At 39.8% G+C, this 72089-nt stretch overlaps 1 protein-coding gene across 1 annotated transcript; it reads right to left on the bottom strand.

Annotated features, from left to right (window-relative positions):
* Positions 1–55321: 55321 nt before the first annotated feature.
* On the bottom strand, positions 55322–58050 carry LOC147894377 (putative serine/threonine-protein kinase PBL21). The gene is made up of 7 exons (XM_087385295.1): positions 57732–58050; positions 57362–57639; positions 57123–57249; positions 56969–57037; positions 56678–56861; positions 55778–55916; positions 55322–55609 (listed from the first exon to the last, which is right to left on the bottom strand). The coding sequence occupies exons 1-7, from the start codon at positions 57979–57981 to the stop codon at positions 55322–55324; spliced, it is 1335 nt and encodes a 444-aa protein (XP_087241421.1). The 5' UTR covers positions 57982–58050.
* Between the last annotated feature and the right edge of the window lie 14039 nt (positions 58051–72089).

The raw sequence follows: 72089 nt of genomic DNA, 5'->3' as shown, positions 1-72089 counted from the left end.
TCATCCTCCTCCCTTACTTTTGTCTTTCTCTCCATCCCTTCTGTTTCTTATATTACTCCCAACACACTATTCAAAATTTTTGGACTTTCTCTCCTGGTTTGGACTTTTTTTTGGAGCATATCTTCTCCACTCAACTTCACTTAGTGAGCTCAAAAATTGGGTTTTTTAGAGCACTAAATGTGTCACTTATATACAAATATGTCCTTACTAAGCTAAAAAGTCAAGTGGTGACCTCTAATTTTAAAAAAAATGGCTCAGTGAAGCTATATTTCTCAAACTCGTGCATGGTGCCCCCATCCAATAACTATAATAATAATAGTAGTAGTCTCCTAACTCTAGTTCAATTTTAACACTATGAAGTGAAAATATGACACCATATGAAAAGAGTTTGTTGAATTCAACATATAAGTGGTGTATAGATACACCATTTTTTTGAAAAAAAATAGTTTGTTGAATTCAATATATAAGTGGTGTATAGATACACCCTTTTTTTGAAAAAAAAACCATACAATAAATTATCTTATTGGTGGTGTATAGATACACCATTTGTATGGAAAAAAGCATACAAAACATTATCTTATGCATTTGAATCTCGTTCAGAGTCATCAGATTCATGTAATGTATTTGCACTTGATGGGTCAAGTTTTGCCAAATGATGTTTAATATGGACACGACTTGGATCAGGGATTGTGATACATTTTTGAACATTGTATCCATGCTTCTTTTTAAAACTTCGTGTCCTTGATTTCTAGCAATGAATAATGCTACTGACTTCCACCTCTATTAATCCCTCATTATTTGGAACCCATTCACGTTTCTTTTGCAAGCATCCCTCATAGAGTTGTTTTATTGTATATCTTCTCGGGAGATTTTTCAATGGCTTTGGTTCATACCATAAAGCTGTAAATGTTATAGGAGTTCCCTTGTCATCCCTTTCTATCTTAGCAACTTTTGCAATCCAAATTGGGCCACCTTAGTCATCCAACTCTGAACCTGGATCAGATGCCCAAACTGCAACAAATAGACCCTCTTCAATCTCATTAGATGGTATAAACTCTGGTAAGGGTTTGTCTCCCTTCCTGCCACAATATTTTCGAGGTAAAAGGCATTCCTCTACTTCCTCCATATCTACTAACATATTTATATCCAAAGGAAAACTTGGTGACCTAGCTTGTTCAAGCCAAAAGGATTCATAGTATTCAATGCTCATTAAGTTTTCTTGTCTTTCTGAAGATTGGATTAGTGCTTCAGTTGATTTAATTATCTCCAAATTCTTAGTTGATTGCTCAGGATATTTTTGCATCATACTTTGAAGATGTTTAATGAAGGCTTTCAAGCCTTTCATTTCATCTATGTCAAGTGATTTGTTTTTTGCAAGAACAAATCTATTTTCCTCCAATGGAATTATTCGTTGTAACTCACTCCATAAATGATCTCCATCTACTAAGTAGTGCTTCCATTGCATTGAATATTATTATGCATGTGAAACCGAAAGTAGTGTGGATTTGTGTGTCCTATTAGGGCATCATCTCCTATTTGTAAATGTGGCTCTATGAATGCTCTCCAATCTACCATCCTCTCTAAGATAGCCACTTTTGATTCTTCCTTGCGAGGACCTCCAATTTTTTTCCCAATTCGAAATAGCATATCCTCCATTGTCAAAACATCCATTCCCTTCAACTCACCAAAGATAACACTGAAGAATTGATTTATGTCTTCATGTGTATGGTTGACAAGAAGAAAGTCAACTTCCACTTCTTCAAATATTTTCAAACCAACCAGCATAGAGCATAAAGCAAATATATATTTATTCTTCTTCTCTCTCCAACAATTATCAGCTTGTATTCGCAATGTGTTAGGTAAACATCTGTGAGACCCTCTAACCTTTCTTATTGCTTTCATGATTGATGTAACAACCTGGTTACTATCATGGTCATGCAAACTATCAATCCATACATCACAAAAGATTCGGTATCCATGTACTAATACTCCACACAAGTGTGTTTTTAGTCCACGTTTGCCCTCCAATGCCAGTGGGATATGTCTATATCGTGGCAAAGTGGTTGTATTCTAGTCCATGCCATCAATGGTGATGCACATGGACTTATCGACATGTGAAATAGCTTCCTCTCTCCAAGAAGCATACAACTTTCGAGCATCTTGCACATGACGTAAATGGATTGATCGCCATTTAATATATCTTCCTCACTGCTGCTCACATTTACTATGTTCAATGGCATTTTTTAATTCATCACATGCCTTATATTTTGACATCCTTTGCTTTGATGGTGTCTTGACATGGCAAAAATCTCTACGCCAAATTTTGTCCAAGGTTGATCGTGAAATCATGCTCTCGTCTCTGTCTTGTAAAGTTTTATTGACAGTTTCTAGGACAACCTTCTTAGTCATTCCCAAAGGAAGATGTTGTTGGCATTCAACACATCCATCTAGCATTGTTTGTTGAAGATGAGGCTGCGGTAATGCATGGTCTTTGAGAACTTGCTTTAATGTTGTGATTGCATTTATAGTGCTTCCATGGCATTTAAGCTTGTAGGTATTTCCATGAATTGTATGAACCACTTTTTCTTTCACCTCTACCCAGATGGTCCAGTATGTGCCATGTGATAGTCCAATTAACCATTGATATCCTCGATTGCAAATGGGTCTCCCATTAACCATGGGTTTCAATCTAGGTTTATAGTGTCTTTTGCTCAAATCTTGATTAGTGCCTTGATGAAGAAAGCATGAAAACTCTTGAAGAAGATAGTTATGTCTATTAGGTGCTGTCTTACTCCAAATACCAAGGCGTATGGCTGCACAATCGTCTTTCCCAACTTTTCTAATGCAAAGTCTCTTGCAACAAACTCGCATAAGCATCCTTTCCATATTCTCTTCGGATAGCATTACATGTCTCTTTGGTTTTGGAATTGATGCCATGATTCTTTGCCTCTTCACACTCACATACTTTCTTTTTGTAAATAGTGTCTTGCGTAAGACCATCAAACCTCGAATCCATTTCCCTTGAATCTTCATCTTTATAATCAAATGCTGTATGGGCTTGAAAATTATTTGATACCTTATAATATCTTGGAAATGGCAATCTGGTAGACATGTACATTGATGTCAATTTGTTGCCAATGCCTCTTGAATTTTGTGGTTGAATTGTTTCTCCTTCATAACTCAAAATTCTCCCATCTATATTATCTGGCATGCTAGCAACAATATTACGAACAACATGACAAGTCTCAGATTCTCTGCCCCTTTTGCCTTATGTTCAAGTGGTAACATCATGATCATTGTCACTAATATCATCAATTCCTGTTATTGCATCACTTATCCCATCGATCTTTGCGTGTATTTTTCTTTTTGGTCCCATCTTATTATTCTCAACACAAGACAAGTCTTCTATATCAGTAAGCATGTTTGAGTCACTTGCAACACAAGACAAGTCTTCTATACTAGTGAGCCTGTTCGAATCACTTGCAACACAGGACGTCTTCTATACCAGTGAGCCTGTTCGAGTCACTTGCAACACATGACAAGTCTTCTATACTAGTGAGCTTGTTCGAGTCACTTGCAACACAAGACAAGTCTTCTATACGAGTGAGTATATTTGATTCACTTGCAACACAAGAAACCTTTTCTATTACTACTATAGCTTCTTATCAATTTGGATCCCATTTGTGTTATAGTCTTTTTCTTCTGATAATATTCTGTTGTGTCTTCCATGACATTGAAGGAAACTGTCTTGGGTAAACTTGATTTCAAGAAAGCTAACCCCCATTTACAAGTACTATGAACTTGTAGTTGAGACGTAGTATTATGGATGTCTAAATGTGAAGTACTATCCATTGCATTTTGAATGACACTTGCACTAGTCAACTTAATTATCTCCACTATACAGAGAAAACTCTGAGCATAGCCCTTAAAGTTGCCAATTGCTAAAACTTCTCTGGAGCAAGATAACATCTCTACTTTTTCCCCCTCAAAATAAGTTTTCTTGATATCTTGAAAGTATGTCTTTGGAACAATTTCGTCTCGGCCCCAGAGTGTTCTGTGTGCTTGCATATCAAATATGTCACATTATAAGATATCTCCCAATGTTTCAAAGTCTCCATGTGGATATTTTAAATGTACTTCAGGATTTACAACGTTGGTTATTATCACTACATATCTTCTCTCACCACAACATTGGAAATGACACACATTCATAGGATCAAGACTATGAATTCGTCCAAAAGCCACCACTTCATTCTTCTTATATAACACCACATCCATACCCTCTGTTAGGGTGAATACCTATTTTATGTACAAAAATAGATTAGCAACTCAAAATGAACATAATAAATAATCATTGAGCTTATTATTACTTAATAACTTCTATATCAAAACTAGCAGAGAAGGCATTAAACCTAAACCCTACATCCTAAACTTTAAATAATTAATACCAAAACATCTTAACCACTGTAAATCCTAAACTTTAAACATTTAATTCCTAAACCCTAAACCCTAAATCCTAAACTCGAACAATAAATCCTAAACCTTAAACCCTAAACTCTAAATCCTAAACCCTAAATCTTAAATCCTAAACCCTAGACCCTAACCCTAAAATACAACCAAAATTTAATGAATTTTTTTAATTTGTGCAACAGGTTGGATATATCCCCCAACCTGTTGCTTGAGCAACAGGTTGGGGGATATATCCAACCTGTTGCACAAATCAAGAATTTTTCTTATTTGTGCAACAATTTGATATACAGTCGGGGAATATATCCAACCTGTTGCACAACTCAAGAATTTTCTTGATTTGTGCAAGGTTGGATATACCCCCAACTTGTTGCTCGAGCAATAGGTTGGGGGGTATATCCAACCTGTTGCACAAATCAAGAAACATTAGGTTGGATATACCCCCCAACTTGTTGCTCAACCTGTTGCACAAATCAAGAAACATTAGGTTGGATATACCCCCCAACCTATTGCTCGAGCAACAGGTTGGGGGGTATATCCAACCTGTTGCACAAGTCAACAGGTTGGATATACCCCCCAATCTATTGCTTGAGCAATAGGTTGGGGTCACCCCAACCGAGGCCTGTTGTTGGATATATCCCCCAACCTGTTGCTTGAGCAACAGGTTGGGGGGTATATCCAATCTTCAAGCAACAGGTTGGGGGGTATATCCAATCTGTTACACAAATCAAGAAAATTCTCGATTTGTGCAATAGGTTGGATATACCCCCCAACCTGTTGCTGAGCAATAGGTTGGGGGGGTATATCCAACCTATTGCACAAATCAAGAAAATTCCTTGACTTTTACAATAGGTTGAGTGCACCATTAACCTATTCCACTTGCAACAGTTTGGGGGATATATCAAACCTATTGCACAAATTGAAAAAAATCATTAAATTTTGATTGTATTTTAGGGTTAGGGTTTAGGGTTTAGTATTTGGGGTTAAGGATTTAGGGCTTAGGATCTAAGATTTAGTGTTTAGGGTTTTGGGTTTATGATTATGTTTTTAGGGTTTAGGGTTTAGGATTTAGGGTTTAGGGTTTAGAATGTTATTGGTTTAGGGTTTAGGATTTAGGATTTAGGTTTTAGGTTTTAGGGTTTAGGGTTTAGTATATAAGATCATGAGCTTAGAGCCTAGAATCTAGGGTTTAGAATTGAAAATTAGGTTATAGAATTTAAGTTATAGGGATTAGGGTTTAAGGTCTAGGGTTTAGGGATTATAAATGTTATATAAGTTTAAGAGCTTAGATTGTATAACCTAAGATTTAGGGAACTTTAGGATTTAAGATTTAGGGTGTAAGATTTAAGGTATATAGACTATATAAAATATGCATTCCAAAGTATTTAGTTTAGATATATATAGACTATATGTTATATGCTTTCCAAAGTGTTTTGTTTATAGGTACGATCCTTTGCAAAGGCTTTACTTTAAGTAAGTATAAGTCTACCTAGTCAAAGTATCCTACTGATTAGGGACAAGCACATAGGCTAAAAGCACACCGATTCATATTTTCTTACATTCATGCTGCATGGTGTATCAGAAGGTACGATCCTTTGCAAAGGCTTTACTTTAAGTAATTATAAGTCTACCTAGTCAAAGTATCCTACTGATTAGGGACAAGTAAATAGACTAAAAGCACACCGATTCATATTTTGTTACATTCATGCTGCATGGTGTATCAAAAGAAATGAAAAAGTATGTGATAACAAATATTCAGAAGAAATATGTATTCCATATCATGGATACCATGGATATATGGTGGTTGCTAAAGTAAAAAAATGATATGGATACAATGATACTGTAGTTTTGTGCAAAGCCTTAAACAAAGTTTAAGGCTTTTGCAAAGTATTACACCCAGTAACAAAGATAAGTACGTATGCTAAACCTCTTCTAGATTCTATGGTTTTAAATATCTACCTTACAAATACATTATCTAATTTTTCATTCTTTGACTAACTAACAAGTATTATACACATGGAAGAAAAGCATACATGCTAAAAGTAAGTGTGTAAAATTTAATATTTTCTTATTTTTTAAATTAATTCAATTCTTTGATTGACTACTTTTTAAAATTGAAAGGTTATTAGTATATAATCTACATAATTTTAAATGTTATTAATGTATCATATTAATAATTTATATATTTATTTAAATTTATATAATAATTAATTTATATTTATATTAGTTTTTTAAGTTAATAATTTATAGAATAGTAATATATTCACTAATTTTTCATTGTTTTAAGAATAAGTATTATATAAAGCACATATGCTAGAAGACCTCCCTTTCAAGTTATATTTTTTTAATTCATGTATTTATATATTTATTTCTATAATAATTATATAATATTTATATTAATTTATACATTAATAATATATATTTTTAGCAAAATTATATTTTACATTAGTTAATAAAAATTTATTATATTATGGAGTAAAAATATTATAAATGGATTTCTTATATTAATAAAGTGTCATGAGAAGAGTTTTTTGGAAAGATTTATGATTAAAATTTGTTTTGAAGTTGTTGCATACACAATAGGTAGGGAGGTTTGAGTGGTTTTAAGGTTGAGAGAGAAATTTGCAATAAAGTGTCGTGAGAAGAGTTTTTTGGAGAGATTTATGATTAAATTTTGTTTTGTAGTTGTTGCATACGCAATAGGTAGGGAGGTTTGAGTGGTTTTGAGGTTGAGAGAGAAATTTCTAATAGATTGTTTTTTTTTTAGGAGTTTTTTGGAGAGATTTATGATTAAATTTTATTTTGAAGTTGTTGCGTACGCAATAGGTAGGGAGGTTAAGTGGTTTTGAGGTTGAGAGAGAAATTTGTAATAGAGTGTTTTTTTTAATTGAGGAGTTTTTTGGAGAGATTTATGATTAAATTTTGTTTTGAAGTTGTTGCGTATGCAATAGGTAGGGTTTGAGTAGTTTTGAGGTTGAGAGAGAAATTTGTAATAGATTGTTTTTTTTTTGTTGAGGAGTTTTTTGGAGAAATTTATGATTAAATTTTGTTTTGAAGTTATTGCGTATGCAATAGATAGGGAGGTTTGAGTGGTTTTGAGATTAAGAGAGAAATTTGTAATAGATTTTTTTTTTTTTTGAAAAATTATTGCATGCCCAATAGGCTAGGAGAGAAATTTCTGAAAATAGGTTGTGAGAGTTTGAGCTAAAGAGGAAAATTTATGGGAAAAAAGATTTAATGCAAAAATGGTCTTTTGAAGTTGTTGCGTACACACAAGTTTTTGAGAAAAGAATCGGATTTGGAAAAAAATTCAAATTTACAAAAACTTGATTCTTAGAAGTTCTTGTGTACGCAATAGGTTAGAAATGAACTCACCTCTTGCAACATTTTGAAAATTTTTGAGAATCCTTCAACAGGTTGATGAGAGGAGAGAAGCGTGGAGTGTAAAAGAATGATCTTTGAATGAAAGAGAGAATGAAGAATGTTCTACTTATAGTGAACCTAAAAGAACTAAAAAAACCCTTAAAAACTAAAAAAAGCTGACTTGACCTAAAAGCTACCCATTTCCTATAAAACTCTACTTCTCCTCATTCTCTCTCACAACTTTCCTGGAGCTCCACCACCTCTCCAACCAAGTACTCCCTCCCTCCCTCTCGTCCCTCCCCTCCTGCTTCCCATCCCCTCTCCTCCTGCTTCCTCTCTCCCCTCCCTTCCCCTCTCCTCCCTCCCATCCCTTGCCCTCCCCTCCCCCTCCCTTCCCCTCTCCTCCCCCTTCTTCTCCTGCTTCCTCTCTCCCCCTCCCTTCCCCTCTCCTCTCGCTTCTCCCCTCCCTCCTCCCACTTCCTCCCCTCCCCTCCCCCTCTCTTTCCCTCTCCTCCCCCTTCCCCTTCCCCTCTCCTCCCTGCTCTCCCTTCCCCTCCCCTTCCCCGCCTCCCCCTCCCCCTCCCCGCCAGCCCCTCCCTTCCCCTCCTCTCCCTCCCTGTCCCCCTCCTTACCGGCCCCTCCCTCTCCCTCCTCTCCCTCCCCCTCCCTACCGGCCCCTCCCTCCCTGCTGTCCCTCCCTTCCCTTCCCCGCCGTCCCTCCTTGTTGGTCCCTCCCTCCCCACCGTCCCTCCCTTCCCTTCCCAACCGTCCCTCCCTTCCCCTCCCCCTCCCCCTCCCCGTCGGCCCCTCCCTTCCCTGCCTCCCCTTCCGCCTCCCCTCCCCATCACAGGCGGGAAGGAGGGAGGGAGGGGAGGGGGTTGACGCAAGGGGGAGGTGGGGAAGGGGGAGGGGAGGGGGCCGACGGGAGGGTGGGGAAGGGGGAGGGGAGGCGGGGAGGGCGCAGGGAAGGGGGAGGGGGAGGGGAGGCAGGGAAGGGGGAGGGGAAGCGTGGGGAAGGGGGAGGGGAGGTAGGGAAGGGGGAGGGGAGGCAGGGAAGGGGGAGGGGAGGCGGGAGGGCACAAGGAGAGGAGGGAGGGGGGTTCCCCCCCCCCCCCCCCCGTTGCGCATGCAACAGGTGGGGTGGGGGGGCGTTAATAATACCCCCCCACCCCACCTGTTGTGCACCAGGTGGGGGGGGGATTTCCCCCCCCACCTATTGCGCACACAACAGGTGGGGTGGGGGGGGTTAATAATACCCCCACCCCACCTATTGCATGTGCAACAAGTGGGGTGGGGGGGCGAGGCGGGGAAGGGGGAGGGGAGGCGGGAGGGCGGGGGGACAAGAGGAGAGAGGGGGAGGGTTAAACCCCCCTTGTTGCGCATGCAACAGGTGGGGTGGGGGTAATAATACCCCCCACCCCACCTGTTGCGCACACAACAGGTGGGGGTAAACCCCCCTTCCTCCTCTCCTCCCGCCCTCTCGCCCCCTCCTCGCCCTCCCTTCCTTGCCTCCCCTCTCCCTTCCTCGGCCATTAACCCCCCCTCCCTCCTCTCCTCCCGCCCTCCTGTCGCTCCCTCCCCCTTCCCCGCCTCCCCTCCCATCGGCCTGCTCCCTTCCTCCCTCCGCTCCCTTCCCCTCTCCTCCCACTTCCCCCCCTCTTCTCCCTCTTTTTTAAGGCGGGGAGTGGTGAGGAGGACGGGAGGGGAGGGAGGAGGGAGAGGAGAGGGCAGTCGAGAGGGAGGAGGTAGGCAGGGAGGCAAGAGGGAGGAGGAGAGGAGGTAGGCAGGGAGGCAGGAGGGAGGAGGGAGAGGAGGCAGGCAAGGAGGGCGGGGAGGGCGCAGACGGGAGGGGGAGGCGGGAGGGAGGGGAGGGGGTCGACGGGAGGGCACAGACGGGAGGAGGAGGCAAAGAAAGAGGAAGGGAGAGGCGGGAGGGGGAGGCGAGAGGAGAGGAGAGGGTTAACCCCCAACCTATTGTGCATGCAACAGGTTGGGGGTTAATCCCTCCCCTACCCTAAGCCCCCAAAGGGCTTTAAATTTTTATTTTATTTTTAAAGACAAAAAAATTAATTTAATGTAATTTAAAGAAGGAAAAAAAGATGAAAAAAATTAATTAACTTAATTTATTTTAAAAAATAAAAAAAGTTAAAATAAATAAAACTTAAAAAATTTTTAAAAAATTAAATTAAATTTTAAATATAAAAATAAATAAATAAATTAAAATAAAATAATTAAAAAAATAAATTAATGTAATTTATTTTAAAAATTAAAAATAAATAAAACTTAAAATAATAGTTGATTAGAAATTTAGTTAATATTTTGAGTTTGAAAATCATTGTAATTCTCATTTTTTATTTTTGATTGTTTTTTAGAAAACAATGGCTTCCAGTTTTGGTTCCAAGGTGTCTTTCAAATACCTTAAACATGCTTAGTATTTTATGGAGTGCAAATCAAAGTATTTTTTGGTGATCATTGTAGAGAATATGTCAAGCATGAAATATTCTCCAGAGGCAGTAAGAAATGGTAGCATGGTCTCAAACATCAACATTAAAGAAAATAATTTGATAGAAGTTGTGTGCAAAGAAAAGAATGACGAGGTGGTTTACAAGTTACGAGTGACGCACAAGTACTTCTTGAAGCCCTTACCAGATTCAATTGAGGGATCCCAAGAATCACTTAGTGCCTTAGAAGCATTGAAGTAAATGTGGGATGCATTTCCAAGTGGTGGTGTTGTACCTTCAGCAGTAGTAAGTGCAACAGTAAGTACGCCATCTATAACATGTAACCCTCAAGTTGTACTGCCAATATCTGAGGCGATAACTATGGTAACTCCGGCAAGAGTAACTACAATATCTATGGCAATAACTATAGTATCTCCAACTGTACCTACACCATCGACTGCTACAACTACAAGAACAAGAGGGAGTGATCGTGGAGCAGATTCAAGTTCTACAGCTATTCCCAGAAAGAGAGCAAAAATAACTCCTACTCCACGTGTAGATCATTCAAGTGCAGGTTATTTAAAACTAGGCGAAAATTTAGATAGCGATGAACAGGAGGATCCGCAAGAAGAAGATACAAGTCTCGAAGACTTTTCTATAAGTGTGGCAGACTTACATGCTCCAGAGGATGAGGGGTACATTTGGGGATTTTCACAATTCAGCGTGGCCACAATGCTTATTGATCGAGCTTCGTTTTTCACAAATCAAAGAAAGCTAGATAAGACATTTGCACACAAATTGTATGAAGATACGAGGAAAACAAGAACTCCAGTTGCCACTAATATCACTCTTCGTCCTATGGCATTTAAGAGACTTTAAGAAGATGATCCTACATTGCCTGATGTCACATTTCAAAAGCACATGGACTTTCTTGATGCTTTTGAGAACTTTAGAAGGAGTGACTTTGTTCGTGGAGAGGCTTTGTACCAAAGATGATATGGGACTGACATCAAGAAGAGATACATGCTGGCAAAGAATAGATTCTTGGAAAGATGCAAGTTTGAGCCCATTGATGGGCAACACTTTTGTGAAGCTTGCAGGATCGCCCTTGATGAGGGAAGAAAAGGAAACTTGCCATAGATTGAGTGGATGGAAAAGTTTCAACAGGTCATTTGTCATATATGCATATTTAATGATGACTCAAAGTACATTCTAGAATCAGAAAGGCTGAATTCTGCTCCATTTAGGTTGAAAAAAAGCTCTTCTCTTGCTGAGATCTTGATAAAGGCAAGGGAGTTATGGATGGGCTGTGGAAAGCCACAAACAGTGAAGGGCAGGAGACCTACATTTGAGTACATGGCAAAGAGGACTCGGTTCTATAGATGCTTGAAAGGTGTTGTAAGCAATACGCAAGGCATACCAAGTAATAAGGTTGAGGCAAAGGATTTGAACACCGCCATTGCAGGATACAAGGATGTTACTTGCATTGCCTTCCATGAGGACTCAGTGTTTTAGAGCATGGTGGATGTTTGCCAAGCATATGAAACAGGGAAGATATCCTTTGAGGCACCAGAGCACACTGCAACTCAGAGGAAATAAATAAAGAAACCGATATCTATTGTTTGGTGGAGAGCATTAAGGTTTGTTCTAGATGCAATAACAGAAGAAGTATGCAAGAAGATCCTAAGTGGTGACTGCGTCTTTGGAAAGAAGAGCAAGCATAGCAACTTGGATGAAGTGGTCACTTAAATGATTCAAAGTGAGGCTGCTCTCTCGGCAGTATTATTTTTATTGAAATCTGATGATGAGTTAGCTGGCAAGTCAATTGATGTGGATAAGAAGAAAGCACTTAGCCTAGGTCAACTCTTTGATAAGACATGGGCTAGAAAGTGGTTGGCTTCAAGGGATGCAGATGCCACACCAACAAAGGATCTAAAAGCTAAAATGCCAAAGGTTGTTGAGACAGAATATATGGACATCAAGAAAAAGGCCTTGCAGTCCACTACCCAAGGTAGAGCAATTGGTGCTTTAGATGATGGTTCTCTATTCAGCTTCTCCTATGATATCCTGCTATCAGAGAATGATACAAAATTTGCACACATCAATGGCATTGATACAGAGCATTTCATAACAATGAGCGGTCATGCTTGGGAGAAGCCATGCGTATTTTTCATAGATGAATTGCAAGACCTTGCAGTGTCATGGATAGTTGAACTTGTGCGGTTTATCGTAGAAGGCCCTATGGCAGATAAGAAAAGATCAACGTTGGTCTTGTTCATGATAGAATCACAAAGGGATGCCTTGTATGCGAGTTTAACATCTGCATTTGGGTATTTACTTTCAAAAGTATACCATGGTATAGTCCTATGCAATCATATGACTGTCTTGGAAGGCACTGCCATTCAAGTCTTGTGGCCTTTCTTGATGTGCTTCTTATCCAGGGGTGGTGGCAATCTAATCAAAATTCCTTTAAGGACTCTCAAGCTTCATTACTTTGAGGACAATAAGGTTAAGCTTGATGCAGCAATGGTGGATTAGAGAAAGCCGATGGATCTTGATGTGATACTAGAGATGACAAAGAATTTACTGAATGATGGGTGGGAAGTAGCATTGTATCGAATGGGTTTTGCTGCTGAGAAATTGCTACGCCAAGGTAGAAATGTAAATGTCATTGATGCCCCCCATCAAATTGAGTTCTTTGACACATATTACAGTTGCACTACCTTCTTTGAAGAGGAAAATGTCAAAGAAGAGGGTAGTGAGAAAAATGTCGAAGACGAGGGTAGTGAGTCTGAGGGTGATGATTCTAGCTCAGGTGATGATGAGGATGAAAGCTCTGCATCCGATGACTTACGCCAAGAAGAAATCCGCACAAAGAATAAGGGTAATCAATTGTCAACTAGAGTCAAGGAGGTTCCACTCATCAACGGGAAGGCTCGGGGTAGCAAGAAGTAGTAGTACAGCACATCACAAGAAAAGGTAAGGCTAAAGAGGTGGAAGCACTTTCCTTGAAATTAAAAGTGAGGAAGGCACCCTTGATCTTGGGTGAAGGACATGCAAATGGATCAAGCAAGGAAGCCTTACTCAAAGAAGGTATGGACGAGGCAAAGCATGACTAGGAGGAGTTACCAGGAGGCATAGATGGTTCTTCAACCATGATTTTACAGACTCCAAAGCAGCCTACTAGTTAGGAACCTAGTAGCCAGGTCCCTACTCACCAAGAACTTGGTCATGAGACTCTAGAGCAGCCTACTAGTCAGGTGCTTGGAACTGAAGAGCAAACTACTGAGGACCTTGCTACTGAGACTCCAGTCTTAGAGCAGCCTATTAGTCAGGACCTTGGTAGTCAAGGGCCTGGCATTGAGGACATTGGTACTGAGTAACATGATGGCTGACTGCTTTGTAATCACAAGTTTTGAACTTCTATGTAAAGCGAATATCTAATAAAAAGTTTACTACTTTTTTGATTTCTTTACTCTCATTATTGTGTATAAATATTGTTTATGAGGTCCATTTTATACTTAATGGTGTATTTTAAACTTTATGTCAAATGAATTTTTATAGTTAAGGGTGTTTTTTAATACCAAGTGAGGTGTATATGTACACCACTTACACATAAAAGGATTTATCTAAAAGGATTTATCTACACTACCTTTCTAAGGGGTTTATGTACACCAACTTCCTAAAAGAAATGGTCATAAAGGTGTGTGCACACCACTTATACATAAAGGTGTTTATTTACACCACCTTTCTAAGAGAATTGGTCATCTATTATTGGTCATCTATTGATGTTCTTAGGTGATAGTAGCTCAATTCACAAGAAATTATGAAGATCTTTATGTAGACCACCTTTGTAAGAGATTTTTATGAAGTTATGAAGATGTTTATGTAGACCACCTTTGCAAGAGATTTGGTTATGCATTGATGTTTTTAGTACTTAATCATCAAATCTTTTGTTTTGAGTTGTCAAATCTAGTTCAAAAAACAACATTACTAGTATATTCAAAAATTTTGGACTGTTTTTTAGTCCATTTCTCAAATTGGACTTTATACAAGTCCAAAAATTTTGAATAGTGTGTTTCCCATCCTTCTCCCTTATTTCTCTCTCTTATCTCCTCCTATTCTTACTACCTCTCTCTCTCTCTCTATCTATATATATATATATATATTCTCACTTTTTCTCTTTTTCTCTCTTTAGTCTTGGTTGCCATGGCAACGAGCACCTCTCTCCTCTCCCTATGCCTCTTCCTCTCTCTCTTTTCTCCCGTCTTTCTTCTCACCTCTCTCTTTACTCTTGGCTATTGTGGCAGTGAGTACCTCTCTCCTCTCCCTACTTGAGAGACACCTAGTTGTTTACATCTACAAACACACACACACACACACACAGAGTCCATACTTTACCAATGCACTCGTTGGTCCCCAAAGCCCTCCTCAATCCCCACTTATGAATTACACTAAATGAACCCCACCTTTAAGCTTCTTTTAATACAATTAATTTTTTAAGACTATTTTACACACACACACACACACACATGCACACACACACACACACTTACACACACCCATAGACACACATACATACACCCCCCTTTTATATATATATATTTTATTAATGGACAAAATTAAAGTATCTACCTTTGGTGTAAAAGTTAAATTTCTTTAATGCCTTCCATTTAAATACCTTGCCTTACAGTTCCCACAATCACCCATTAGTAATAGATTTATGTATAGCATATGCATTTAGTTAATGGATTCACAGACTATGTAAAAAAGGATTTTTATTAAAAAATCCCTTGTATTGATCCCATTGTGGTGCTTAGTAAAACTTCCCCTCGGTATAAGGCATGTTTCAATTCTGCCCTATAGGTTTTAACAAGGGTTATTCGAATTAGGGGACACTATGGAATTTCTAAACCCCCTTAACTAAACCTCAACAGTGACAAACCCAAGCGTTTAAAATTTCTTATGCCCCCTACGACCTATTTTCTCTCTTTTGGTTTTCTTCCCCCTCTTAGTTGTTAATGACCTATTTAATCTTTTTGCTATAGCTCTTAATCCCTAATTTTTTCTTGATCTTGCAATGATTAGCAATTAGCAACCGCCCATTATGCCTTTTCTTTCCTTGATCAATAGAAGGGAGCAAGTGCAAGATAGAGTTCTTATTTTTCATGGGCACAAGAAGCTTATTAGATTTATGGTAGAATTTTTGTTTGTAACGTGCACTTTCATAATCCATGGCCATTTACATTTTCTTGGTGGTGGCTATATTGTAGAAGGACCCCAAGGTTATATATAGTGCTAACCGGAAACACAGGCTAGAAAAGTTGTATGATTACTATAACTTCATTATCTAGTACCTACTCTATCCCTACGTTATCCACTAGTCTTGTATAACTACCACTGCCCCTCTAGATGGCATCTCTATCCCTACGCTATCCCCCAAAATCTAATCGTGTATAATTATCACCACCTCTCTTTTTGTTACTTCTTCGACTTCATCTATTACTTGCTTGGCTTTGTTCCAAGCCTTGATCTTATGCCAACCATGTATTGTATGGAGCTTGATCCTTCTAAGAGGGAGTGGAAATGGCTCTTATTACTCTTTTTAAGGATACAAATCTATGTGCTATCCATGCCAAGTGGGTTACCATCATGAGCAAGGACATGCAACTTGCAAGGAGGATAAGAGGTGATCATGAGCTTAGAAAATCATGAACCATGATTCATCATTTGTAGTGGTTTAAATTTTCTTTTTGCAAGCTACTTGTAAAGTTTTTTGACAAATTTAATAATAGAAACTTCTATTTATCTTACTTAAATTCCTTGTACTATGATTATTTTTGCATTTGAATCCATGTTATTGATTCAAGTCATATGATGGGGGTTCTTTGTATTAAAAACATATGGTACATGATTTTTATTGATGTATGAGAGAGAGAGAGAGAGAGAGAGAGAGAGAGAGAGAGAGAGGAAACTTGGGGTGCTATTGGCTATGCCTAAAGGCTATTCCATGACTAGTTGAGTGCCTAGAGGCTATGCCACAACTAGAGGTGCTATCTATATTACCTTGAGGCTCCAAAATCCAAAGCACCACCAAGCAGCGTTTGAAGCACCCTCCTTAAGAAATATAAGATAAGATGTGTGTATATCTCCAAAATACAAAGCACCACAAAGCGACATTTGAAGTACCCTCCTTAAGAAATATAAAATAAGATATGTGTGTGTGTGTTTATCTTGTAACTCAACTACTTCTTTAAAAACCTCAATCAAATAACACTGAAAATTTCAGAATCGTTTACTTCAATATTTCAAGATGCCCTTACATAATGTATTCAAAGCTAAATATTCACTTCAAATCCACCCTTCAAATATCCAATAATCCTACTCATCTTTCATGAAACTTTTCAAAATCTCTTGTATTCCAAGTTAACTCACTTCCATCATATAAGAATGTGAGTGCATTACAAAAAGGAGTTTCAGTAATCTCATTGTGGGATATGAAGTATTTCTAGAATAATTTAACATATAGACTTTTGAAAGGAGACAATAGTTGCTTCGGATATGTCATCACCATTCAACTTCATCAAAAACCCTGATATATTCAGCTAGGGGGGAAAAATCAAGATTTATATATGATCTCCAAAAAACTGCAGGAGTTCTACCAAAACAATTATGTGTTTGGTAATGCCTTAAGAATATAGCAAGGTCCTTTGTCAAAGTTCTCAATCTCTTCAAAAGGATGTATGCAAAATAAGTAATACTATAGGATATATAGAGGTGTTCTTCCATCTCGCCAGTAGTAGTTAATGTGCCAGTGTAATATTAAAAAATATTCATCTGCAAATTTGGTTGAGAAGTGTGCCAACTCACCTACATCCATCCACACAAAGGACAAGTTAGAACTGGGATCTTTAAATGTGGGACTGCAGGCCTCCATGTTGGCACATAGTTGTTATCCATGTCCCTCAACTTGACTTGCAATAGTTTATATTTTGGCACTGTTATGGATAAAATTGTCTAAGGAAAAAGGCATTAATATGTGTGTGTGTTTGTATGTGTGGCAATAGTATAATAAAATATGGTGTGCATAGGGCCCAGGGTTGAGGTGGCAGGGCATGACCATGTGCCACCCTTCCACATAAGAGGACCCATAAGGTGTGTTGTACATAATCCATGGTAGTAATATTATAAAATGTAAGGTGGCATGGCTCCTCCATGTGCCACCCCTCCACCTAGGCTGCATTTAGTGAGATATGGCTCAAAGTCCATGGGAGAAGTAATATAAAATACGTGGAGATGGATATTATATTGGGTTATTCCCTCCATATAGGATAGGCCCATGTGGGGGAGGTATAGAAGGTCCAAGAGAGCAAGTGAAATAATGGAGAAAGTAGGATGAGGTGGCAAGATTCCTTGTGCCAACCCTCCATTTGTCCTCCTAGAGGTTTGGACATATTATAAAATTGGGAAGAGACCAAGGGAGTATCATAGACTTGAGATATGGGGCTTGATTTATGTGGAAAATTGAGGCAAAGGGTTGTCGCACACAATTGAGAGTGCATAACTGCCTAGCCTACATGGGAGACTTTTCCACACACACCATGCATGTGGGAGGATGCATTAATTGGGAGAGACCCCCTCTTTTAGCTATAAAAGGAGGGGGCTATTCCTTGATGAGACACACTCATTCTTGTAAAGCCACCTAGCTAGTACTTTGATATTGCCCTCTCATCCTTTCTTTCAAATAAAGCATGGTCCTTTTCCCTTGATATCTCCATCTTTACATTCCTCCTCCTATCATGTACATGCTTCTCTTCCCCCTCTCCCTTTTCCCTTGTGTCATAGTCTCCCTCTTTATTCCCTCCCCTTCTAATTCCTTTTCCCCTCCCATGATAATGTTTCGCCCTCACGATCTCCTTTCCTCTATGGCCCTCGAGCGTCGCCATGCTTAGCCTCTAGCCTTTGGTCCTGATTTCTTTTCCGGCTAATAGCACTTCAACCCCCAGAAAAATGAATGATAACAAAAACATTCAGTAAATAGCAATAAAAATTATGTCAATAAAGATTACACATTAGAATGGTTCTTGTGTATTCCATATCATACCCACTTACAGTTGATAGGAGACATAATCATTGTTGTCCCAAGCTTCTCTCACTGATAAGTAGGAAAGGACATCTTCATATTAAACTTCTATTTTAGTTTTAAAATGCAACATATGAAGACTTTGATTCACTAGTAGGGATATTAGTCATTCAATGTTTGTCTTGTAATATCTCCTGCCATATAATGCATTCATCACATCTATTTAAAAACTTTATTAAAGATACCATCACGACTCCAAAATATGTACATGCAAATCCACTATACCCAGGGTTCTGCATATAATAATGGTTGGAAGGTAACAAATATCCTATAGACATGATGAAATAACCTCTTTTTCAGCGATCCGCAAACTATTCTAATTAGCACTTCCCAGCTTCAATCTTCTGGGAACTGTAGTAACTTTCTCTCTAGTTTTTCGTTCATATCGTTCAACCATAATATCATGTAGTACAAGGGTAGTGGTGTAGTGTACTTTGTAGGAGGCATCTCGTGGGATCTGGGAAGCTGGTTTCTCTCCCCCAGCGTTATGCGAAATGATCAGATTGGATGAAGCCTCCTCAAATATAGATGTCGATCTCTTCTAGTTGTAATTCGATTGCTATATAACTACTTTCCAACGATTTATCTCCAAATCTATGTAACTCTGAAGGGGGTCTCTTCATAGCAATCGGAAAAAATGCATGAAAATCAACTGCGCCGGTGTCTAGACGACCGAGAGAAGACGATTTTCCTCCAGACTTTTGAAGCTATCTTATCTAGGGTCGTATTCCCATTTTCATCCCTCATCAGTCATCTGTATCTATTTGAGATAACGGGATACACAAGATTTGGCTGGTGCTCGGATATCCTGGGGTATATAGTGTACCCTCATCCTTGGTCGGCCATCCTTAGGCTTGAGCGTATTATGTTCACTGGCAAGACCGTCACAAAACACTATCTTAGATTATAACAAAGACTCGCTTTGATAGAGGCTGGTTCGTATAACCAAAACTCTTGTTTATCTCCATAGGTATCTCTATAATGACAAAAGGTAGTCGAATCCATGTTCCTTCTCCGCACCCATTAGTATCCATCTTGCATGAGTTTGATACGCTTGACTATGGTCCATTATAGACCCTCTGCTAACCTCTAAGCTACCGGACATCCCAGACCGTATTGTGTACATGTTCGGGTATGAGGTGCTAGCATTCTTGTTGGAGGGATCATCTTCTATCTCCAGTACGTCTCTGCTTACCCTCTCTCCAACAACAGACGAAATATATGCGCAGAAAGCTCAATGGCTCAAAGGCCCTTCATCGCTCTGTCTAAATTCTTACTCGCTTGTATAACTCTCAACATACCTTCCCCGTCGTACTACAGTCCCGTTCTTACGTTCTCGTAGTCTTTCAACTGGGACGATGTAGGAGTGCATTCCTTTGCTTAGTATATGGAGCAGCGTCGTAGTATCTACACAATGCTACATAATCCAAACTAGTGGAGCGATCTCCATGTATTTGGGGAGACATCCCGTGGTGGACTCCGCAACCAACACTCCCTCAACATTTGTTTATGCTCAAAAAACACGATCGAGTGGGAGGCGACTAAACAATCTCCATAACCATATCTCCTGCTATGCACGTCTACTACAAGAAATAGGACGCTCGTCTACAATACGAAGCTCACCTTAGGGACCCCAATGCTCATATTTAACTTGCTGGGAAGCTTAGAAAACAATTACCAATACATTATTTCCTTGTACATGCACGACTCATCGAGGCACACCTACCTGCTAGGGCTCCATAAGTTAAATCGTTCGTAAAACAGACGTTCTGCTGCTGCCTCGGTGCACAAATCAGTGTCCTCCCTGTCTCTGGTGCATTCTACACTATCTAGGGCTTCCCTCCCCTTGTATTTGCCTTGCTACCATGGGCTGTATTAATAATATGTTCTAAGTCTTCCCTCCTCGTGGATTTCGAGCCAACCCCCTAGTGAGTTCTAGGGATGAAGTACTTCGGTGCTCGGTGTGCAGGCTCCATCAGCCCTTAATATCGACCGCCCCTACACAGTGAACTTGCCGGTGCAAATCCTTGGATATGAATCTCTATGGTAATTTGATTGGACATCTCCTAATTAATATCCATCCGTTGGTTTTGTGGTCCTCGCTGTTGTAGGTTGATTTCGAGTAGGACATCAAAAACCTTATCCTTTACGTACCCCTTAAACATATGAATGCCTAATCTTATCTAAGGTGGTCGCTTGGGTTTTTCTTATTCCTCTTGCCCAATAATTCCTAAGAGGAACAGTAGTTAGTGTTCATTATACGATCCACAGCTTACAATCCTTGCTTATTGACTATAAGATAAAGATAATCCTGTCAAAAAATCTAAAAAGTGCCTCCATTATACTCCTTTGAAAATGGATCCCGCAAACCGATACCTTCTCTTCCTGTATAATTGAAATACATGGTCCTTATGAAAAAGGTTTTTGGCCATACTCAATTAACTCCCCCATGATATACATGTGTCAATTATCTCATTGTAATAAATGTGGCCATTCTTCTTATATGTCATGTGTCCAAAATTTTCCAATACTGTTAGCTAAGGGGATCCCATCATCTACCTCATATGAGTTCTACTACATCCTCTGCATCGTATGGGTGTGTGTGTGTGTGTATAGATAGGCAAACAAGAGAGGTGAGGGCTTCCTCGGTAGCCAAGGATAGAGAGAGAAGTAATAGAGGGTGTATATAACAGGAAAAAGAGAGAGGTGAGGGTTGCTGCAGCAGCAAGGGTAGAGAGAGAATTAATAGAGGGTATATATAATAGAGACGGTAGTTACTAGTGGGGAGAAAGAAGTAGTATATAAGAGAGATGTGAGGGTTTCCATGGCAGCCAAGGATAGAGAGAGGAGTACGAGTGTGTGTGTGTGTGTGTAAAATAGTCTTAAAAACTTAATTGTATTAAAAGAAGCTTAAAGGTGGGCTTCATTTAGTGTAATTCATAAGTGGGGAGTGAGGGGGGGTTTGGGGACCGATGAGTGCGTTTGTAAAGTATGGACTCAGTGTGTGTGTGGGGAGTGAGGGGGGGTTCAGGGACCAATGAGTGCATTTGTAAAGTATGGACTATATGTGTGTGTGTGTGTGTGTTCCACCCCCAACCCAGAGGGTAGGGGCATTTGCCCCATGGCTCTTTCTGCTCCTCAAGCTCTCTTGGAAGTTGGAATGTACAAATTTTTTGATTCTTGTCACAAAGATTTCAATGATTCTTTGTTTCTCTTCATAAGCTAGCCCATCTGATAACAAAAATAATTTATTTTTCCTTTGTTTTCTTCATTTCTTAAAATAAGTAACCACATGGTGCAATGCAGTTTGTCATGGGTTGTAAGAGAACTAGAAAGAGGTTGCGGGATAGGAAAGTTAAAATACTGGGTCAAGCTATGAGGAGGAGGTTGATACCATGGAAACTGAAGAAACAATATCCAAACAAAAATAGAAGAGAACATGAGCTGTGGTTTCAAGGCAACAACATCTTGTTGAGAAACTGTAACAAGCAATGGTCAAATTCTATGGCATGAGAGAATAAGGTAAGAGAAAATCCATTACAACATTGCACTTTACTTAGACTCATTTCCTATATCATGTTTGTTCTAGCTGTTTCTCTCTTTTTTGTACAGAATGCAATGGAAAACTCATATTTGTCATCAAAATGGATGAAGCTTAATTGGTGAAAGAACACAAGTTAGAAAGAGTGAGCATCTACGTTATGAACAAAGCCTTAGCCTTTGTTCAAGGAGATGAGGAAGGTGAGCAAGATGTCTTCGATCAATTAGAGAAAGATATATGGTGGCTTGTAGCATTTGAGACTCCAAAAGAGTGCCATGAGACATTGAAGTGGGTTCTAGACAGAATAAGAATCATATCAACTATCTAAAGATAAGAGAAAGGGAAGATAGCCATGGAATATTTTGAGTTCAATGATATCTTGCTGGTGATTTTGCATGTGTTCTCAACGTAAGCAAAATGTTGGATTACAATGGGAGAATGGCATTCTCTCTTGTAGCCAAATGCAAGCCCCCAATCGCTAACAAGAAGGATCCAAAGCCACCCTGACTACAACATCTGAGGTGCCATCTAACCCACTCCAAAGGAAGTTCTTGATTGGTCTCATGAGCTAAGAGATACAACCTCTAGATCTGCAACACCATGAGCAAACAAACTAGGTTGTAGCCAATAATACCTGGTTCACAACCTCTACTTTGGATGCAAGTTCAAGTCTAGCATAACTCAAAAAATGAGTTTCCTCTTGATGCTCTCCAACAGCGTTGCAAACTGTTGTGCTAGAGAGATGCCCACCCCAACCTAGCATCCTAGGTATCTAATGAAAACACTCCTTTGAATCCAAGTGAATCCTATGTCAATTGCATAGATTGGAGTTTCCTCATCACTAATCCAAAAGCCATTGGATTTGTTCCAATTAATATGATCCCCTGCTGTAGTGCAAAACAAATCCAAGGCTGTCCTGAACGAGGTGAGTGTCTATGGTGTGGCATCCAAAAAAACAATCGTATCATCTACCAACTCACTATCCCAATAGCTCATCCTCCTACTGCAATGGAAGACTCAGCCCTATAATATTGACTTGGGCTCTAAGGTAATAGCTCATAGCTTTAGCTAAGGTAATAGCTAAGGTAACTTGAGCTCTAGGGTACTAGCTCATAGCTTCGTCCACAAATAAAAAGAGAAAGGGGGCTAAAAGGCATCCCCAATAGATCGATCTAGCAATCTAAAACTTGTCTCCTCTGACTCCACCAATGAGAACCTGGCTATGGGCAGATCTATAAAGAGTTGTCACCCCTTTGATCCATGCATCTATGAATCCAAAGAAAGCAAGGGTTTCCTTTAGAAATCCCCAGTCTACTCCGTGATAAGGTCTCTCAAAATCTAGGAGTAGAATGGGAAGCCTATGGCCATTATGCATGGCCCAGTCAGTAGCCTCCCAAAATGAGAAGATGTTATTGAGGATGCTCCGTCAATGCCAAAATCCCATCTGCATATCATGTATAAGATCTAAAAGAAAGGGATGCAGACATAGGCTGATTGCTTTTGCTAAGATTTTGTACAAAGTACCCAACACAATGATCGATCTCCATTGAGACACTAAATTCCTACAACCCCCTTTTGGGATAAGATGAATGAGACCCTCCGTAAGTGAGTCTGGCATCTCACCTGAGTCCCAAACACCCTATAAGGCTAAGGTAATGTGATCCCCAATCTAATCCCAAAATGAAATAAAGAAAGAAGGGGAAGACCATCTAAACCAAGGCACCTACCCTTGTGAAGGGTAGAGAGAGTAGTCATGAACTCTATGTTGGTGAATGGTGCATCAAGTGAGATGATCATATCTCCAGTGATCAACATAGGTAAGTGCTTCCAAATAGCAACTCTAGCATCATCTTTGGCCTGTGTGTCAGAATATGCTATAATAAGGGAGGCATAAAAATATGTGCCCACCTGCAAGATGGCATCTGGATATGTCTGTAAAACTTCATCTTAGTCAGCAAGTTGTGAAATGCTCTCCTTACTATGTTTGGAGACAAGAGTAGAGAAGAACTACTTGTTGAACCTACATCCCATCTGAGTCCAAAATGATGCTCTGCCATAAAAGGCATACTCTGCTCTTTGATCTAACAATGACTTCTAGTCCTTGCTGCGCTCTTGAACCCAAGCATCTATAGGCCTCTTCTGCTCTTCCCTCTAAAGATCAGCCAATTGCTAGCAGCAGATACCTATCCCTCACCTGAGGATCTCACCTCTTCTAGTATGAGAAACAGAATGATAAAGATTGTTGCTAATATCTGAGAGGGCTGTAGCTATATCTGCATCAAGGAAAGTTGCCCATCGTGCATGTGAGATACCCAAGTCTGCAAAACTGCCTCTGTGAGGCCCTCCTTTGCATAGAAGGCATTTGGAATCCCAATACTAGTAGGGTGGCTTCTCACCTGAGAATCTGAAACCAATAAAACAATTGGAAAATGATATGAAGTGGACACCCCGGGTGTAATGCATGCCATCCCATCTCTTTCCAAATCCCAATCATCCACATAAAATATGTCTATTCGTGCATGGATAGGCATCCCCAATCTCTTGTTCGACCAAGAAAATAGGAGTGACTGTGGTTGAGTGTGGAAAGCATAATCATGCCAAGAATCTTTGCCACTATATAGAAAAAGAAAGGCATCCTAGGTTGCTCTCTCTAGGGAGTGGATACCACCTTCCCTAGCTCCTCTTTTGTTTGTGGGCATTTTAACCATGTTGAAATCACCCCCAATGATCCAAGACTTGAAATGCAAGACCAAGAAAGCAAGTGCTTCCATGAAAGGACAAGGTCCCCTCTTGAATTGGGGGCATAAAGGTTTAAGAGACCAATCTTATGCCCCACCAATCAAAAGAATGATCCACTGAGCTCTAGAAGGAACTATGATCTCATGTCCGATCACCAAGGGAAGCATCAAAGAAGAAACAAAAATACAAGTACCTCCAATGATGCCTAAGGTACGTGACCAAAAAGTATGGCCTGAGAGAATCTTATCCAACATGGCACAATCCTTGACATCTAATCTATGTTCCTAAATCTTAAGAATATCAATGGGCCCTTCAGTAACACTTGGATGAAGTTGGTTATGGATCAACTGCCTATGGTGAGGGTGAGGTACACCTTTGAGGCCCTCAACTTTCCAACTGACAATCCTCATCAGAGAGAGGAAGAGGCTGGATGAAAAATCTTACCTGACCTAGTGCCAAAGACACCCCTCTCTTGGGAAAAATTCCTTCTATCAAGAGGAGGGAATTCAACTATGGAAAGAACTTCCGCACATGCAGAAGGGGAATCTCTATCCAAGCTGATTTGAACAACTTGCCCCCTAAAGGTAGAGGGTACAAATTCCTTCTCTAACTCAAACCCTTGCATGTCTACTAGATGCATCTGGTGCAGGTTTGTAGAGGATACCTCGATGGGTAGTTGAATAGAAGCAATAATCCCTTTGCCTTTGTCAAGAGGTAAAGAAAGAGGAGAAAAAGAGAAAGGGGGGCACTGATGTTCGGCATGGTGGTGATGAGGGGCTCAGCCATATAAGGAACTATGGCACGGGCTTCAACAATAAATTGCTCCATAGATGGAAGCTCCTTCACATGAATATATGAGGGGAGAAGAGCAACCACATTGGTACTAGGAACTAGGACAAGGATATCTCCTACCTACAAGGAAGGGTCTGTGGCACCATCAGTAGCCTCTTGAGGTGGAACTGGCTCAAAAACTCTGACTAGCACCCAACAGGGGACGATTGGAATTGGATGCGTGCTGAGGTGGTTCTAATCGCGATGTAGAAAAAGGTCTAGCCTGATGAAAGCCTATAGCTGATGGTCTTGGGCAAAAGGTGGAAGATCTAGTAGTGTGAGAAGGGGTAGGATGTGCAATAGATCATGAAGTAGGTCTAGCCGAGGTGGTGTCATGAGGCACTACACCCATGGACCTTTTATGATTAAAAATTTTTCCTCTTCCTCGGGTAATCTTTGGGAAAGTGCCTAAGGGTATTGCAAGTCCTACACTGATCTTGTCTCTCAGTGATCTTGACTTTCTACTGAAAGAAAGAGCCATTTTGACATTAGAGCATGATGTGGTCATCTGTGATGTTAGGGTTGGAGACGATGACCCTAACACATGGCACCCTTTCCAACCTAACTGCCTTTGCTGCCAAAGAAGGCATCCCAAGGAGGGGGGATCTCGATGAAGCAGCTCCAATGGAAGATAAGAGTCAATGGTACACTTGAGGGAGGTCGAGGAATCTGAGGAAGAGTGAAATCATCTGGCTATCCTCTTCCACAAGGTAAAAGCCCAACGATTGTGTAAGGAAAATTCTCCTCAAGCTCAATGCTAAGGGACTAGCCTAAAGCACTGTAACTACTGCATCTAGGGAGTCCAAAACAACCTAGAATAGACATTCACCAAGCAAACGAACATCTGTGAGGTGCCCTATGAGGTCTCCATGTAAAGCAGAGAGCATCAGTCCCTGGCCTGTAAGCTTGAGGGGTGGGATCCATGGATGTGAGCAAAGAGTGATGTAAAACTCTCCTACTCTATATCTTTTCTGAGCTACTACAACTCCTCCTTTGAGAATGTGATGGTTTTGCGGTCGATGGAAGCGAGCGAGGACTGAATGAAAGTTGAGCGGGCTGCGGAAAGGTGGGGGCAGGGAGGAAGGGAGGGAGCTGAGGGAGGTGGTAGAGGGGAGACAGGGAGGGGGTTGAGGGGAGGGAGGAGAGAGGGGCTAAGAGAGGGCAGCAAGGGTGTACAGGAAGGAGCAACAACTATGTTTTGTGATCATAGTTTTTGGAGGAGGGTGTCCCACTGTGAACACTTTTTCCTTCTATGGCATGGTGAAACTCCATTTGGATTTGACAAAAAAGATCATCAGAGTTCCCATAAATGGTGAAGAACATACAAATTTGGCTAGAAATATAGTAGTTTTACACAATTAAAAGGACGGAACAAATATGTTAAACCATAACATCAATGACTAAAAAAAAAATACAACCACAATTAATTCAATGGAATAAATATGTTAAATTCATCAAGATTAGTGACTTATAATAAATAAGAAAGACATGTACCCATTAAAGACAAGTATCCATTAAAATAGTTGTGTATACTTGAGAATGTATTACAAGAGGCCTTGTAGGCTATCTTTCTTCTTAGTTAGTCTAATACATTGAGAATAGGGGTCTTTAAATCCCTGAGTGGACTCCTAGATATAAACCTAGTTGTAACAACACTAACATCCTCCTTTTGTACTTCCAACAACATAGATATTGCCATGATCAAAGCCCTATTGTGAATATTCAATCCAAATGCATTGCTAGGTGGTGGACCAAAATGACCTTGTTGGCTTTTTGAGTGATGTTGGAATACTTGATAGCACCCAACAATGCTTTTTATTTTAGTAGCTCAATAAACCCTCAAATATAAACTTTGTTGTGGTGGAAGACCATGAGGTGTTGTGCCACTTCATCAAGGTAATGGGATAAAGAATTATCTTGCCCAAATGCATTGCAAACATTCCATGTCAAGATGAGAATTCACTAACCTCAAATGCTTCTTGAAACAATTCAACAAACATTGGAAGACCTACAAAAAAATTGTACTAGAAGACCATCAAAAGATAAAAAATTGTTTGACATCAAATGCCTCGTAGGCTATCTTTCTTCTTAGTTAGTTCTAATACATAGAATAGGGGTCTTTAAATCCCTGAGTGGACTCCTAGATATAAACCTAGTTGTAACAACACTAACATCCTCCTTTTGTACTTCCAACAACATAGATATTGCCATGATCAAAGCCCTACTTTGAATATTCAATCTAAATGCATTGCTAGGTGGTGGACCAAAATGTCCTTGTTGGCTTTTTGAGTGATGTTGGAATACTTGATAGCACCCAACAATGCTTTTTATTTTAGTAGCTCAATAAACCCTCAAATATGAACTTTGTTGTGGTGGAAAACCATGAGGTGTTGTGCCACTTCATCAAGGTAATCGGATAAAGAATCATCTTGCCCAAATGTGTTGCAAACATTCCCATGTCAAGATGAGAATTCATTGACCTCAAATGCCTCCTGAAACAATCAACAAACATTAGAAGACCTACAAATTTTTTTTACTAGAAGACCATCAAAAGATAAAAAATTGTTTGAACTTACCACTACAGGGTCATCAGCTTCTATTCCTTCCTCTCATTCAATGTTGATGGATCCATTTGATGTGTACTATTCCATCTAAGAGGTGAAATATTTCTCCTATTTTGTTTTGGAAGTGGAATCTTCTACATCATAGAGATGTGCATCATATATCAACATGTTTGCATCCCTCAATGAAACCAACATCGTCAACAAAAGTTCTTCCATTGTCTGGTCTTTAGAACCTAAAAACCTAAGACCTTTGACACTTGTGTCAACATTGAACCTAGATAGGACTCTAAGTTCCTCATCCTCTTGTAGTCCCAAACTAACCTCTATGTCATCGAGGAATGCATACTCTTCTCCATCAACAATGAGGGCAGACAATGACCATAACTCTGATGCTGGGTCGGTTATCTCCGATGAATATTCTTGCCCTACACTTGTTGGGGGCTCTTGGAGTAGGTCCAATGCTTCAGCTTCTTCGATATCCTCCCTTGCATGGTTAAGACTTCCTTCCATGTACAAGTCAGGGGACAAGGATATCAATAGTTTGGGTAGAGGGGGTGCATGACGAGGCTTCTTCCTCTAAATTTCCTTCTTGGAGAAGGAAGATGAGTGTCATCTCCCAAGAAATGATTTTAGTGCCTGTATTTCCCATGATCCCCGCTTTAGGAGGTCATTCACTTATAACATCGTAAACCCTTCCTTTGTAAGATTATCAAAAAAGTGGGCCAAGTGCTTCACAAACTTAGTTCGTCATCCAGGAATAGATACTTGATGTAATTTATCGGAACCCATGTTTTTGAACAATCATCAAGTTGATATGCAAAATCAATGAAATTCTCTTGCATGTAGTTGATGAGATCTTTGAAGTCATCCTTGGCTTGCATATATGTGCCTAGGACATCTAAGGTCCCATCAAACACAAAAAAATTCTCCTCCTCATGATCTACAAATGCAATTCGTGAGATGAAATCATAGAACGCCACTCTTGCTGAATCCATGGAGGATAGCGAGACTGAGGGAGTGAGATGGTTTTGAGGGTGGGAGTTTATATGGCTCTCTTAAAGTGAAAGTGAGAATTTAATGTAAAAACATGTGTTGAATTAGCTATCGCAACATGTGCTAAATTATCATCATTGTGTGTTAAAATAGTTAGAGCATCGAATTACTAACCCATGTGCACTGCATTGCTATCTCCATGGGGTGCTGAATTAATATTTTAGCATGGCGTTAATGTTATTATCTCAGTGCGCGCTGAATTAGCTAACCTACTATGCCTAAATTGCTAATTTAGCATGCGATGAATTAGCCTTATTTTAGCATGGTCCTTCAATTCACCATTTTGAACATTTTTTAAACTTTTAAACATTTCTTAACATTTTGGGGATTCTGACTTAGCCTAATTTGAATCTTGAAAGTGTAGTTGGTGGTGTGGGTAGGAAGAAGGGTTCACCCTAAAAATGAGACCATGAGGGTTGTACTTCTAACTTATGGCTTCCTGCCTAAAAATGTGAGTGGAATGTCATGCATATGTTAACTATTGGACTTTGTGCTGAAAAAATTCATATTCACCTACTGCATGTTGACCCTATGTGGACTATTGATAGGGGCCTTACAATTTGTGAAATTTGAGTATGAACTACTTACCAATATGCAGCAAGATGCCTAACCTTTAGAATCACCTAAACCTACATAGTGATGCATGCAAATGAGTTCTCCTGAGGTGGAAGATTCTCAAGAGTATAGTAGAACAGCATATGTTGTTGCCAACCAAAATGTAAAGGGGTTGGTTGTTTGGGCCACTACCCTTCATGGGGAGGGCATTGATGGGGTCTTTATGTAGACTCCTCGAGTTCATCAATGGTAACTTTTGTTGTTGGTACATCATGTTTCTCTTGTGGTAGCAACATTACATCCAATAGATCTTGATCCTTTATCTCAATAGCTTCTTGTAATACTACCTCTTTTTAGGGATAGATCTTTGTGGAACTATACTCAATTTGGAATCTTGTCTTACTGTCCCTCACTTGAAGTCTTTTGGTCTAGATCAAAATGAGTAAAGCATTGAGGGGGAGTTGATGATGAGGTTGGGACCATCCTTATAGTAGGTTCTTGTGTAGCTACCTTGTCCTTAGACGTAGGTTCTTCTGGGACTACTACAAGTTTCCTTAGATTCTACATCTTAGACTCTACCATCCAAACTTGGGCTACAATGGCATTCGTTGAGTTCAGGTTGGGTTAGTTCTCTCATGAATGGTACTTGTAGAGGGGTATAAGAGAGGCTTTCATGAATGGTACTTGTGGAGGGGTATAAGAGAGGCTTTGGTAGGCATACTTGTTGGTTGCCCTCGTAGCACCCTAGGGCTTGTAGTAATGTCATGGGAACCCGAGCATGATTTGTGTTTTCACTTGGGTCTTGTAGGCATGATTCTTCTTAGGTAGGTCTTTGGCAAGACCCATTGTTGAGAGGCAAATAAGGTGTTGGCATATTGTAATGCATGTGGCGATGACTATTCACAATCCTTCCTCCTCCAAACTTGTTCGATATGTGGTGGTTTTGGTTAAAGTGGGGCTTACGATGAGGAGGGGCCAGCCGTATCTTTATGGAACAAGGGATTCAATGACAAGTGAACTATTGCAACCCTTGGAGTTGGCTTCTCATTTTGATCTTTGTGCCAGAGGCACCACTAATGCGTAGCTGCCACTTGTCAAGATTGTTGTCCTTTAGTCAATTTAGTAGTTGACAAGATAGCACCAAGTTTGCCCAAGATGACTTCTTTCTCATTGGTTTCAGTGGGCATGATGAAGAACTTGATATCAATCACATGATGAAGAACTTGGTATCAATTTGGCAGTTGACAAGATAGCACCAATCCCTACCCAAGATGACTTCTTTCTCATTGGTTCCAGTGGGCATGATGAAGAACTTGGTATCAATTTCAAGATTATTCATAGACAATGTAATAATAAGACAACCCATAACGTGCATTGTTTGTCTAATTATAGATCAAATGGTAGTAGGTTGAGGGATGTGGGGTACCTCTAGTAATTGCTCCCATACCTCCTAATTAAGGAAGTTGTGTCTAGCCTCCACATTGACTAAAACATGAGTCCTCATGCTCAATTTATTAGAGCCCTATAGAGCTACTCACACAACTTGGCTTGATCTAGTGTTAGTTCATCAAATAGTATTGGAGAAATGGGGTCTCAAAAGGGCCTCTTATTAGTGTTTACTAATTTCAAGGGATTAGGGATGGATTTGAGGTATACCAATGAGAGTGCTCCAAGGTGTGGGACAATATTATGTTGAGGTAAAGGGTAGAAAGGCCTACAAAGAGCCCATATTAATTTCCCCCCTTATAATAGGGACCACCCAATCCATCCTCCCCCCTTTAACCCATGCTTAACCCTCTTCCCATGTGTACCTTCCCCAAATGGCACTCAAAATGATGTGGGCACTCTTGGGTGAGTTTTGATTCCCCCCTTTCTCTCAAGGTAACACTATATTAAAGAATTGGAAATCTCCCAAGTCCCACTTTCAAATAAGGGGTTAAGATCATGTCGCTAAATCTTAACCCCTTATTTTGAAAGTGGGATTTGGGAGGATTCCCTAATATAGTGCTTAGGGTGGATTCCACTTTCAAGAAAGGGGTAAATATTTGACCTTGTGGCCAAATCTTAACCATATTGAGAATATTCCCAAACTATATAAAAATTCCCATTTTAGTACATGTGCTAGAAGAAAAAAAATGCATAGTGTCTTCCCCTTGACTCTAACGATGAAGACAATACAGGGGTAAGTTTGTTTATTGATGTTGATCACGGAGATGTCAAGAATGTGACTATCAGATCACAATGGACTCTAAGGGATGTGTGAGAACACCTATTGGTCATGGAGGATGGCATGTTAGAGTCCTTCAACTTTACCTTAAATGGTGAAAATATTGGCCGATGTGTAGAGAGATGCATAGTGCTAATTTCATTCCTCCTGCAACTTTGAAGATAGTTAACATTGACTAGTGCAACATTATTTTTTTTTTTTTGGTTCTTGTTTCAAAAATTAAAGGACATTCAAAATAAGGTGTAATTCCTTTTTATGTCTTTTTCTTGTGCATTCATGTTCAATGTTTTCCAAAATTTTTTGGGATTTTATGATTTGTTTTAATTTTCAGGGTTTATATATATATATATATCTAGAGAGAGAGAGAGAGAGGTAACATGTAAACCACACTTGACCACCTTAAGTAGCAATGCATGTTCCAAGAGGAGGTGATGGATTTGTAACTCACATCTGACCACCTTGCAGTAGCCAAAAGATCATGGCACCAAGGGGAGGTGTTGAGATATGGTGCCATGAGCACATAGATTAAAGGCTACGGTATGTGCTAAGGAAAGAATTAAAGTAGCCACCCTAGGACGTGGACTACATGATGTGGAGGTGTGGATTGAGGATATCCACAAGGAGAGATGTGGATGAGAGGACCCCACATGGTTTGACTATTCAAAGGGCACTGTCTATATAAGAAGCCTATTAGGTATTTTTGAGAACACACATTGCAAGAGATATAGATTCGATCTGCACTTTGTCACCATGCTCATAGGAGAGATGAGTGCCAGTCTCAAACATAAATCAAAACAGACATTAAAAAGACTACAATACAAAAATAACATTAATTAATAAAAATAGACTGCAATACAAAACTCTTGCAAGAGAGATGACTGCTAGTTTAGACACTAAAGTACAATACAAAACAAATATTAATTAATATAAAAAGGCTGCAGCACACAACTCTCACAAGAGAGATGAGTGCTAGTCTAAAATATGCAAAAAAAAGAAAAACATTAATTAATAAAGAGAGACAGCAACACACAACTCTCGCAAGAGAGATGAGTGTCGCAAATAAGGGTAAAGAAGGTACCTATGAAAGGTGGGTGAGCTATTAGGTACCGTAAAGCAAGCAGGAGGTAGCAGGGCTAGCGATCAAGTAGCTAAGGTGGCAAGGAAGGCAAGTGTCTGTATTCGTATGAATACAAAAAATGAGAGTGGTTGTCTTTTTATATTGTGTTTATTCATACGAGTAAACAATGTGTTCGTATGAATAAATAGTTATTCGTATGACTAGCTTATTCATACAAATAAAATGGGAAGAAACTTTTGAAATGTTTTAAATCGTGAAAAATGTGAATCTAAGTGATTTTTTTGAATCCAAAAAGAATACATGAAAATTAATGCAACTTAGATCTTTAACCGTCAAATTTCAACCACCATGCTAATTAAAACATTTAAGTACTAACATTGAAGTAGCTCGACACAAAATCAAGTCGAGAAAGTCCATAAGTCCGAGAAATGTCTACAAGATTTTTGCTTTACAATGACATTTTGGGGCTCAAGGAAATTCCAAACTCCCAACTATCTTATCAGCCTCTCTATAGCAAGCATCTCTCAGCTCTTTTGGCCAGTATAATGCACTATGGCAGACCTCTTCACACTCTTGGATCACACACTGCTTGCTTGACTTTGTTGACTCGCATGCCCATAGTAACTCCTTCTTTTGATGCGGGGTCCTCTTCATCTTGGTCTAAATGCACCCTATCCAACTTCATGCCTCCATCATGTCCTGCCAAAAGAAACTTACATCATGAGCTTGACAAGTACCTTAAAGAAGTCGGAAAAACAATAGCCCAGGAAATTAATATTCACCGTCTGTGCCAACTCCAAGTAATACACCCACCACCGAAGCATGCCCTCCTTGTAGCTATTTTCCTCCTTCTTCGGGTCTGTTTTTGCAAGGAGGTCATCCAACATAGTTTTCAGATAGAACAAAAGCCTTCCAAAGTCTTTTGGGTATTCCATTGATTCGCACTAGGTGGATCGGTGTACAAAGTTTTGGGGCTAGATTTCATAATGGGCTCTTACTTGTGTCTGCACTGCAATTAATAGGGAGAGCTCATTGAGCCCGACCTTCTCATTCTTCAGTCTCATATTAGTTTTCTAGTCAAAATCTTTCATTTCACATGAGTTGTCCAATTGAAATCTTCTATCTCACATTAGTTGACTAATCAAAATCTCTCAGTCTTAGATTAGTTGTTCAATCAAAATCTTTCATCTCACATTAGTTGTCTAATCAAAATATTTTGTCTCACATTATTGTCCTTGGCATGTCAAAGGACACTATCTAGTCACACAGTTGAAAAAACATTGCCCAAGTAAACCTGTTTTTCCTTTCTGCAAGTCCATTTTGTTGTGGGGTATGATTGCATGAATATTGCTGCTTTATGCCATGCTCCTGTAGGAACCTTGCAAACTCATTTGAGAGATACTCTCCCCCTCCATCTGACCTTAGGCATTTTATTTGCAGGCTTGTTTCTTTTTCAGCCATAGCTTTAAAATTTTTGAAGTGCCCAAACACTTCACTTTTCTTTTTCATAAAATACACCCAAACTTTTCTACTGAAGTCATCAATAAAAGTGACAAAATAGTGACAGCCTCCAATAGATGTAGCTTTAGCAGTCCACACATCAGAGTGGATTAATTCCAATGGCTTTTTACTCTCTTGAACATGCCTAGGAAATGGTTTCCTTGCCTGTTTTCCAAATTGACAGGCTTCACAAAACTTATGCATTTCTACAACCTTGAATTTAGGCAATCCTGCAACAATATTTTGGGCTTGCATTGATTGAGTCATTGTATATTAACATGACCAATGCGTTTATGCTTGATATCAATATCTGCAACTACACCGGTCCCATGTGCAAACATTGCTGCACTCAATTCAGGCATGTCAGCATCCAACGTAAACATCCTGCCCTTTTTCTTTCCTTTTGCTATCAAGCGACCGTTATTTTTCATATCCTCAACAAAGCATCCATGAGGATTAAATCTAACCTGCAAGCCCTGCTCAACCATTTGACCAACAGAAACTAGGTTCTTGGTGATGTTCGGGACATGAAATACATCAGACAGGTATTTCTTTTTCCCATCCTGCATAGACAAAGGAATTTTACCAATCTGCACAATAGGATGTGCAGTATCATCACCAATCTCCACAAATCCTAGTTTTTCCATTTTCCTTACATCCTGCATCCACTCTGCATGACCTGTCATGTGGTTTGACGCACCTGACTCAACATACCACACATCATTTCGTTCTTCTGCACTTGTCACAGAATTGGTCATGTGCTGTACCATAAATAGATGCTCATTTCTGACATCACCCTGTCTACTAGAAGATGCATAATTGCCTTGCTACAATTTTCCATTCATAATGTCATTCTGCTTTTTGTAGCAGTCTTTAGCCATATGTCCCATTTTTCCACACAGTAGTAGCATTCAACATTGCTGTTTGCATTTTGGCCTGTCTGCCATCTAGAGTTACCACGTCCTCCTCCATAGGACTGGATTTCTTGAGTTTGCTGCATATTCTAATTTCTACCACGGCCTCCAGATCGGCCTCCTCTACGTCTGCCTCTACCTCTTCCAGCATTTGAGTAGAAGACAGTTTCTTTTGAAGTTCCTCCTGAAGAAGATGCACCCCCATTTCTCTGCTCTTCAAAAATTAGAAGAGCAAACAACTCTTCAAAATCAAGAAATTTTTCACGAACGGCAATGGATGTCCGGAACTATGCATAATCCTTTCCTAGACCATTCAAGGTCATAGAAACTAGATCATCATCTTCCACTGGCGACCCAATGGAAGCAAGTGCATCTGCAATTTTCTTCACCTTCATGTGGTAGTCATTTATGCTCAAATTTTCTCTCTGCACATTGTGCAACTCCTGTTTGAGTTGCATTTTCCTGGCTTGCGTATTTTTGTACATTTTTGCCAAAATATCCCACGCCTCCTTTGGCGTACTTGCATCTTGAATATGCACAATCATAGAATCTGAAATACTGATAGATAGCCAGTACATAACTTTTCTGGCTCTCTCATGCCATCCTTTAAATGCCTGCATTTCCTATTGATTGGGAACATTAGGAAGAACTGGTTCTTCTTCATTTCCTGTAATGAACTCCCAATAGCCTTTTCCCATAAGGAAATTTGTCATTCTAAACTTCCATGCCTGGAAGTTGTTCTTGTCAAGCTTTTCTGTAACAATCTGTGAAAGAGAATCAAACGCCATTACAGAACACTGCAAAATACTCTCACTGCGAAAAACACAGCTTTTGCCTCACACGGGCAGATTTGCAAGACTGATGAAAGTGGTATTTGACCACACAGTCACTTCCTAGTGACGATTTTGCATCAACAGGCAACAAGCATGATTCTGCAACTCCCAATATCTCTGCACACATGCATACGTCCCGCAGCATATACTACGCTCTCGCCACATCGCGAAGGGCATCTCAATCTGAGACAGTGCACTCTTGCACTTCTAGCTGTGCTACCTGCAGAGATTTGCTCCCAAACTCGAAATAGGAAAGCAACAGTGGTCCTCCCGCGAACTTGGTTTGCTTTCTTGATCTCCTTACCACGAACAAGGCTCTGATACCATGTGAAGATAGTGGGAGAGAGGGAAGGAGTCTCACTTGCGACTTTCTCACATACACAATGGGGGAATACACACACAGGTGGAGGCTGAAAACAGTTTTCCTCTTCTTAGTTGTGAAAGCCAAAAGAACTCTAGTACAAAGAAATAGAAGAACCCTATATGTGGGTCTCAACCAAACTCAACTAACTAAGGTGGCATACTAACTGAGCCACAAACTAGAGTAGATAAAGATAGCTGTCATCCAGCTATTATTCGTGGGCGGTATACCAACCGCATCTGCAGCTAACAAGTCGATGACATAAATGCACAACGGTCACCCTAGCATATCGCGAGTGGAGCTCGATATCTCAACAACATCAATGACAGGTTCAGAGACTTGTTTGAAGAGGAGGAGCTCACGGGTGGTGAGGTTGAGGATGCACAAGTTGATGTGGAGTCTGGAGTCCGCACTGCATTGACACAAATGTTTGAATTTTCATTTTTCCACGTCCCTCCTCAACCAAAAATGCATCGTAGACTTTGTGTGGCTGCTGTCTTGATCCATTTTTGTGATTGCGACAATGGATGAAAGCAATGAAAGGATGGGCAGAATGTGTGCTAGCTAAAGAGAATTTTATAGAGTTTTCTCACATGAGATGGCTACGTTTAAATTAGATGAAGAAAGTTGCAAGAGACACAAAGAGGGGTCCTCCACACAGCGATGAATATACAAGCTCACAGAGATGCCCACTACTTGCGTTTCAAGAGGTGACCAAGAGGAGCTCAATCGCAAAGGTGACCATGAAGGAAGCCCAGTGTTACTAAGAGTTAGAATTTGCAAATATTCACACCAAGAAGGGAGGGGTAGGGAGATCAAAACTTCGAGATGCCATGAAGGCCTTACATAGAAGAAAGGTAAAGAAAGCTAGTGAAAGTGCTTGTACGAGTGATAATGCAAGTTGAGAGGTAGAGATGTGAAAAAGAATGCAAGCATCTGAGTGTGAAGGGCGTCCAAGGGGCAAGCTCACAAAGGCAAGGAGGCTACGAAATGAAAGGAGAAAGTGCAGCTATGTGAGTAGGAGGTTGCCATCGAGGGAGAAGGATGAAGCTAAGTGCATGAGACAAAGCTTCCGAATTGATGTGGAAAGGCGGGAGCTTACAGGTGTTGAGTACTCCATACAATTCATTGTAGGTTGAGGAGGGTGAGGAGGAGCTCACGGGTGGTGAGGTTGCAGAAGAGGAGGAGCTTAAGGGTGGTGAGGTTGCAGAAGGTGAGGTGGCAGTTGGACTGGCTGGGGCAGCAAAAGAGGCAGCGTGTTTTGCTGCCCCAGGCAGTCCAAGCAATCTAGGAAGGAAGGAGCTCGAGGCTAGGAAGGAAGGAGCTTCCTCGGCTTCCTCACCACAGCAGCAGCTATGGCCGTCCCCGCTGCACTTTGGGCTTACTCACTCCCTCTGCTCCTTCCCTGATCAAAGAAGGACTGCTGCACCGCTGGGAGCTCTTCGTTCTCATCGCCAGGAGGTACATCGATAGCAATTCCTTGCTCCATTATGAAGCTCACCGATGTTTCAGCGAGAGCATCGGTGGAGAGCATAGTAGAATTTGGATCCGAGCTTCTTTGTTTTGGCTTTAGTTTTGGGTAGATCGGGAGGCTTTTCATTCAATCTGATGCAGATTGGAAGCTCTGTCATCCAATTTTAATGCACATTTCAAGGTGAAAGGGTGAGCTCTGATCAGTAGCTCTCAAGGTTTTGATGAAGAGAATAATCGGAGCTTTCTTGTTTGCCATGCTCATATTCTTCATTCCGTCTATGCTTGGTATCTGCAGACAGATGATGACGAGGAAGCGTAGGATGCACAGCATCAAAACGCAGCAAATTTGTCAAGTTTGTGGTCTTCCTCGGTGCAGATAGGATGGAGAAGATAAGCCGGCCGAGCGTTTTCATTCATTTTGCCACAAATTCCAATGGCCGAGTTATCGATGCTTGTTTTCTTGCTTTCTTTGCTTCCAAGCATCCTCTCCGTGCAAGCATACACTCCCAAAGATAATTATCTCATTGCCTGCGAACTCTACCCTTGTCAATCTTCATTCCAGTCCATCGTGGACTCTTTCTCTGCTACAACTCTCCGCTTATAGCGAGGCAGAGTTCTTTGAGGGAAACATTATTACTTACTGAGGGATCTTTGAGGCATGTCTCCAATGTGTCCATTGTTGTTTCACTTTGTTTCGTTATGCAAGTAACATGTAGGCCAAAATACTTGCGCTTAAGAATCACCGGTGGAAATCAGTTGATGAAGACCAAAGGAATCCTTGCTAGAGCGGATGTAACATAGAACATTAAACAATAAAGAAGTAGTCGAAGCTCTGAATCGGATTCGATCTACATCCTCAACTTCTTCGTAGATTGACCTCCTTTCAACATTTTTTCCTATTTGGGTAAAGGCATGTCTTGTTTAAGTTATTTGTGTTAATGCAGTAACTACATGCCGGGAGGCTCTTTCAGCCAACCCTGCCTTCTCTCTCATAGCACCTCTCCTTTTCTCAATACCTTCTTCATTGGCGTTTCCTTGAAAGATTGCATCATTTCCCTCAAAGATCCCGATACCTTCTTCATTGACGTTTCCCTCAAAGATCCCGATACTTATAGCGCTATTATTACTCTGCAAGGGAGGGGAACTTGGACTATCAGGGGTAGTAAAAGAGGTAGCGCGTTAATGCACTGCCTATTTTGGTCCCTTGGGCAGTCCAATAGTCCCCTCCTTGCATAGTGTTCAAAAGACCATGTGACCTATCCCTCCAAGAGTCCAATAGCATTCCAAAGACCATTAGACCTATACACCAAAGCATACTTGTAGACAAAAGATAAAATGGTCGAAGCAACCTTTTGTGAGTATGAAAGAAAGTATTGATACATGGAGGATTGAGTAGAAAAGCTTTCATAAAAAGCCTTCATGAAAAGATAGCTTGAGATGCCAAAAAGGATAGAGCGTTAATGCACTGTCCTTTTTCGCATCTCAAGGTGTCTTTTCATGAGGGTAAGGGGTAGGCATAGAAGTGCATATTTACCACTGCAATTCCATATATCCAAGTGTATAGATACCACTGCAAGTTGATATACTATGTGAATTGGAGATGAACCTTTTTCTTTTAGGACAGAAGTGGGTGAATGTTTCCTAAACTAGAAATCAATTGCATTGGTAGATACATGTATTTGTTTTTAGTTTTGGTTTTTATTGAAAAGGTTTTGAGAACTATGATTGGAAAAATGCCTTGTTTTTTGTCTTTTCAGGATGACAGGAAAAAAAGGCAGAAAATGTCAAGTGGCACATTCTACAAAGGTGACGAGGAACAAAAGTAGATCACAATGTTGAATCATCAGTAGGTGGAATGGAAGAGCAAGAAAGTGTGGTGGGTCTAGAGGTTGAAGTATCATCAACTCAAAGAGATGAAGGTCCAAGAGTGGAGGAGGATGAGTTGGATGATAGTGAAGTTCAGGTGGAAGGAGGAGGTGATGTGATTGGCAAATGTAGGATGCTTGATTCAGATCAGTGTCCTCGCATTCCCTTGTGTAGGTTGATACCTTATGCAAGAGTGAGAGGACTTCGTGATGATGTATCTTCACTCAAAAGTACATTTCAAGTGGAGGGATATCTCCCAGAGAAAGGGTCTTTCATTGTATCTGTCTGCAAGAGTGATGGAGAGGAGATAGTTGTGACAGATGATATGAGGAAGAGTTGATCTCCCACCTGGAGAGAGGTGGATGGGGAGTTTGAGAAAGATGTGATGTCTAACACTGACTTTCATTTTATGTCACAAAAGATGTTATTTGTTTGGGAGGGCAATCATAGGACCGCTGCATGGATGAGTCTGATCAAGGAAATCTTTCCTACAAACAAGAGACGTGTATGAGTGGTATGCACAATAATTGACCCAAGGAAAATTAGTGAGATTGCTCTCTTGGAAGGGCTACAACGAATGAATTCGTAAGTACATGGACTCTTTGAATCTTCTCCACATTTGTGTTTTATGCTACTTTGCATTTATTGATTGGGTTGTGTACTTTGCTGTTTGTTTTCTAGCATGAATGAACATGCCATTATCAAACCCAGTCTAAGGGACATACTCATAAATGCACACAACATTTGTGAGTGTGACTCTATGGTGTTTATGAGAACATTGTCTTCGAGTGAGATCAAATCAATAGAGAATTGGAGGGCTCAAGAGAGTAAAGGGAAGAAGCCATGGCTTCCATTGACAAGAGGTTATCTGGCAAGGCTTGTCTTCTAGGTAGAATGTTGCATTTGTATTGATGCTTACATCTTTATCACTCCTTTGCTTTCTCTAATTGGAACTTATGTATGTAGGTTGAGTACAATACAGAGCTTAAAAAAGCAATGGACAAAATATCTACAAAGCTACCTTTAGATCAAAGGGGAGAGGCAGAAGGAAAGCAGCGTACCATAATTCAAAAGAGAATTGCTGATAGGATGGGAAAGGTGTGAATTGAATTTTCTATACTTTGTTGCATTTATTTTAAAGTTAAGTAACTGACATGTCATCGAATTGTATAGATCCTGGTCTTGGAGAGGCTTGGTTGGAAAAGTTGTTTGCCTTGCGCTTTGATGGTACGGACTCTTGCGTGACATTGGAGAAGCTCCAACTCATTGCAAAGTCTGATTAGAAAAAAAAAATATTTTCCTTTCTTTGTTAGAAGCCACTAAACCTATGCGAGACATGTACTTCATGCCTGTGGGCAACCTTGAGTACAGAGGGTGTGTTTCTTCTACCAATACAAATCATCTTTCATGGTGTTTGTTTGTTTCTTGCCAATGGCATGACTCTTATTTTTTTATTATAAAATTGAGTCAACTTTTACTATTTAGGTGGATTAGTAGAGAGATATTTTTGGAGAAGGTGGAGAGACAATCATTGAAAGTGCTTGAAGATTTGAGGGTGATCACAACAATGGGCATGCCTTTGGATACACCTAAGGATTACACAGTGCAGCAATACATGGAGGATATAAAACTGGAGGGGAGAAAACATATGTTTGTGGTGCTAAGATCAAAGGAAACAAAGATGGAGAGAAAGGGTGGAAAAAAAGGAGATGGACGATCTGAGTTGGACATGGCTGCCCATAGGGTGGTTTATAGGTATGTTGTCAATTCATTTGAAGGTTCATTTTTCATTTTTCTATGTTTGTGCTATTGATTCATGTAATTACACAATCATTTATGGTTGTTCCACTTGATTTCTTGACCTTTTGATGGTTTGGGACATCCATTTTTTTTTTGTTTCTTGGTTGATAGATATCTCTCCCACTTGGTAATAGAGAAAAGGATCTCTGACATTCCAAATTTGTGGAAGAGTTGGGTGGAGATTGGTCATGCTGCATGCATGTATCCACCCGGCATGCACCGTCTCTCTCAATGGGAATTAGCACATTGTCCCTAGTGGATAGATTTCCCTAAAGGACAAGTACTGGTGCGAGAAAGAGACTTGTACACAATACTTATGCTTCACAAAAAGCCAATGAAGCAAGTAAGGACAAAGAGGAGGGAAGCTCAAGGAGAGATAAGAAAGAGAAAGAGAAACAAGAACATCCTACAGAAAAAGGTAAGGAAGATACAATATGATTGTTTGTTGATGTTGTCTTCAATTCGTTTTGACATTGCATTAATAAGTTCATGATTGTTCTCTTTCTAGATGAGGGACCATCTAGTCCTATGCGGCATGAAATGGATCACATAGAGAGTGCAGGTAAGGGTGTTGTTGTGTTCTGCATATGTAGTTGTTCCTTTAACACTAGTTTTACTTGTAATTGATTTGCTTTTGCATATAGGTGGAGAATCAATCTCGGGACTTGTGAAGCAATACATGTTCCATCGATCACAGTCACCTGACATTTCCTTGGCCCGTGGCATCACACCTTTGTTTGCTTGTACAGTTGGAGACTACATTGCAATGGGCAAAGACTTTGTTGACTCTAAAAGAAATGAGAAGTATGCTATTTTGCATGAGTTTTTTATTACAGTGGCTAGTCGAGATCAGGACTACAAGAGGATGGGTAAGAAGGCGAAGTGGGCTTTAGATTTTATATTGCTCGATTTTCCATCTGGCTATCCACTTGATGAGAGAGGATCCACTCCTACTTGGAATGTCTTGCTCGAGGACCATGTACGGCATGGGCTTGTAGTTGCATCAACTTCTTTGTCTAATAGTGGTTGGTTGGCATGCATATGTCCTTTGGCAGGTAAGGCACAATACCACAATTGACATTTCACATTTTGTGTTTCCATTCTACTAGTTTTAAATAAAATTAATTGCTTGCAGGATAATGTATTGGTTGGATGGAACGGTTTGCATATGTCCAGGGCTTGGAGGTTGTCAGACGTGTGATCATTCATGACAAGTTTCCATATGGATTTTGTAGAGAACATGATAAAAGTGTTAAGGTAAGCTACCATTACCATTCCATGCAGTCTATGTTTGCATTCCATGATAAAAGTGTCTTTGACTAATGTCTCCTCGTTAGTCCTATGCATGCTATGTTTGGAAGGATAAGTCCTATGCATGCTATGTTTGCCATCTTTCATGCTATAATGCTTGCTAGTTGAAGTCAATATACTATACATGTTTTTCTCCATGTGGTTTCCAGATGCAATCTTCAGTATTAGCTCTAATACATAGAGCACAGAAGAATCCAACAGTTTTTGGGAGGAGAGCTTTCCACTTTTCCAACAGCTTTTGATTGATCCACGTGAAGATGTCTGGACTCATCACATACCTCCCTCTACAAGGACAATCGTGCCGATGTCTTCTCAGCTAGCACGAGGTGGACTAGAGAGGAGTAGTTTTTTGGTAGGTTGCATTATGTCTCTTCTATGTGCTCCTGGAGGGCTGGTTCTAGAGATGGGTTGTGGTACAACCCCTCTTATGCGTGCTTGTCAGGCCATTGGCAGGCCTTGTTTTTCATTTAATTCAGACAACGATATTGTGGCTAGCATTGTTGAGCACTTGTGGCAGATCATTCTGGAAAATGGATCAGGTCAGAGCATGATGGAGACAGGGAAGAAGAGAGAGTGGAACCTGTCACAAACCCCTTTGATGAGTAGTATGCTACTGGCCCTGAATTATATTTTGAATGCTAAAATTGAGGACTTTGAAAGTGTTATTTAGCATCTTTATAATATGGTAGATAGTGAACATTTACGGGTGCCTTTGAATCAAGAAAGTACAAATTTTGATGCTTTGGATAGTGTTTGTAAGCCCTTGATCTAGCAATTGATTTTTTCTGCTTTTTGTTGGTAGCGAATTGTCTTTTGTATAACACATAAGGATGGCAAGTTCTTCTTATTGGAAATTATTTTCATTGTTCCACTTTGACTTACTTTCCTTTGAAATGTATGTTTTGTTGTAGTTTGTTACCATGCTATGCAGAAAAAATGGCAAGATTCATGACAGCCGACAAGAGATATGATGAGTGCCAATTAGATAAACCACATGCGCGCAACTACTTTCTTGATGAATGTCAGGGGGATTAGAATATGGTTTGAAACACCATTTTGTTCATAGACTGATAATTGTTGTGGTGAACCATGGACACATTTGGAAAGTTTTAGTCTAGTGCATTTTGCAGGTGAAGTGGTATTTCAACAGTCATCTATGTTATGAGTTTGGTAATTAGTTTATGTTCTTCAAGTGAAAGATAGGGTGGATTGTAAGTATGATTATTGGTATGCTTATTATGACAACATCTTGCTATAGTAAGTTTGGTCTCAAATTTGTTCTCATCGGAGGAATTGTAAAAAAACTCGCTCGCTTCATTGGGCCCGCTCGCTTTTTCTCGCTCGCTCTATTGACTACCTCACTAAACTGGGATAATAGGCCACCATAGTGCCACCTAAGCACATAGCCCCTACTAAGCACAGTATGGAATTCAGTATGTGAATCCCTGTGCCACATCATCAAAGCCCCTCTTCTTCATAAGAACTTCGACAAGCCGTAACTTCCAATCCAGGAAGAATTTGCACACGCTCTAAAATGGAAAAGTGATTGTCTTTTCGACCTCTACGCATTATCAAGTCAAAATCATTGTATGCAATTAGACAATGCAATTAGACACTGCCAATATTGAAAGAAATCAATTGGTAAGACCTTTGCAACAAATGATAAAGCGAAGCATGAATGCACACATCATTGTCATAAGCATGCCAAAAGCGCTAGTGTATGAGATGACCATAGCATGAAGCATGGCATCCACACATAAAGCATTAAGGCACATGGAAGAACAAAGCATCATGCATCCAGCTACGTCAAGCGAAGAAGCAAATGCCATCAACATGAAGCATTGAGAAACAAAAACCTTGCCAACCTTGCCTATATTTTGTACAACAAACCTGACCACCTGAGAGTAGCTATGAGGGGAGGATTTGATCTTGTAACTCACATCTGACCACCTTGCAATAGCTAAAGGATCATGGCACCAAGGGGAGGTGTTGAGAGTTGTGGTGCCATGAGCACATGTAGAGCAAAGGTATGAGGAAAGGGAAAGCTACCACATGGCATGGAGGAGATATCCCACATGTGAGCAAGCAAATGGATGTAAGTACCCTCACCTATAAAAGGGAGGTTCATTTGAAGTAATATCAATCAAGCACTTTGCACTATCTCAAGATTCTCTTTATGAGTCCAAGCTAATCTATCTTGGAACCTAATTGACTTGAGGTACATGTCATGAGCACTCTCTTCATCATGTCTCCACATAGGTTCCATCCACCTTAGAGTGCTCCATAGATCCTAAGGCACACATGTTTTGTCAGGGATATGGTTTGCATGGTCATTCACCCATCCAACCATGTTTTTCACCTTAGAGTCTTATGCACAATTGTCAAAAAACACACTCCGAGGTATGTTATTCTAAGGCGCACATATCCGATGGGCATTATGATTTGCACGTATGTCAATCCCACCTATGTTGAGGCATGTACAAAGTATTGTGTCCATTGGATTTGGTTTGCATGGTCTATCATGTGTTAAACCATGTTTTCCACCTAGTGTCGAGCATAATTGTCAAAAAACATTCTTCGAGGTGTTTTATTCAAATGCGCACGTATCTGATGGGAATCCCCATTTGCATACATGTCAATACCACCTATTTTGAGGCAGGTGAAAACTATCATGCCCATCTAAGGTGTTATTCAAAGGCACACATATCCGATGGGCATCTTGATTTGCACATGCATCAATACCACCCGTGTTTCACCACTTAAAAAGTATCATGTCCATCATATGTGGTTCGCATGGTCGATCACGCGTTAAACCATGTTTCCACCACATTGTCAGGCATAATCGTCAAAAAACACGACTCGAGGTGTGTTATTCAAACCTACATGTATCATATGGGCATCCCTCTTTGTACGTGCATCAATACCTCTTACTATTGAGATAGGTGCAAAGTATCGTGCCCATCATATGTGGTTTGCATCATTGATCACATGTTAAACCTTGTTTTTCACCTAATGTCAGGCACAATCATCAGAAAGCACGCTTCGAGGTGTATTATTTGAAGGGGCCATATCAGATCGGCATCCCCCTTTGCACGCATGTCAATCCCACCTATTTTGAGGCATGTACAAAGTATCATGCCAATCGGATATGGTTCGCATGGTCGATCACCCATCAAATGATGTTTTTCACCTAGTGTCATGCACAATCGTTAAAAAACATGCTCTGAGGTGTGTTATTTGAAGGCACACATATCCAATGGGCATCCCCCCTTGCAAGTGCATTAATACCATCTATGTTGAGGCATGTGCAAAGTGTTGTGCCCATTAGATGTGGTTTGTATGGTCGATCATGCATGAAACCATATTTTTCACCTAGTCTCCAATCATCAAAAACCCGCTTCCAGGAGTGTTATTTGCACATGCACATATCCAAGAAGAACCCTGCTTTGCACTCACATCAATACCATCTAATTCAAGGCATGTACAAATTATCATTCCCATCAGATATGGTTCGCATGGTCGATCACCCATCAAACCATGTTTTTCTCCTTAGGGTGTCATGCACGATCATCAAAAAACACACTCCAAGGTGTGCTATTCGAAGGCTCACGTATCCAATGGGCATACCCATTTGCATGTGCATCAATATCACCTATTATAAATCAAGTGAAAAGTATTGTGCCCATCGTATGTGGTTTGTAAGGTCGATCACGCACACCATGTTTTTCACCTAGTGTCATGCACAATCTTCAAAAACCACACCTCGAGGTGTGTTATTTGAACCTGCAAGTATTTTATGGGCACCCCCCTTTGCACACACGTAAAAATGACATATGTTGAGTATCATGCAAACTATCACGCCCATTGAATATGGTACGCATGGTTGATCACACATCAAACCATGTTTTTCACCTAGTGTCATGCATAATCGTAAAAAAACCCGCTTCCATGTGTGTTATTCGCACATGCATGTATCTAATGAGCACCCTGTTTTGCATGTGCATCAATAACACCTATATGCACAATCATTAAAACACACAGTTCAAGGTGTGTTATTCAAACCTGTATGTATCCTATGGGAATCCCCCTTTGTATGCAGGTGGGTGCAAAGTATCATGCCCATCGGATATGGTTTGTATGGTCGATCACACATTAAACCATGTTTCACACCTAGTGCCATGCATAATCATCAAAAAACACACCTCGAGGTTTGTTATTCAAACTTGCACATATCTTATGGGCATTCCCCTTTTTACGTGTGTCAATACCACCTATGTTGAGGCATGTGCAAAGTATTGTGCCCATCGGATATAGTTCACATGGTCGATCACCCATCAAACCATGTTTTTTCACCTAGTGCCATGCACAATCGTCAAAAAACACGGTCCGAAGTGTGTTATTCGAAGGCACAAGTATCGAATGGGCATCACAAGGTTTAAACAATTATTGGGAGGGTTTACTAATTTAATTTAAAATAATTGGAAACTTTTTTGGTTTTAGTATTTTCCACCTCAGGGGGGTCACTATGTATAAACCCTCTATATCACGTGCGTTCAAGGCCTATATTTAAAATCCCTTATCTGTAAATTTTTTCATTAATAAAATGTACCCCTTTTCTATACAAATCTGTAAATTTTTTCCAAAACTATTTTAAATAGTCCCTTATGTATATTTATTTCTGTAAATTTTAGAAATAAAAAATATCCTTCTGTTGAACTCACGTGATAGGGTTACATATGATGAGTGACCCCCCCCGAGATTTTCCACAAGGTTTAAAGGTTGCCAAGAAGGTTTAATAATTTTTAATTTAAAAGAGCTAGCGAGAAGGTTTAATAATTTTTAATTTATTAAAAAAATTGACGGGAAGGTTTATTAATTTTCAATTTCGATTTCAGTGAAGAGAGAGAGTAGAAAGTGAAGAGGGAAGGAAAAGGATTGCCAGGAAGGTTTTAAATTTTGTATTCTAAAAAATTTAAATTTGTATTTGAGAAAAGAAAGAGAGGAGGAAGGGAGGGAAGATAAACCCTAGAAACATAAACCTCTAATCCCTTTCATTCATTACTTGGCCAGCACTAGCATTTTATGCAAGTCTAAAATCCTATGAAGCAATGAGGTACATTTTAAGTAATTAGATCAACTAACCTATTATTAGCTTCTTCCTACTATGCCATGTGGCACATTCTAAGCTGTTAGATCAACTGGCCTATTATTAGCTTCTTATAATATACTTAGTAGCTGGCCAAGCATTCTAGTTATTTTCTTTCTTTATTCTAGCAACAGCAATAGAAGAGCAAGAGCAAGAGCAACAATTACAATATTTCACTTCTCACTTACATCTTTCAGGTACCATATTTCTTTAAAAGTTTTCAATCTTTGATTGCTAGAGTTTTTATTTTTAATTAACTTAAAGAAAAGAGAGGACTGAGAGGAGGAGGAGGAGGAGGCGCAGGGGTTCACAGCCGCGGAGGAGGAGTGAAGGGAACGGAGGGCAAGCAAGAGGAGCGGCGAGTGAGTGTGGACGAGCGGGCGGGGGACGATGAGCAAGAGGAGGGACAGGGAGAAAGAGGTGGAGGGAAGGGGGGGCGAGTAGAGGAGGAGGGCAAGCAACAGTAGAAGGGGCGGGGAGTAGGAGGGCGCAGCGGCCAAGGAATGAACGACGAGCAAGAGGTGGAGGGAAGGGCGAGGAGGGGCGGAGGTGGAGGATTGAAGGGAGGGGCAACCGCAGGAAGGGAGGGGACGCCGAGGGTGGGAAGTGCAGGAGGTGGGAAGTGGAGGAGGGGTGGTAGTGGAGGATGGAACTAGACGAGTGGCGAAAGTGGAGGAGGGGCAGAGGTGGAGGACAGAAGGGAAGCAATACGACAACCGGAACTAATTCTTATCCAGTGTATCATTTTGCAGAGTTTTGTCCGCGTTCGGATGTGGAGTTCTACTTTTGTAGAGTTCTCAAAGCGCAAGGGGTTGTTTGCGGGCTATTGTGGACCTGACATGATGCGGATTCTTTGTGGAAGCGGAGTCTCTGTGGATGCGGAGGAGCACAGACAAGTGCATGAAGCTATTGCGGAGATGCTCATTTGCAGAGGTTATTACAGGGGTCTTTGTTGCGGGTGCTGAACGCCGGAGTGAATGCTACGGGGTCATCTATTCACAAGGCTACGACGAGAGCCTTTGAGAGGCTTATGATTGTGATGATTGCTAATCTTACAGCAATATGTTCTCGGTAAAGACTTCCCAAGCTCTATTTGTCATGCAATGATGGAGTCGCCCTACCGATGTGCTCTTATGGAGAACGAAGCATCTTTTCGCAGCATTTCTTGCAAGGGCTACCTAATCTGGGTGCTATTTGAGTGGATTGAATTCCATTTCATCTCGCTCATTTCCATCGCTTTGCTCGTCATTGTGGTAACCTTTTCTGCTTTTGACTTTTGCCCAAACGCTTTCGAAAACTTGTTACACAAAAATGGTGCGCTCATTTCGGGTCATGAGGACAGCCTTAGAATCAGATCCGGAGAAGTGATTGTGCAGAGAACGGGAGTGTACAAACCACTGCACTTTCAACAGAAGACGGTTTTCATTTGTTGTGAAGAAAACCCAACCCTATCTCATAAATCCTTAACTGGTTCCCGTGTTACTTTCCAATTGGATGGGGAGGCGCAAATCTCAGTTGCCATCTACAGGAGTATTGGTTGGAAGAAAGTTATCTATGGTTTGGTGGTTTTGGAGGATGATGGTGATGCCCTATTTTTTGTCAAAAGGCCGTATACGTAATAAGAAGGGGTACCCTCCCTGAGGGTTTAAAATGTCGGTATGGGGGATGCTGAAGAAGCAACTGTTCCATGTAGCTTGAGGTTGGTCTTGCAACAACAAGGAAAATCAGTAGGGTAGTTTCTTCCATGCCTGGTAGAGCTTCCAGCAACATTCAATATAAGCATGAATTTCTTGTGCCTTACTCTTTATTTCACTTGCATAAGAATACACTTCAGTTCTTAAAGTGAACCAAAGAAGATGTAATGTATTTTTAGTGGACGCAGATACGGTCACAGGGACATACCAACAAAGTAGTTTGGATGTAAGCCCCTGGACTTTGGTATCTGATTCATGGAGAGAAAGCATGCAATTGTTGAGGTGATACGGCAAGGAGAACATCCGATGTTTTTGCGGTTGCAAGTGTGGGATTGCGTATTGGTGCAATTATTTTGCAATTGAAAAGGCAAGATCTACGTCGACATTGCTGGAGTTTCTTCAAGAATATGGCATTCTATGCCTACTGTTGTATTTCATTTATGTAGTCCCATAAGGTCCACTGCCTTAGCGTTGCCTAAAAAGTCTGTATCTCTTTTTATTTCACATGCACTATTATGGCATCTGACTTCCACTCAGGGGATATTTGTGCATGTGAGGTTCGCACAGTCCACCGTGAGTGCCATGTGTTAGGGCCTAACGAGTTTAGCCCTAAGTGGGGATGCCAAGAGGTGGGTGCACATGGGGATACCAAGAGACATGTGTGTGGGCAATGAAGGGACATAAACCTCTCTCTCTATGTGTATGCATACAAGGCAACACGGTTATCAATGCAGTTACCGTTACTCTTCATTCTTGCTTTTCGTGTCTTCTTGTTCTTACTATTTTGAGAGTCTCTCGTGGGTTCATTCCCTGTAGGGGCCAAGGGCCTCTACACTAGGCAGGCTTTTCTGTGGTTCTACCCTATCTAATTATTGGTCTAGGTGGAGTCTGTTTCCTTTGAGGCATCGACCAAGAGGGCTTCATCTTTGAGATCAGTCCAAGCTGCCGACTCACTCCCTTTTAGAACGTGGCCTAGCCCATTCCATCTATCTCTTCTTCTTTCTACCATATTAAAATCCCCCAATAAGATAGTGTTATCTCACCTTCCCACATAAGAGCCCTTTCCCTAGTAGAGTTGGGTGCATAGATTGAGAACAATTGACACTCTAGGTTTGGATGCGTGAAGTCAACCCGTATTCCATTTTGACTGAAGGTAGTCAGGATCCCTCCTACTGCCTGAAAGAGATGCTTGGCAACTCCCAGCACTGACCCCCCTCCACCTTCTTTGTGATTAGTGCAGTACCACTCCCTTTTATAGTCAACCTATCTGGGTTGCCATCTTAGCTTTGAACCCTTAGCCTTTGCTTCTTGAAGTGCTATAAAGTCAGGGGTGAGACCTCTACTTCTGATCCATCTTTTGAGAATGGATGGTCTAAGATCGTTTGATAACCTCCTGAAGTGCTATAAAGTCAGGGGTGAGACCTCTACTTCTAATCCATGTTCTGAGAATGGCTGGATAACCTCCTGAAGTGCTATAAAGTTAGGGGTGAGACCTCCATCTTCTAAGAATGGCTAGTCTAAGATCATTTGATAATCCTTGGAAATTGAGACTAAGGAAGGTGAATAGGTCTTTTTTTTGCATCATTGGGTATTGCTTTTGTTTCTTTTCTTCTAAAATTCACCTATGGCACAAGATTGAAGCCTCTTGATCGCCTTCTCTTCTATCTCTTTGTGGCTCCTAGCTCCTTGGGATTCTCATTCAAAGGGGCTAAGTGAAGACTTTGCCTTTCATCCTGGAGGGTTTTTCTACCTTTCACTAGAGTAAAGGGGGGGTCATCTCTATTAGGTCTTCATGCTCTACTCGTTGAAGTTGGGCTTCAAAGTCCTGTGTGTTTTCTACAAATTCTTCATCCTCTGAGCTATCTGCCTTATTTTCATCATTTGTCTCTCTCAAGTCACCTTGCTCTACTTTTGTTCTTTCCTTACCTCCCTCCATTGAACTTTATCTTTCCCGTTGTTCTTAGTTTTGGGGTTGAATGTGGGGGCTTCTTCTTCTACCTGATCATCCTACGGGTGAGCCATGGGTGTCTTTGGGATTTCTTTACGGTTATTCTATTCGGGAAGTCCTTAATGAAATGTCCTCTAATGCCATAGAGGAAACATGAGTTGGGGATGTTTTTGTAGAAGACTTTCTAGATCAATTCCACTCTGTCCCCATCTAGAACTCAGATGGCAATTGGCGGGTCTATAGCTAGGTCCATCAAGACACAAGCTTGGGGATTTCCTCTCGTACTAATGAACCTTTTAGTTTCCAGGGCTAAGAGGTGACCTAGGGGTGTGCACACCACTTCAACTTGAGGGAAAAGGGAGAGCGGGAGGTCAGGGAATTCTATGCAAATTGGTGCTTTGTAGGGCGAAGGTGGGTCGGGGTTGAAGGTAGGTTTCCACATTTGACCAAATAGCGGCTAGTTCCTAGTGGTCCATGAGCCCTTCTACACTACTTTTGACGCCATTTTGATCTTTTTAAAAAGGAATGCAATGTATCCATTCCTCAGAAAGCAAACACTAGTGACGTTCAAACCTTTTAGAGACCAGAAATTCCTCACCCATCCTTCGAGGAATAGAGCAGGTGGTTGAGGACCATGGATATATCCTACTACCACGCATGAGTAGAGCCATTTCATAGTTTCATTCAGCATTCCGTTGTGGACTTTCACAATAGGAAGCTTACCTTTCATAGAGCCAGTATCTGGTCGAGTTTTTTTTGGATCAACTTCTACGGAGGTGGGAGTGGAAGGGTCGCAAAAGATCGTTCTTGCTCTTGGTGAGAGCTGCTCCCACTCCAATTGCTTCAAGGTCACAGGGGCTTTAAACAGGCTTCAGTCGCCTCCTTGGATAGCTCCCACATAGGTTCCTTTCAACACCTCTAACACGGCTCTCCCTTTCACACTTTGTTGCATCGTGTGCTGGGGGGGGCTCCATGAACAAGGTGCTTTCGAGCTTGGGCCACAAGGAGATAGCTTTGGTATTTCATGTCACTCTGGAAAAGCGAGAAGTTGTTTGGTGTGGATATAAAGTCTAACCCAGTAGCCTCTTGAGTCCTTCGTCAGTTAGTTCTTGCATATCTTTATCCTCTAGGTGTAGGGTGAAGCCTTGTAGATTGCTTAGATCCGACATCTTTTCCCTTGTCATTTCTTGCATCCACATCTTGCTCTCTGGTGTTGTCTGTCTAATGCTCGTCTAATGATTGGGTCTTGTCCCTAGATCTCTACTGGTGGAGTCACCTTCTTTGGCGGCTTCAAGCTAGGCATCTTTGGAGATTATTGCAACCCTATCTCCTCTACCATCACTAGAGGAGGTCACCTCGCCCTACCCCCCGCTTCTCTCTCTCTCTCTCTCTCTCTGTCTCTCTCTCTCTCTCTCTCTCTCTCTCTCTCTCTCTCTCTCTCTCTCTCCCTCAGTTTTCTTTTCACTTTTGGATGCTATCATATGCACCAAACGAAGTCCACAAAAATGTCTTGTACATTGCACACATTTTATCATTGCCATTAGAGTAAAGAACACCCAATATGGTCTTAGGACTAGTAGGAGAATTCCTTGGAACATCAAGTGAGTCAAGAGACTACTAGGTGTTTGTCTTTGAAAACTTTACCTTGCATTTGTTAATTCATTTGAGTGAAAAGTCTATAAATGCCTTGATATTCACATGGCCAAGAGACTATAGTTTCTAACTGGAATGATGACTTGAGCCAAATTATGAGCCTTATTATACATATTATGATGGTTCTATGAAGAGATGAATGAAGAAATGGGCTTGTACATAAAGATTATTAAGTAGAGATGAGCTATGCTTTGATGCAAGAAGTACTCCCCTAAGAACATATAAGCTACACATGCCTAGACTCATCCTAGAACTATGTCCTCTAGCAACCATGCAATGGTTCCATGATGGCAAGTACGTATTGTGCAATAAGACCCCCTTGGTGGTTGATTTGGCCCACTATGTTGATTGATGTGTCTCAATATGGCCTACATGAAAACGTGTGTCATTTAATAGGACCTCCACAATGGTTGACTTGGGCCACTAGGCCGGTTGACATGATATGGCCATCATAGTGGTTGACATGGTCCACTATGCATGTGCCACTAGGTTGGTTGACATGTGCCACTATGGCAGTAATCACCAACTACAGTGGTTGATATGACCATTGTAGTAGTTGACTTGGGCCACAGGGTAGCCATTCGATAGTTAACATGGTCCATCAAGTTATTCGACACATACCACTATTATGCTAGTCACCACTTGCAATAGTTGGCATGGTCTCCAGAGGTTAATTCTAGCCATATCACAGTGGTTAACATTATTGGTTTGAGCCAGAGAACCTTGAATATGGATTTAAGTATCTCCTACACAATGCCAAGTGTGTCGCATTAGGGACCAATGCAGTGGTCCAAATAGTGGCTGCAGTAGAAAAACTATATCCTTTATACGATTGATATGATAATACTAGCAATAAGGAGTATATATAGAGATATAGTAGCTGGTGAAATATCAAGGCAAGTAGAAAATGTGGTCTCTCAAATGTGATAATCATAATGCTACTAACAAAAAGCATTTAGCGAGCACATTGATTACACATCATTGTGGGCTAATTGCCAATTTTATAATCCTACCCAATAGCTCCTCACCAGAGCACCCATCACAAGACTCCCCTAAAATAGTTTAAGTATGAAGACAATTGATCATGCTTTGACCCTTATGTCAATCTCATCTCAGGATCAAACATCAAAAGAGGAGTAATATCCTAAAAGAACTTTTATAACATAAAAGTGACACCATACCCCTCTTTTCATAGGTTCTTAAGTTGGTATCTACTTTGATCTAGTTCCATCAAGGTATTCTAGTAGGTTAACATCATGGCATATGCTACTCATATGTTGTCTATAACCTATAAAAGTCTATAATGTTAGTTGGTCTTTCATGGTCATGCATATAGCTTTCAAATCAACATGTGGAATCATAAATTGTGGAAACCTATATTCGTTAAAAAATAGAAACTATTTCTATGCAAACGTTTTCCAAAAGAAAGTATGTCTATGCAAAAGTCCTCCAATGGTAATGTAAAAGTTTTCCAATGGTAATGCAAAATTTATCTAGTGGTAATGCATACATGCTTCAACATTTACTAAAACATTAGATGAATTCTCAAACAATCATGCACACCAGTTTAATATGATGATTTTGGAGGCACCTACTACAAGAATCTATTACTAAATGGTTCCTTCATACTACGACACATTGTCTAACTATTCAATTAGGAGTTTATGGTACCCTCCATTCTTCACACAATAACTTTTTTCTTCAAGTTATGAAGAAAAGATGATACCATCCATGAATCATTTGTGTTCTTATTAAAATTTCTTAAACATTACAATGATAATACAATTCACTCATGAGCTAATTGACCATTAACTCACAAGCTAATTGGAGAAGATCCATCTAATGTTAAGACTACTTCGGAAGCAAGATACTATATTTGATTGTGGTTTAAGTGTACCTTCTCTTTTATTCTCATCTTTAAGTTCTGTTACTAAGGCATGGTTCAAGCTTTCAAGAATCTCTCGCATTGTTGGCCGATATGGGCTTGTACGCTCAACACTCATGAGTGATATCTTCAGTACTTGCTCCATTGCTTCTTTATTAAATTTTCCTTGTAAGCTTTTGTCAATTATTTCATCCAAGCGATTGCATTTAGTATAAGGCTTTGCCTACAAAACACCATGTATAATCCGAGTTAGCGAGTCGTAACATCAAAGGTATTAATACATGAAACACCTAGAAAACATAACTTGATGCATGTATGTACACATGCACATCTATGTGCATGTGTGTGCATGCACATGCATGAGAGAGAGAGAGAGATTGCATAAAAGTACCCAATCAATAATGTTTTGAACAGTTGAAGGGTCTTCCAATGTTGGCACAATAGCTTGGCGGCCACATATGAGCTCCATAAGGACAATCCCAAATCCATATACATCAGTCTTCTCATTTGCTCTTTGGGATGCAAAATACCTAGCCACATTGTGAATAATTAATTGACAATGGATCTAAACATACCTAGCCACATTTTAAATAATGAATATGATAAGAGGTATTTCTTAGTTAAATAACTAGATATAGATGGGTGCCTTAGGGCTCCTCTTTATCATTCTTGTTGTTATATGGTCAAAACTATGCCTTAATTGCTTTGTGCCCTCCTTCTAAAGTATAGAGTGCTCTTTCTCTTAAAAGTAATGCTAGTGATGGGAGTGAAATTTTCAAATGTAATGAATATTAGGTTTGTTTGTCTTATAAGATCTTAGATAGCAAACAAGAAGTTGAGATAACAAAGGCAATGTGTCATGGGAGGCCATTTTTTATTAAAAGGCATCTTTCAAGAGCACCTATAGTGAAAAGTTTTTTTTAATGGAATATGAATTATGATGGAAATTGATTCAATGCTTAGATCATGTGCACCCTTGGAAGCACAACACTCTATGGTGATGGATTAATCAACTCAAGGCTCATGCCAATGAGAGGGGCTCCTTTCTCACGAAAGAGATGACCTTTCTACCAACGTCTAGCCAAAGATGTGGGGCCTTGACCATATTTTAGCCTAGGTCTTCAAAAAACTAGAATTATTGTTATGTGAATGACAAAGGTCCTATTAATGTGTCATAATATTTTTTGCCATGCTAGCTGTATGGTGTTATGCACATTTATGTAAATCTATAGTTAAAAAGGATTCAATGTCATTAATTGAAGTCTCGAGAAAATGCAAATGAGATACGTACTCGGGATCCAGGTAGCCAACAGTGCCTTTGATTCCATTGGAGATGTCGAGGTTTTCTTGCATGATCTTAGAAATGCCCAAATCTGCTATCTTGGCCTGAAAATTATGGTCCAGCAGGATGTTGCCGCTCTTCACGTCGCGATGAATGATCGGAGGTTTGCTCCCCGTATGCAGATAGTCAAGTCCTGATCACACAGATGTAATTGCAGTCAGGAATCTACTTTTTTCGCGACAGGGCTTCGATTCAGCAACCTGTCTGTGTCGCCAGTAAGAGATCTACGATTCAGCTTACCTTTGGCTGCACCTATGGCAATTTTGAGTCTTTGCTTCCAACCCAAGGCCTGAGATCCAGCTTCTCGGCCTGTACATCACAGAAGCGAAACATCACTGACTTGAACAACCCAAAGCTTCTCTCCAATTTCCTATCCTCGATTTCTAAGTAGTACCGTAGAGATGATCGTGTAAAGATCCCCTCGGCATGTATTGGTAGATGAGGATCCTCTCGTTCATGTCGCAGCAGTAACCGATCATAGGTACCAAATGCTCATGGCATATTCGGGACGTGAGCTCCACCTGCACAATTTCAAGATACGACCTGAGCTTTACGGATGTTTCGGGTCATCGTCAGGCAGACTAATCTGATAAGCATCAGAATAGAGCAAGTCGGCCGCTTTTATGGGAGTACCTCGTTAATGAATTCAATTGTGCCTTGTGAAGATGGGGAGGACAGCCTCTTAACAGCCACTTCCTGGCCAGAGGAAAGCTTTCCATAATACACAACACCAAAACCTCCCTGTCCTAGTTTAATCCTGAGGCTGTCTGTGATACGCATTACTTCCCCAATTGTGAACTGTTTTATTTTGTTCTTCGGGTAGCTTTTGATGGGCAACGGTATGCTCTTGACCTCTAGTATTGTGGACGGACCCTGAGACACAGCAATGGGTTGGCCTTTCCTGGCCTTACCTGTAGATTCAAGTTGGTGTAAGATTCCAATAGAACACCGACAATAGAACGGTCGCTAAACTACTGAAACGTATGTCGAGACAGGATGCAACCTCCGAGAGTAATTGTCTTGCGACAATCACAGGAACAAGCATAGCTTGCCGCCTGCACCAACTTTACGACGATGAAGCACACTCCATAGAGCGTCACTGCTCCTGCGGCAATGATCTCGGCAGAGAGTAGCACTACTGCAAGGGAAGGAGGTGAGTAAGAGAAGCCACTGTGGGATGGGTGGTCTGAGTCGTGTCCAGCAGCTTGAGCAAAATCTCCTCCGGCCCCTGGATCAACACGGCGGTACTCCATTTGATCTGCCCACAAGCTGAGATAGAAATGGAAGGAGCAAGGAGGGCAAATGGTGGGAGGGGAGGAGTGCAATCGATGATCCAAGGCTTATAGAGGCGCAAAATTTGCGTTGAAAGAGGCACTAGGAGGGACAGGAAAGTGGTCGGCAACGTCTTTGGACTGCGATGCAGCAACCATTTCTCTTTTTATTCGCAACTCAACAACTCAATAATTATAAAATCAAGGCACAAAGCTAGACACGTTGCCCTTCCTTACATAAGAATTGTCAATACATATACAACGGGTAGCATAATGCCTACACAAGGAGTAGCATAGCGTGCCTCTCTCTAAAAAATCCCCTTTTTCATCTTCTCCTCCTTCCTAGGGAATTTCAAAGAGATAACTTGTTTTTGGTTGTTGATAGCTTAGGAGTAAGGCTTCGCTTCTCCCTTTGACAATGATATCCCCACACCCTTTTTTTAATATAACATAATAATGTTTAAAAAAAATCTCATACCATACTTTCTCCTATTCACAACATCTCTTGTAGCCTTTTCAAAATCCACAAACTTTTGATATCAATGTCATCCATTCACTTGTGGAGATTCAATTGTGAGGCTCAAGCCTACCTGAGCAATCAGCCACACGCTTCTGATTTGCCATGTGAAAAGTAGGCACATGTGCTTTCTTCTTGCAAATGAGTTTTTTTTTTAAATACAAGGTTAGAGGGGACAATCTCCCAATTGTTCGTGGTAAGATAATAAAATCATATGGTTACCCTTGGGGTCCTATATAGAAGGGAGAGGTTTAAACCCTTTTATACTATCATGACAACTCTCTTTGGGGGCATACATGGGGCATACCCCATAAACTATGTATTGATGGGATACAAGGGACGAGTTACACAAAAGAGAATCTCCCTCAACCTTATGTATATTAGCTCATTGCCACATGTTCACCCCCATCCTTACATACAATGCAAACACTACATTCATATGATTAGCCCTTTGCGTCTCCATCGGCTTCCATTGTCTTCTACTATCCTACTTATGGCCATGTTCACATAACGTGGGATGCTCACCAATACTAGTGCCACCAAACAACCTTAATAATAGTTGTGCTACTCTTAGCCACCTCATCATTCAATAATAGATACTTACAAAGTTTTGTGAATATCATTAGACACATGCACATATCATATAAGCATATTGATGCACTACTATAGCTTGGAGTATTGCTAATGACTCATTCAACATTTTTCATATACTTGTTGATCTCTTAGGGTGATCCTCATTCTAGTAAGTGTCCATGGATACTTGTTGGGCTCTCATAATATTGATGCACATGCACAACGTAGGCAATGCCTTCATTGTTGATGTTTATGTAGCCTGGCATGGTAAACCTGAGATAGAGCCCCACCATGTTAACTACAACCTTTGTTTTCACAAACATACCAAGGTTCAAAGTAGTATGTGCATCTACCAGTTTGACTTGTGAGATCCAATGTACCTCTCGATATTTTCAAATTTCCACTCAACATATGTCTAGTAAAACATGGTTGGCTCACTTGGAAAATGCTTCCAAAGGTGTTACTTGGCCATTGTACAAATGGAGATGCCCATTAGCTTTTGTCATATCATATGTATGAGAAGCTTAGCGAGTATTTTGTGTGAGTGAAATGGTATAGATGTATGAAAGGTACATATGTTCTACATTATTTGTAGTTTGGGTACCACAATGTGAGTTTGGGTACATATATTCTTCTTGCAGATAAGTTTTTTTTTTTTAATAGGGTTAGAGGGGCCAATCTCCCAACGTTGTACATAATATGTAGAGTTTGATTGCAATACAATACAAACTATTTATCTAAACCAATGGAAATATAAATTTCTTGCCATCTTTTAGAAACAAGATTTGTGAAAGAAATATCAGATAAATGACATTTAATTTTGTAATACAACTTTGGGGTGGAAACATGGTCCAAAGGCATCATGGTTTTGGTGGTTCTAGCATGAAAAACTTAGAACTTGATGTCGATTAGAGATTTGAATTATCTAAAATAATCAACACTTAACATCTAGTTTTTTCCAAACAAATTTAGCTCTAAGAATCTCTGCCTTGGGGTATACTAGAACTTTGCATATTTACATAACTAACCTAATAAAGTTAAGTTAGTTTTCTCTCATGCTAAGATCTCATGAGACACTTTTGTTGGATACTATACGAATCTTTTTATGCACCTATTATTTTTCTTTCACAAAATACAAACTTGTTCTTGACATTGATTTTTAGATTACTTATAGCCCATCTTGCTTGAATCTCATAAACAATTTCCTTTAAAGGTTCCCCTTGAAACACTTTTTCATTTTCCCATCATGTTATACAATTAAAAAAAACAATAAAACACATTCAATTATATTTTACGCAAAATGGAACAATTTTATGTTGGGTTTATCATGATTTCCCATGTAGAAAAGGTACTACTCAACTGCTCCTCTCGAAAGATTAAAAAAATAAAAATGACATCACACCAAGATCACACCATAGGAGCAAGTGCATGAAAACCTCTTGTAACTCCTTTCTATATAAAATCTCAAAATGTTATAATTGAATTCAAGATGCACCTATCATAATTTTATTTAGAAAAAATAAATTGAATAGTTTGATCTCATTTCTATAACAATACATGGCTCAATATGCAACAATGTATTGCTCTAGGAAAGTGAAATCATGTTGGAACAATTGGCCCCCTTATATTTTGGGTGTATTTCATTTCATTGATCCATTGGATAAATAACAGGCCAATGTTAGTACCCTTATCAATCTTCTTAGCATTATGAACATGTGTTTATAGCACAATTGATGGAATTTTAAATCGCATTGACCTATCTACCCTTCTTATGCATTGTGACTACTCAAGGTAAGATGTCATAGTGGATTTAAAACTAAATTAGTGATTCCATAAGCATTGATGTTTCTTTCTTTAGATCATGACAAAATTTAATATGTAGTTATAGCTAGCTTGTATGTCAAATGGTATTGGAGCAATGAATCTAGCTTCTTGGTGGATACTGCATATTGTATTAGCTTGGATGTGCAATATTATTATTAGTGGATACTGCATATCATATTACCTTGGATGTGTGACTTTATTCTAGCTCTTGGTAGATACACCTCAATAAATTTTAGTGTACCATGTGCATTCAAAAGGAGGGATTTTTAAATTCAAATTCAAGAAAAAAATTAATAGCGTTACATTAACAGGAGGAGTTTTCTAATTCAACTTTAGAAAAAATTTCATTAGCTCATAAGTAAAGAGGGATGGTTTTATCCAAAAAATAATTTTAGTTGAGAGGTTTTTTAACTAATATTGAACCAAATGTGATACACAGAGTTTCTTAGTAGTGCACCCCCTTGAGTTCTAGCTAATATGTTAGACATTGCCACACTATATGACACAACATATAGCATCATTTCATCTATTGCTAGACCTTGATTTTGTAAATAGTTAGCTACCTTATGCTTAGCATTTCAAGTTAGGATGCACAATATTGTATGCCAAATGATGTTTAAGCTACTTTCCTAGTAGACATTGCAACAATATGGATATGTGCTTTTGTTACAAGCATCATGTCCCCTTATATGAAACAAGGTAGGGCATTTAATTTGTAGGTTCTTGTACTATTACTATTTTATTCAATAGGTAGTTAGCTAGCCTCTCAAGGGTTGTAATACTAAAAAACCCTATGTGTACATGCAATTAAGGGGTATTCAAAATAATAGTTGTAATTTTTCATGAATAAAATGACCTTTTTCTCTTTAGAAACTTACAAGCTTTTCTCTAAATTAAATTAAAAACCTCCTTTACAATGTATTTCTATAAATTTCCTTAAAACTTTGAATTTAAAAAACCCTTAATTAAAAGTCACGTGGTAACTTACATATTTTTAGGTGAACTTCTAAGGCTAGCTTATGGTTAAGCTTTTAATTTAGGATGCACAATGATGTAAGCTAGAGTATGTTGGAGATTGATTGCTAGTAAATTCCACATATTGTATACTTGGATAAGCAACGTTTTTCTAGCCAATTTATTGACCCATGTCCCATTATATCATACAACATATGTCATTTTCAAATTTTCTTCCATTTTCAAATGTTATCACCACAAAATTGGCTAGCTTGCAACTTCCTTGTTAAAAGAAAAAGTGGTTCATTTATTCCAAAACAAAATTCAAAGAGTTTATTTACATAATATGATCTTATTGATTACATAGCTAACTAGCTTGTGCTTGTTGTTTTCTTTTCAAACTAGTTGATTTATTTTAATCTAAAAAAGTAAATGAATATTTTTGCATAGTCCCTAAAAGACCATCAAATGATAATATGTGAAGGAAAAATGCTCCTAACCCTGATAAAAGGTGTTTAATAGTTCCTTTTTAGAGAACATGATTGTTTTTCCAAGAAAAGAGGGATATATTTATAGTCTTTGCAAGATCACATAGAACCATAACATAATAGATGAGGACTACTCATATTGAGATAAATTCTTTCTATCTTAGATCGTGCATTTCCCTATCTTCCATATTGTGTGAGCACTTTATGCTTACACAAACCGTGCATTTCCCTATCTTCCATATTGTGTGAGCACTTTATGCTTACACTTTATTCACATTCAATTCACATAACTCCTAGTATGTGGGAACATTGTGAATTCTATATGGTTCCTATATTTCCTAAGATTGCCATCGAGAGGGAAAAGGAACCTCAACGTCTCGAGCAAGCATTCGCAATCATTGCATTGGGTCTTGGAGACAATTATCTGCATCACATTGCCAATCTTGAAGATCCTGCTGAAGCTTGGGCTGTGCTTGACCACTTATTTGGTGCAAGTAGCAAGCATTCTAAGCTGTCACTCAAGATTGAGTTCTTTGAGTTAGAGCTGACATCTGGAGCACCTCTTGATGCTCACATCAACAAAATGAGAAGTCTCATGAACCAATTGGCTTCGGTTGATTCACTGGTGACAGAAGATGATTCTATGGCAGTGCTTCTCAAAAGCATGCCAAGAAGGATGAGGGAGAACTAGCTTTGGCAACCAAGTTCAAAAGGATGAATTTTAAAGCTTGTAGACATTGTGGCAAAAACAATCATGATGAGAAAGATTGTTTTCGCATCAAGCCATGTGGGATTTGTGGCAAGAATGGCCACTCTGAAAATAATTGTTTCTCAAAGAAAAATCCAGCAAATACGGTGGAGGACACAAGTGATGAAAAAGCATATATGGTAGATGATAAAGATTTTTGTTTCTAGGGTTCCCTGCCTGGATCATGTTTCCAAAAGGGATTTTGTAAACCTGTTGCAACCGCTATGAGTATGCAAAGGTATCTTGTCTTATCTGTTTGAACCTCTCAGAAGTATCTATTATGTTTGTGTGTTTATCCTGGTATATCCCATATTATGTACCTACCCAAGGATGTCCAACTTGCATGAGAGACTAGAGCCATGGATTTATCCTTGACCAGAGACCCTGGCATGAGAGACCATGAGCCTATGATTTATCCTTGCAGTATGAGGCATTTCCTTGAGGGGGGATTTGTTGGGAATATCAAGGAACTGCATCTTTTATGAACTCATGCTATCACTCACCTTTCCTTCATGGGGGGGTGTTAGAACATGAAGTCAAGTTGAGTGTTCTAGTGTGTACTAGGAACTAGTATTTGTGTGAGAGTGCCACGTGTCATATTGGGAATTATCCCATATACACTAGGTACTTTAGTTTGTGTGTGCACTCTATAAGAGTGTTGTACTTCCTTGTGTCAAATCAGAGGAATCTACATCTACATCAAGCTTTCCATCATGTGAGTACTTTGGTTATCTTTGCTTTGCTCTAGCATTTTCATTATGTCTTTCCATTCCATTCTTGCACCTTCAATCAAGGGGATGAAAATCTGGGGCCGAAGGTGCAGGTGTGATACTCTGCTCTGCTAATGAAGAGGCCCATAAAACTGACAAGCTATGGTAGCCTATCAAACTTATATGCTCAATTGTCTTGTGCTGAAGGTCATCTGATAAGTGCATAGCTAAACATCCGATGGCATGGGATGTAGCATCTGTCAGAGGCTCATCAAGAAGGAGTTGATAGTATAAAGGCCTAGAAGCCTGAAATATAACTAAAAAAACATAAGATATCCTTGAAGCATATACAGTGCCGAATGCTGATGTCAGGATAGATATGTAGTCTTGGATCCAATGACTAAGCTGCATCAAGTAAGGACTGTATACTATAGCCATAAGTGCATGATGAAACACTGAGTCTCCCTATTGCACTATGGATGAACCTAATGATATCTACTACATTGGGGAAGGACCGCATTGATGCATGAATATCCTCATGCTGAGGAATGATCTGCTGATCAAAGGTGGTGGTCATCAGTAGATACAAGGGTGGTGCAATGTGGCAAAACTGAGCCAATGCTAGAATGTCCTAAAGATTGATCTACTAATTTGTATTGCTCATGGAAACTATATACAAAGTATGCTATGTGTCAATCTAGGTGAAAGCATCGGTGATGGATGCTGGAATGGAAACATCTGAAGAGATGAATGCACTATGGCATATATTTCCATATGCAGCTAAAGATGTGAGTGCTCCTCATACTCAGGACTTACCTACTATAAGACTGCATGATCAATGGTGGACTATGGCATCCTTGTATCTGATATGATAGTAGATGGAGTTGGATCCATGCATGAATGTGATGGCTGTGCATTATAAGAAAAACAAAGTCATGTGAGAACTGCGATGTGCCAAGGATCAAGCCTATAAGTAATGACACGATGACAACTGCATGTCAGGAGTAGCCAAGAGGCTGTATAAGGCTGATGTGTATGTGTGGAAATAATGCCAAAAAATAGTCAACAATGTGTGACTTTACATGGGTGGCATATGTGTGTGCAAGAAGTATGCAACAATCCTAAATCAAAGAAGGAGAACTTTGACAGGTGAGATGGAAGGAGTAAGGCTGAGGATAGGAGAATAGCAATGACAGCAAAATTTGAGGCGAGATAGAGCAGGAATCCACAGGAATTCTAGAAGGATTCCTCTTGCCTCCACACTCCACATGCCTTCCACACACTTAACATGTGGCCCCTCTTATATTATTGGAACACATGGACATGAGCCCGCCTCTTTATATGACTCACTCTTACTATTTTTTTAAAAACCCCACAATCCTATACACAAATAACTCTCACCCCATACGAAGGTATTTATCATTCATACACATGGTATTTACAATGATCCATTCCACTCATCCTCTCAATCCCATACAATATCTTAGAAAATAGAAATAAGTGAGAGATGCTAGGCTATCACTTGATACTCAAACTCTTACCAAACATAGAAGAAAACAATACCAATGCCAAATAAAAAATATCAATTTTTGGCATCACATCTTTCCCCCCAGCAGATCCTCTCTAGTGACAGAGAGGGTCTATTGGCCGTCAAGGTGGTCGAGCATAGAAGAATTTAAGGCGACATTCATTGGTGCATCCGGGTATCACCATGCCATCAACATCCTCAAGCTGAGAGCAAGCTGATAGGTTCCATTGGTGACATTCATATACATCCTTATGGAGGCGTGGCCAAAAGTGACCAATCTCTGCTCGAGGAAACATGCCTTCTTTCACATATTGCTGAACATCTTGCAGTTTTGGCCATCCAGTGTCTACCAAAGAAACCATCCCCCGGTCTTGTACTACAAGCTATCTCATCTGCCCTTTGATTTTCTTTTCTGTTTATGTGAACAAACTTGCAAAAATCAAACTGACTACATAGTGCCATAGTCTTTTGATTAAGCTCCTTCAAATGAGGACTTCTTGTCTTGTAATGCCCTTGCATTTGCTTTATAATAAGCTGAGAATCTCCTCTTACTCCCAATTCTTTAACTTGACTTTGAAGACAACCTTCCAAACCAAGAATCAAAGCATTATACTCAATTGCATTGTTAGTTGTGATACCTGGAAGCTCTTGTCCTCTTGCCCACACCTCTTGACCTTCAGAACTCAATCTAGGACACTCGGGACAATAGTGACCTTTTTCTTTACATTCATAGCAAGTGATCCCACTCTTATCTCAAGGCCTATCTTCACTCTTTGGTGCTCTAGGTTGTCGTGCATTAACCAAATGCAATTTCAAATTAGCAAACTCTGCCATCAATTGGGAGATATTATGATCTAACTTAGAGGACTTTGGTACCTGAGGAGTGCCCATTACCTCCAACTTAGAAGTTGAAGCTGTTGAAGACACAAAAGAGGATTCGATCTTTAGAGAAGCTTCTTTCTTGGTCGCAATGCAAAGTGCCTCCATTCTTTAACTTGACTTTGAAGACAACCTTCCAAACCAAGAATCAAAGCATTATACTCAATTGCATTGTTAGTTGTGATACCTGGAAGCTCTTGTCCTCTTGCCCACACCTCTTACTTCAGAACTCAATCTAGGACACTCGGGACAATAGTGACCTTTTTCTTTACATTCATAGCAAGTGATCCCACTCTTATCTCGAGGCCTATCTTCACTCTTTGGTGCTCTAGGTTGTCGTGCATTAACCAAATGCAATTTCAAATCAGCAAACTTTGCCATCAATTGGGAGATATTATGATCTAACTTAGAGGACTTTGGTACCTGAGGAGTGCCCATTACCTCCAACTTAGAAGTTGAAGCTGTTGAAGACACAAAAGAGGATTCGATCTTTAGAGAAGCTTCTTTCTTGGTCGTAATGCAAAGTGCCTCCATGTATGTTGTTGGATCTTTACTCATTACTTTTGAGCGAAGACAAGGCTCCAAAGACATAACAAATTTGCTCATCTTTAAGTGCTCCATCCCTACGAGACTTTGAGGGGCTAATGATGTAGATGCCACAGCTCGCAAAGCTGCCCTTTCATACTTTGTCCATAAAGTTTCATATCGGATTGCCAACGCAAAGACCATCTCACCCTCTCCTTGATAAAACTAGTCCAGTTGCAACATCAAAGCATTTGGCGACTCCACTACCCAAATCTCTGCTTCATTGTAGTCACCACTTGGTCCCAGTCCTTCTTGGTAGAGTCTTGCAAGGCCTCATGCCAACTCAAGGTAAATCAGGCAAAATCTCCGGCTGATCCTTCATGGACCATCCAGAAAGTTGGCATCCTCGAACAAAATCCCGAAGATAAGACTCCGGGTCTTCCCCTTAGGTCCCTTGAAAGACTGGAATCTTCACCATGATGAAACACAAAAAGGAAACACCAAGATCCAAACAAGATCCCACAGAGCCTTAGTATACCAAGACCAACTTATTATGCATAACCACTTGTTGAAAACCCTCCACAATGTGATCCTCAACAAAATCTTCAAAAATAAGTGACCAACCAGCACCATGAAAACATTGTGTATACATGCATTCAAGAATCACCCTTGTCACAATTGGAAGTGCACATAATAGCTTCAAGATATTGTACTCTTCATCATTTGCATAGCAAAAGAAGTTGAAAGCATTGAGAGTCACCACTCCACTGTTATAGTCAAAAACTACCCAAAGACTCAACTCTTCTTCACACGAAGCTGCTATGGATGAAACAATCCCCAATCTATCACTGTGCCTGTTGCCAGTGTTGTCGATTCACCAACATATTCAAGAGTGCAAACATAAAGGATATGATCATGATGACCATGCGAATAGTTTAAGCATCACCTTCACAATCTTCTAGTTCTCTTAAATGGGCTACAAAATCTGTTCAGCATCTTCTTTATCACATCAGAAAACACATGCCTATACTAGGCATAATAGGCAATCAAGTACCCCCAAGATCGTTTAGTAAGGTGGGATGAATCCAATACCAAAACAAGAGCCTCAACGGTCTCGACAACAACAATTTTGAAAGACTAGATTCATGAAAACGTTTTATCTTAACCCCATCTATTTAAAATGCATCTTCAATAGGTTTAACAAAAAAATAAGTATCTAAGTCTATTGGAGAAACACAAAGGCAAAGGGGGCATGCTCTGACATCTTTTTTTAATTTATATACTCTTTGAAAGAAGAGCTTTGGACATGTTAAAATCCCAAAGAGGCAAAAAATGTCAAATTCTCTTATTGTGATGATCTAAAGCGAGCACTTGAGAGTGACGTCTCTAGAACAAAGACAATCATACAAAAAAAAGAGAGAATTTCATCATGGACTTCTTCGACATTCTAGACTCGCAATTTCAGAACTTCCGTCAAAGCTGCCCATAATGAAGAGATTGCTAATCACTTGCGGGGAAGATGGAGAAAAAATAAGATACAAGGTTGAAAGGGATTTGCAAGAAAAAAGATATAGACTTTGATTAAGTATTCTCTCATGTTGTTAAAATGACTTCAATCAGATCTATTTTGAGTCTTGTGGTTGTAAAAAACTTGCACCTTAACCTTCACATTTTCTTCATGAAGATTTAGAGGAAGAGATTTATATGCAGCAACCATAGGGATACAAGGTCAAAGGAAAGGAGGAATTGGTATGCAAGTTGAAGAAAAGTTTGTATCACTTAAGAAAGATTCAAGACAATGGTATTTGAAGTTTTATAGAACAAGTTACAGTAGATGTCATTCATACAACTGTGTTTATTCTCAGAAACAAGACAATGGTGGCTGATACGTGATCTTGTTAATGTATGTTGATGTCATGCTTATTACAGACTCTAACATGCAGGATATAAATGTAATCAAGGGAAAGTTGGCAAATGCATTTTCAATGAAGGATTTGGGTGTTGCAAAGCAAATCCTTGGCATGAGAATAACAAGAGATAGGAAAAATCGCAAATTGACATCGTCTTAAAGTGAGAACATTGAAAAGGTATTGGAAAGGTTTAAATTGCGGAATGCAAAACCTATTTCTGCACCTTTGGCTAATCATTTCAAGGTATGTAAGGATATGTGTCCCAAGACACAGGAGGAAATTGACTATATGTCAAGGGTTCCATATGCATCAGCAATTGGTAGCTTGACGTATGCAATGGTATGCACAAGGCCAGATATTGCAAATGTAGTGGGAGTTGTGAGCAGATTTATGAACCATCCAGGTAAAGAACATTGGATGGCTGTAAAGTGGATTCTCCATTTATATTTATATTTATATTTATATTTACTTATTTATTTATTTACTTATTTACTCATTCATTTGTTTATTTACTTATTTATTTATGCATAACCCTTATGTCTTTACTACATTTTGTTTGCTCTTAATTTTACTACTATAATCTTACCTTGAAATTGCTACCTTTTAATTTTCTCTTTTTTCATTTAGCCTTTATTTTTATATTATTTTTTAACTTAACTATTTGACCTTCTAAGTTTGTCTTGTAATCAATATCCATATATTTTGTTTCTCATATTTACTTCCACTGTCAACTCTCTTTAAGCCATTTAAACCTTATTTACACCCTAATTTCTTAAAAGCATTTTTCTAAATTTTTATTGTGCTCTTTCAACCTATTCATTTAAGTATTTAACTTGATTGCTTTATTTTTTAAGTAGGTGTGATTTGTCTTGTTGGACCTTCACGTAAGAGTATGGATTACCCCCCTCTTGGTTGAGTCTTATTCTATAAAATAAAGTTGATCTTGTTTGTCTCACTTAACGGTGTGGAGTGCCTCCCGTCTTGTTGCTCACACTTTTGGACTAACCCCCTTTTTATGTTGGTTTTGAAATCTTTCTTATAAAACTCAAGGATATGGACTAACCTTAAGGGTATGGACTATACCCCTTGGGATTTAAAGAAATGATCATAACTTCTTATTTAAGTGTGTGGACAAACCCCCCTTTGTAAATGTTCGATTAAAAAAAAGGAATTTTAATCATTGCACTCTTTCAATTGTATCATGAATCTAGAATTTGTCCGAATTTGTAGGGTTGTGCTTGTTAAGTAATAACAAGCTAGGGAACACATGCAATGCATGGCTACCCAAATTATGCTATATTGTTCTAACATATGGTTTATTTGGATGGTGGCAAGTGAGTGGACCCTGAACTCGGAACCTACACCACATGATGGATTTGACACTTTTCTATCTTGTAGTTTTTTTTTGCCAACTCAATATTAGTAAAAATTCTCAATTTTGTCAAAATTTGTTGATAACTTTTTAATAAGAAAAACTCTCAATTCGTTACTATTTAGTCAAAATATTTAATTGAGTTGTCTCAAATATTTTTGTCCTTGTCTCGTATATAACTTTTTAATCCAAATAATGAAATTAGTATGGCTCATTTATTAATGGGACTATTAAATATAAACACACACACAAGCATAGTTCCACTTTGGTTTGCACTAGATTTTGATGTTACACCAAAGTAAAGAAGTTTACAAATGATGTTTTATCCATAGCTTGAGTTTGTATACTTTAAAATTTGTTGAATATTGATATCATTTTTTTAGAGATATAGGTATGAATTCTGGAACATATTCAAGGTAGATTTCTGATCACACTTATCTTAGATATTGCGCTATCCTTGAATCCTTGGATCATAGCGTTGCATACCAAGACATGTATTCCTTGAATCCCAAACGATAGGACTCATGCAAATTTATGGGTTTCCAAGAAGATCCATGAAAGTAGCAAGTGACCCTTTTTGCCCACAAAGTATCCTTCTTGGGGTCCTCTTCTGGTGGTCCTAGTCTTCATGTTGAGTAGGGTATTCTAAGTAAGGAGATACTAAATAATTTGGATTCAAATTTAGAGAAGGTTGAATGGGAGCCAAATGAAAAGAGAAAGGGAGATAGTATGGCTTTAGAATTTGACATTTAAGACTAGATGGAGAAAGAGGTTAGCGGGCAAGTAAAGAACATAAGTATTTCCATGAACTTGCCTAAGAATTTGAAAGGTCCATATTTGAGAGGTTGGCACTTTAAATGTGGACTTTTCTTTGGGCAAATGTAGGTACACCATGTTTGCTACCTATGCTTATCAAGTTGATGCTTGTATTTGGTTTGAGCTTGCTCCAAGGTATGATGTAAAAGCTAATGTAGATCTTGAAAATGTTTGGAGAAAGGCTTGGCTTTGGCAATGCCCCTAGATGCCTTGGAAGAAGAAGCTTTGTATTGACGGTTTACAAATCCAAATCCATAGGCAAAGCTAGCTGAAAACCATGGCATACCTCAAAGGGTCTTTTGCCAATGGAAGATAAAGGACTCTATTGTAGGCTTGATACATGTATTCAAGATAAGCATCCCAAGATTTTAAGTTTATGAGGGCAAAAAAGCCTAACGAGTTGAATCAAGACTCGACTAACCACTTGAATTTGTTCATCGGGGGGTGGATACTAGGCTGTAGAATGCTTGAGTTGAGTGTCCATAGGCTAGCACAAAGTGGTCCAAAAAGTAGAGAGGAATATAGAATCCCTATTAGAGACAATGGAAGTAGGAAGCCTAAATGTACCCACACATCCTTGAAGAACTTGACTCCTTGGACTACATCACAATGCTTGGTGGTAGGCATGAAGATAACTACTTTGGAGGATATGTCAATGACCATATAATACAATTATGGCCCTTTTTAATGGTTGGAAGAATAGAGAGATATCCATGAAAACATGTTCCTAAGTCTTGGAAAGAATTGGAAGGAAATTATAATCCATGAGTCAAATTCATAATCCTAATCTACTGACATGAGCCACATTACTTAATGAAATTTCCCACATCATGCTCAGATGTGGCCAAGAAAAATCTCTCCACAAATGCATAACAGTCTTAAGCACTCCTAAATGTCTATCATTGAGGGAAGAGTGATGCTTCTTGATCAATTGCGATCTCCAAGAGAGATATGGGGAACACAGTCAGTCAAATTTGTAAAGCTACTTTTTTGCCCAAAAAAAAAAAAGTAAAGCTACACTTGTTTTCTTGCCTAGTGCTAAAAAGGTCGAAAGTTGCCTTCAATTGGATGCTGAGACAACCAATAAAGATCAACAAAATCTTTGTCATAGGAGTAAAGGGTTGTCTAGTTGGAGAAGACTAGAACTTACAAACCAAAAGTAGAGAACATGGCATCAAGTGGGAGCCTAGACAAGTATTATACCTATCTATTTTTTATAGGGTGATATAGATGATTATGAGGTAAA

This window comes from Dipteris shenzhenensis, chromosome 14, assembly GCF_047967505.1.
Source record: "Dipteris shenzhenensis isolate YYH24624 ecotype China chromosome 14, Dip_SZ_1.0, whole genome shotgun sequence".
Classification (NCBI taxonomy): domain Eukaryota; kingdom Viridiplantae; phylum Streptophyta; class Polypodiopsida; order Gleicheniales; family Dipteridaceae; genus Dipteris; species Dipteris shenzhenensis.
Note: the sequence above shows the minus strand (reverse complement) of the source record. Positions and strands in the feature narration are given on the sequence as shown.

Excerpts from the sequence above, each read along its gene's own strand:
- LOC147894377 (XM_087385295.1), bottom strand. The coding sequence starts at position 57,981 with ATGGAGTACCGCCGTGTTGATCCAGGGGCCGGAGGAGATTTTGCTCAA. Across the intron at positions 57,250-57,361 it reads CAATTGAATTCATTAACGAG|GTGGAGCTCACGTCCCGAAT; the intron begins GTACTCCCATAA and ends GAAATTGTGCAG. Across the intron at positions 55,917-56,677 it reads GTTGGCTACCTGGATCCCGA|GTATTTTGCATCCCAAAGAG; the intron begins GTACGTATCTCA and ends CAATGTGGCTAG.